At 42.3% G+C, this 60,109-nt stretch overlaps 2 protein-coding genes and 1 long non-coding RNA gene across 9 annotated transcripts; 2 read left to right on the top strand and 1 right to left on the bottom strand.

The window, feature by feature from the left end:
- Positions 1–11,261: 11,261 nt before the first annotated feature.
- LOC118367125 (uncharacterized protein C7orf57 homolog) lies at positions 11,262–21,268 on the top strand. Of its 4 annotated transcripts, none has more exons than XM_035750195.2 (9): positions 11,262–11,406; positions 11,612–11,664; positions 11,929–12,105; positions 13,227–13,335; positions 13,907–14,003; positions 14,597–14,676; positions 17,280–17,318; positions 20,301–20,401; positions 20,765–21,268. In XM_035750195.2, the coding sequence occupies exons 2-9, from the start codon at positions 11,628–11,630 to the stop codon at positions 20,776–20,778; spliced, it is 654 nt and encodes a 217-aa protein (XP_035606088.1). In that variant the 5' UTR covers positions 11,262–11,406; positions 11,612–11,627; the 3' UTR covers positions 20,779–21,268. The 4 variants fall into 4 exon arrangements, with proteins under 4 accessions (XP_035606088.1, XP_035606087.1, XP_035606091.1 ...); XM_035750194.2 differs by having other exon boundaries at positions 11,929–12,114; XM_035750198.2 differs by lacking the exon at positions 17,280–17,318.
- Positions 21,269–22,214: 946 nt separating this feature from the next.
- On the top strand, positions 22,215–25,375 carry LOC118367124 (uridine phosphorylase 2-like). Its single transcript, XM_035750193.2, has 8 exons — positions 22,215–22,381; positions 22,500–22,574; positions 22,689–22,824; positions 22,930–23,088; positions 23,824–23,938; positions 24,049–24,258; positions 24,450–24,596; positions 24,758–25,375. The coding sequence occupies exons 2-8, from the start codon at positions 22,516–22,518 to the stop codon at positions 24,898–24,900; spliced, it is 969 nt and encodes a 322-aa protein (XP_035606086.1). The 5' UTR covers positions 22,215–22,381; positions 22,500–22,515; the 3' UTR covers positions 24,901–25,375.
- Positions 25,234–39,227, bottom strand: LOC118367126 (uncharacterized). 4 transcript variants are annotated; one of them, XR_004822078.2, is made up of 5 exons: positions 39,086–39,227; positions 30,192–31,098; positions 29,541–29,650; positions 28,407–29,331; positions 25,234–28,310 (listed from the first exon to the last, which is right to left on the bottom strand). It is a non-coding gene; the product is annotated as an uncharacterized LOC118367126 (long non-coding RNA). The 4 variants fall into 4 exon arrangements; XR_004822080.2 differs by having other exon boundaries at positions 30,192–30,308; positions 39,086–39,223; XR_004822077.2 differs by lacking the exon at positions 39,086–39,227 and adding an exon at positions 37,767–39,026.
- Positions 39,228–60,109: the final 20,882 nt, after the last annotated feature.

Here is a 60,109-nt window from a genome sequence, read left to right as displayed (position 1 = left end):
AAAAACCAAAGTCTGTCAGATTTCTAGTCATTCCAATTAAAGCAATACCGCTTGATCTTCAAGAATATGACTTGGAAATATAGATTTGCCGAATTGTTTTACCTGAGCATAATACTTTTTTTGGAACTCAGTCGGGGTCTCAATTTACTGTTGTGAGTTAGAATAGTAACATACTAAAGGTGCAATTCAGTACTTAGACAAGTCTATGTACTTAGACTTGGGTATTTCAACAACTCGTCTATTCCAACTTGTTAGGCAACCACACGTACCTACTGGGGAAGGATGGCCAGCCACACAGGATGGTGATTTTTACTAAGGAGGAGAAGGAGGCCGTGCTGACTGAGATGCATGCTGGCCACTTCGGAGGGAAGCCCATGATTGCCAAAATCAACCTACGCTTCTTCTCATGGGGAATTGTCAAGGGGTGGACAGCTGGGCAAGTGAAATAAGCTTTTGTTTATCAATCTCATTGTTTATCAATCTCTGTCATATATGAAATTATTATGATTTCAATGAATGTCATATCAGAGAGCAACGCAATGTCTCAATTTGTCACTTTTTGCTTAAAGGTCAGTACCCTGTCTAATCTGCTAGAAGTTTGAAAGTGTGAAGACTGTGGCCCCGGAGTTGAAACCAATCAAAGTTGTTTCACCATGGCACTTGATCGGTAAGTGTCCCAATTCAAATTTTGCCCTGATAAGTTGTTTTGTGTAATGGTTGCTTTATTCGAACCACAGCAGAGTTCAATATTATAGAATGTGTGTAGAGAGTATAGAGTATAGAGTATCCTCACAAATATGAAAATCTGCATACTGGATGACACCGATTAATGTAAGATTAAAGTAATCTCCCCTTTAACACTTTAAGTGTTAGGGGTGGACCTCATTTGACCCTTCACAAAATCAAGGTATGTCAACAGCTGGTGTCTGACGGAGAACGATCACTTTACCAAGTGTGTGGTACCCATTCAGTAAAAGAAGAGAACGTGTTTAACCTTAAATTCCCTTCTGTAGCCCATCAAAAAGGGTGCTTGGAACCAAAAATATATTTTTTTGTATGATACCCATCAAGGATGAGACTGGAGAGGCCACCTCCAAGGCAATGATGGACATCTTCAACACCCACGGTTCTCCTGAGGTCCTCTTGAGTGACTAAGGTCATGAGCGCTTGAACATGGTACGGATGTTATAGGTTATATTCTATCACCAAAGGTTTTTTAAATTTATTTTTTACAATTTGTTTTTGTTTTTCCATGGTACATAATCAGACACATTTCAATATCTTACAGTTTCAATTGATATTGCTTTTCTAGCCCCCTCCTCCAGGTTTGGTGAATGGACCAACCAGACCCTCAAGACCGCCATGGGCAAGTCCCTTGACGGGTACCAGGAATAGGGGGAGAACAACCTGAAGGTAATTCACTTTGTACACAACATCAGCCTACAGGCCTCCACCGAGTACGGAAGGGAGCCGCAGCTGTTGACTAAGGTAAACAATGCAATTGTAGATATAATTATTACATATACTGTAGTCTTTCAAAATTGTGATTGACTTAGTGTTGTTTGTCTATTGCTATTTTTGTATAACGTACTTTCAGATCACTGAAACCCCACCTGATGTGGTGGTAGTTAGCGACCAGATCAGAACGCCTTCGCGTACTACCTTCAGGCACGGACTGAGAAGGATGTGGAGGTTTTTGACCAGGTAAAAATGATTGTCCGCTGTTAATTAAAATTCTGGCCCTCCAAGAGGAAGAAATGTATTTGTAAAATGATCCATAATTGCATTTATTCCTGTTATCAATCAAGGTGAAACTGAATATCGACAAGGCACAGGAGAAACAGAAGGAGAGCTACCGGAACAGAATCAAGAAGGGGACCAAGTGCTACGGCATCCAGGCAAAAATGTAAGAAGGACAAAAGGAAGGCGAGACCTGGGAAACCTCGCTGCTCTTTTGCTCCTAGCTGGGGTCACCATCTGTTAAAGTGAATATATAAAACATCTCAGATAATAACTATTTGCATTTGCACACAAAATAACCTGAAGCTAGTTTTAGATTCCCCAACACTGATATTTTTTCTCTTCCTAGGGTTACCTCGGTGGAAGCCAACCATCTTCTCCAGTTGGAGCAGTTTGATGGTTGACCACTGAAAGCCCTGATGCCCTAAACCTCAGTGAAGCCCAATAGACAAAGTATGTTAAGCATTTGTTGACATTTGAGAATGCAAGAAATGGTAGTTACCTCTTCAATTTACCTCCAAATTACTTTAGGACCATTGACTGTCCAAGCCCCACCAGAGCCAGTGTGTACGGATCAGTTTGATTCTCTGTGCTCTGAGTCGGAGGGGGACCAGTTTGAGGTAGGCTATACCTTCCAAAATAGTTTGAAAGCACATATCTCCCATTTATAACACTGCACTAATCCATCAAATTTTCTCACAGTAAAGTGTAAGCTGTGCGTTTGCTTGTTTGCTTGTTTACGTCTCTGTCTCCTACTCTGTTCCCTATAACTCTGCTCCTGTTCTCCAGGATCTAGGTGTTCTGCCCAACACCCAGATGGGGATCCACCTGTCATCCGTTACCAACCACCCTCCAACTTTTCATTACATCAGCTACAGCTACGGTTATTGTCATGTTGTAGTTATCCGATTAAACGTTTTCTTGCACTATCATGCTGGGCACATAATATGTGAGATACACAGATTACCTAAAAACACTAGCACTGCAAACACTCAGAACAAAGAGAGCAGCAGTGCCTGGACCTTGCAGTCTCCCTCTTCAAGTCTCCATTCCGAGATTGGCTGCCTGTTGAGAACAAGTGACAGGCGGAACCTCCGACCCACACAGCAACCACCTCCTCTATATTCTACACAACAGAATTCAGTATTTTAGTCTGTGATTGCCATGTGTGCAAAAAAATATGTGAAAATGTATTAATGACACAGCTGTACCGAATTTTTTTTACTTTATGTATTAAAATCTTAAATAATTGCCAGGTTGGATTTCACCGCTGTTTCACAAGGTGTTCATTATTGTAAGTTGTAAGGTATCCTTTGATGGTATTTATTTGTTCCACATTATTAATTATTTTATCCTAGGACCTACAATAGATACATATACAGTGCCTTCAGAAAGCATTCAGACCTCTTGACTTCTTCCACATTTTGTTAGGTTACAATCTACTTCCAAAATGTATTAAACTGTTTTTTCCCTCATCAATCTACACACAATACCCCATAATAACAAAGAAAAACTGGTTTTCAGAAATGTCTGCTAATTTTTTTTATTTTTTTTTACAGAAATATCACATTTACATAATTATTCAGACCGTTTACGCAGTACTTTGTTGAAGCACCTTTGGCAGTCATTACAGCCTCGAGGCTTCTTGGTATGACACTACAAGCTGAACGCACTTGTATTTGGGGAGTTTCTCCCATTCTTCTCTGTAGATCCTCTCAAGATCTATCAGGTTGGATGGGGAGCTTTGCTGCACAGCTATTTTCAGGTATCTCCAGAGATATTTGATTGGGTTCAAGTCCAGGCTCTGGCTGGGCCACTCAAGGACATTCAGAGACTTGTCCTGAAGCCACGCCTACGTTGTCTTGGCTGTGTGCTTAGGTTCATTGTCCTGTTGGAAGGAGAATGTTTGCCCCAGTCTGAGGTGCTGAGTGCTCTGGAGCAGGTTTCCATCAAGGATCTCTCTCTATTTTGCTCCATTCCTCTTTGCCTCACACCTGACTAGGCTCCCAGTCCCTGCTGCTGAAAAACATCCCCACAGGATGCGTCCCACCATTTGTGACTTAGTTGGTACATAATGTTTCTACCACTGTTTGTCACTGTGTTCTTGGGGATCTTACAGCAGAAAAGAGCTTCTAGATATCAGGACAGCGATCACTCTGATTTGAAAAAGAGATGGCCCTGAAGAAATGGATTTTAGACAAAGATGTTTTTCTTCAACAAGCAGGACGATATCACAGGATGCATTTTAGACAGATGTTTTTCTTCAACAAGCAGGACGCACAGGATGTATTTCAGACACCCGACAAGGCCGAAATCCTCGTCATTGGCAAGAGAAAGAGACGCAGGTATAGAGGACACAGGGCGGGGTGCCTCGTAACAATCTGCCTATGGCGAGTGGGAAATCTGCCCTGACCAACAATATTGACTTTGAGTTAAAAAAAAAAAATAATTACAGGAACAGTGCACATTAATCAATGTTTCAGTGAAAGTTCCGGTAAAAGTTATCCAACCAGCTAGTTTTCAACCGCAGTCCCTGGGAAGGTTATTAAAAACGATTACAATACAGACAATCAATGAGCAGTGAGCACACACAGAGCAACATAGGACAAGCAAGCAACAAGTCCAAATCCATAAAAACAACAGTGTTTCCTCACCTCACAAGCTACAGACAACAGACAACATGGAAAGTGGCAATACACAGCTAGGGATTATGTTCACAAATTTGATTGACCTTTAACCATGTCTTCATGTTTTTGTGAAAGTGTGATAGGTGGTGCAGTTATGTGTGTCTGACGGCAGTGTATTCCAGACATGGGAAGCTATCACAGAGAAAGCAGATTGACTAAAGGTGCTTTTCCTTAAGAGAACTATACAGTCACCTCCCATTTCAGACCTTGTGGATCTGCTGCCATATGTTTGGGTTTTCTGTTTAACAAAAGTACTGAGTGGAGGGGGAGCCAGAGCATTAAGAATCTTGAATACAAGACATGCGTTGGTGCATTGCACAAGATTTTCCCAACTCATGAGCTCATGCTTTCTGAGGATGTAACAGTGATGATGGCTATTGGGCTTCCTTTCAAGCACTTTGAGAGCCTGTTTGTAGACAGACTGAATAGGTTTTAATGTTGTACAGCAAGCTTGGGCCCAACTAGTCAAGCAGTATGTTAAGTGGGGGAGTATCATAAATTTGAAGTACAGTTTTGCTACCTCTACAATTTCATATAAATCGGAAATTAGCTAGGTTGAAATTGGTTATTTGAATTACCTTTCTCACCTGCTTTTTAAATCAAGTATGATGCCAAGTTACTTAAAATCAGATACCACCTGGAGCTTCTCCCCTGACACATAGACATCTGGCTCAGTAGCATCAGTTGTCTTCTTTGTGAAGAACATGCAGACAGTTTCTTTCACATTGAGATGCAAACATGAGCCACTGAGTCACTTTGTAACCTGGACCATTACAGTAGTGAGTTCTTGTGCAGCTTGTTTTTTGCTCTTTGCATGCACATATATCACTGTATCATCTGCATGCATTTGCACTTCAGACCCAGTACAGACAGAAGGCAGATCAGTAATGTACTGGCTGAACATTAGGGGCCCCAGTACTGACCCTTGCGGCACCCCCAAATCATAGCTAAGAGTGGGCAACAGCTCATTGCTCATTCTGACACACTGAGTTCTGCCTTCAAGGTATGATTTCATCCATCTCAAGGCATCGGGGGAAAAGTTGAACTTGGACAATTTTGTGATGAGAACCTCATGGTTAACAGTATCAAGAGCCCTCCGTAGGTCCAGAAACACAGCCCCAACAACGCCCCCTTTGTCAAACTTGGACTTCACATTTTCCAGAAGAAAGCAGTTGGCGGTTTCTGTGGAGTGTCTCGCTCTGAAGCCAAACTGCACGGAGTGTAATGTGAAGGGGCTGTTGTTGAGGTGGGCAATCAGTTGTTCTGCTACACACTTTTCAACAACCTTCAACACCACAGGTAGTACTAATGGGCCTGTAGTTACTCACGTCATCAGGGTCACCCAATTTAAAGATGGCCATTATTATGGCCGACTTCCATACAGTTGGAAACACCCCCTGGTGAATAGATGTGTTGGTGACCTTAGTAATCGGGCCAATGACTGACTCTTGGTAGTTTTTAAGAAAGGTAGAGTCCAGCCCAAACACATTTTTGGCTTTAGAGTTCTTTAGTGAGCTTATCACCCTGTTCACCTTTGACTCAGAAACCTCCCTTATGATGAAGACAGGTTGAGCATCATTCATTAGGACTGAGCCCAAGAAACCAGTGGAGGGGTTCTGTGTCAGTACCCAGACAGAGTCAATAAAGTAGGAATTGAAGGCTATTGCTATTTCGACTGCATCCTGTGTTAGATTGTTATTCACCATGACTTCTAGTCTTTTTGCAGTGTTACTTATGGTCTTTCCCTGTTAACTGTTTTAGATTCTCCCAGATCAATTTAGGATTTTCCTTTGCTTCACCAATTATGTTAATAAAAAAGTTTGCCTGACTATCAGCTTCCACGTCTGTATAGGAAAAGAGATCATTCCAGTTAATTCCCTTAATTGCATTTTCGAAATAATTGAATTCACTCTTAGGTAGTCTTAGTTGATCCAGCTTTCTAACAGTAGAGAGGTTAAACTTGCTCTTAGAAGGCTTTCTGGCTATAAGTGTCAGATTATGATCAGATAGCCCAGTAACCATATTGAATGATTTAGTCACTCTCTCTGGTTTATTACTGAACACCAGATCAATCTGTGTTTTAGAGCAACAAGTCACCCTGGTTGGCCATTTAACTAGCTGTGTAAGGTCAAAGGTATTAGTGATCCGTTTGAGGCTTTTCCTACAAGACTTGTCTTCATAATTAATGTTAAAATCTCCCATTAAGATGACCTCTTTCCCAAAATCACATTCCCTAAGCATGTTATTAAACTGATCAAAAAACACACTTTTGGTGGAAGGTGGTCTATTCATTTCAATAAGGGAAAAATACATTTTGAGAGACAGTGTAACGTTCAGGCCAATACATTCAAGTCCATTATCACATGACCACCCAATTTGTTGACATAGGATATGTTCTTTAATGTAAATCATCACACACCCCTCCTCTTCCTTCAATCCTGTCTCTCCTGAAAACGTAGCCAGGCACAATCAAAGCAGCATATGGAGAGTTTTTATGGAGCCACGTCTCTGAAAGGCAGAGGAAGTTAAGTTTGAATTTGATTCACTTTTTGGATTGACACTACGAATGTTCAAGTGCCCCCCTAGTAGTCCCTTGGGCTTAGCACGTGGGTCCCAGAGGACTCGAGAGGGATTGACACATTGAAAAAAGTTACATTTTCTGTGTTTTCTGACAGTGTTTTTGTTTAATTTTGATTAGGGGCAGTTCGATAATGCAATTAACAATCCCTCCCACTTACACTGGATGCGGGGAACTAATTAAAACAGCTTGCATACCAGAAACAGAGTCAGGGATCGCATATAGTGACTTGGATATGAGTCAAATTCCATCCTGGAGCAAGGTGAGTCGAGAGAAACCATGGGACCATAGCACTCACCCACTTCTGCAGCGGCGACAATCAATGGACAAGGCCATCCACTGCTTTCCACTCCGGTGAGTGTCGCTGGCTCGGTGATGTTAGGCCCAGGATTGAGTTGCACATCCCCGGCGAGCAGGAGGATAGTGAACAGGTAGTTTAACAGTTTCCGATAAATATTGGACTTGTGTATGTTACGCCTAAGCGGTTCAGTGGAATAGGGAGTGAGGTAGACTTGGCCATTATTCAGAACATTATCGTATGCTGTGTACTCTCCTCTCCCGTGGAACGGTGAACCAATGTGTTTGGTGTTGATATTCGGCAGTAGATTGATTGTGTCATCCCAGCAAGGACGCACTGAGATTATCAGAAGAGCAGCTACATAACTGACAATCATGGCAATGAACTGGAGATAAAACACATAATTGCACTTGAAATATTTGCATGAGTTACTTAGCTGGGGTCGGCGTACACCTGATGTTTTAGATGAAATAATAGCATCTGTAGGAGAAGCAGCAGCTGCCGCACCACCCTATCTTCCGTCTGCCATTGTTTTTTGAGCACAGCCTGATGTTACGAGGTATGATCACGAATATCCTACCAACGGGGTATCAAAGACTGTAATATCTTATGTTTCACCGAATCGTGGCTGAATGATGACATGGATAACATTCAGCAGGATTGACCCTGCACCGGCTAGATAGAACAGCACACTCCGATAAGATGAGGGGGGGCGGTCTGTGTATATTTGTAAACAACAGCTGGTGCACGAAATCTAAGGAAGTCTCTTGATTTGGCTCGCCTGAAGTAGAGTATCTCATGATAAGCTGTAGACCACACTATTTGCCAAGAGAGTTTTCATCCATTTTTTTTGCGCCTTTTTATTTACCACCACAGACAGATGCTGGCACTGACTAAGAGTCAGCTGTATAAGGAAATAAGCAAACAGGAAACCGCTCACCCAGAGGCGACGCTCCTAGTGGCCGGGGACTTTAATGCAGGGAAACTTAAATCAGTTTTACCTATTTTCTATCAACATGTTAAATGTGCAACCAGAGGGGAAAAAAATATATATAATCTTTACTCCACACACAGAGACGTGTACAAAGCTCTCCCTCGCCTTCCATTTGTCAAATCTGACCATAATACTATCCTCCTGACTCCTGCTTACAAGCAAAAATTAAAGCAGGAAGCACCAGTGACTCGGTCTACAAAAAAGTAGTCAGATGAAGCAGATGCTAATCTACAGGGCTGTTTTGCTAGCATAGACTGGAATATGTTCCGGGATTCTTCCGATGGCATTGAGGAGTACACCACATCAGTCACTGGCTTTATCAATAAGTGCATCGAGGACGTTGTCCCCACAGTGACTGTACATACATACCCCAACCAGAAGCCATGGATTACAGGCAACATTCGCACTGAGCTAGAGGGTAGAGCTACCGCTTTCACGATGCAGGACTCTAACCCGAAGCTTATAAGAAAACCTGCTATGCCCTCCGACGAACCATCAAACAGGCAAAGCGCCAATACAGGACTAAGATTGAATCGTACCACACTGGCTCCGACGCTCGTCGGATGTGACAGGGCCTGCAAACTATTACAGGCTACAAAGTGACACAAGCCTACCAGAGCCTACCAGACAAGCAAAATCACTTCTATGCTCGCTTTGAGGCAAGCAACACTGAGGCATGCATGAGAGCAACAGCTGTTCCAGACAACTGTGTGATTACGCTCTCCATAGCCAACGTGAGTAAGACCTTTAAACAGGTCAACATTCACAAGGGTGCTGGGCCAGACAGATTACCAGCACGTGTGCTCCGAGCATGTGCTGACCAACTGGCAGGTCTCCTCACTGACATTTTCAACATGTCCCTGATTGAGTCTTTATACCAACACGTGTCAAGCAGAACACCATAGTCCCTGTTCCCAAGAGCACTAAGGTAACCTGCCTAAATGACTACAGACCCGTAGCATTCAAGTTCGTAGCCATGAAGTGCTTTGAAAGGCTGGTAATGGCACACATTAACACCATTATCCCAGAAACCCTAGACTTATTCCAATTTGCATACCGCCCAAACAGATCCACAGATGATGCAATCCCTATTGCACTCCACACTGCCCTTTCCCACCTGAACAAAAGGAACACCTATGTGAGAATGCTATTCATTGACTACAGCTCAGCGTTCAACACCATAGTGCCCTCAAAGCTCATCTCTAAGCTAAGGATCCTGGGACTAAACACCTCCCTCTGCAACTGGATCCTAGACTTCCTGACGGGCCGCCCCCAGGTGGTGAGGGTAGGTACCAGCACATCTGCCACACTGATCCTCAACATTGGAGCCCCTCAAGGGTGCATGCTGAGTCCCCTCCTGTACTCCCTGTTCACCCACGACTGCATGGCCTGGCACGACTCCAACACCATAATTAAGTTTGCAGACGACACAACAATGGTAGGCCTGATCACCGACAACAATGAGACAGATTATAGGGAGGAGGTCAGAGACCTGGCCGGCTGGTGCCAGAATAACAACCTATCCCTCAACGTAATCAAGACAAAGGAGATGATTGTGGACTACAGGAAAAGGAGGACTGAGTGCGCCCCCATTCTCGTCGACGGGGCTGTAGTGGAGCAGGTTGAGAGCTTCAAGTTCCTTGATGTCCACATCACCATCAAACTAGAAGGCTCCTCAACAGCTTTTACCCGCAAGCCATTAGATTCCTGAACAGACAATCAAATGGCCACCTGGATTATTTGCATTGTGTGTGTGTACCCCCCTCCCGGTGCCCCGGCACATTGACTCTGTACTGGTGCTGAGCAACCGGATACCAACATGTTGAAAAAAAGTGATAGAGTTCCAATATTTGCATAATCGTTGTGATTGGAGGATAGCTGTGATTGAGTCAGGTTTAAATTCTCTGTTCTCTTCGAGCACATTAATGATATAATGTTCATATTTGAATATGTCAGAAAGGCCGGTCTTTTTGGCACATGACATGGAGTACATGGAATGGATTAGCTAAAGGGACTGGTACCCAGACTAGCGCAGCACAGCTTCCAGAAAAACTGTTGCTTTCAAACTAGGGATTTCATGGTTAATTGGGGTAAAACAGTAATTCTGCCCAGAGATTATGCATGTATGAACTACACATTGACACATCCAGCCCAAAGCGGGATGTGTAAAATACACTTAGTAGTCGCCAAAGTTCCGGAGCATGTCTTTAATTAAATCTGATGTCAACCAGATGTCATCAAACAGATACCAACTCACATCAACAAAAATACTTAGTACCTCCTTATTATGACTTAGTATCTCATAATTATGACTCACATATCTCATAATAATGGCCTACTATCTCATAGTTATGACTATCTAGCTCATAATAATGAATTACTCTCATAATAACGACTTACTATCTCATAATAATGACTATACTATTTCACAAATATGACTTGCTTATCTCATAAAAATGACTCACATATCTCAAAATTAGGACATACTATCTCATAATAATGACTTAGTATCTTATAACTTGTAGTCAGATTTTCATTTTTTGGTGGCCGGAACGAACTTCCATAGAGATGGGAGGAAAGATGTTGTCTTCATTTTCTGCATTGCAAGCCCATTCATGGAAAATTTGCCTAATGTTTTAAGACTAGGCATAATAGAGGTCTAGCTACAAGGTATTCAAATAATAAAGCAGAAGATAAAATATTCTTATAATTTTTTAATAAATATTTTTTTTGAACAAATTTGTTCAACTATATTGTGGGTTATGGATAGGCTACAATAAGTAGCAGATAAAGGGTTTGGTGGATTATTCATAATTTAAATATTTTATTTATTTATTTAATAAACAGTCAAAAACTAAATATAGATATCAGGTCTAATTCAAATGAATTTCACATCATTTCTGTTTTTAAAACCATTAACGAAAAAAGGTTATTGAACACATTCCTAAAGAAGTAACGCTCCAGCCCTGTTTCCATAGTAACAAAACTCTCGACACTGTCAGACGTTTGTTTTGTCACTCCCTGCAAGTTAGCTCGAAATCCATACTCGGGTTTTCTCCGCACTATTTTTGCCGGTGTCCAGATTTGCAAACGCAGTATAGCTGGTAATGTAAGTAATGTTTTGCAATGATGCTTGAACCTCACATTAACTTACTAGCTACCTACACTTACCCATGTACTAAAACGAACACGTATAGCTAGCTGCTAACGCTAGCTGGCAACGCCTTATTGCTAAGCTAACGTCCTTACCGAGCTAGCAATTTGACCAGCAGTGTACGCTAGGATGACAATGTACTGCGTTCTTTTTTCAACAGAAAGACAACAGTAGACATGAACACTGACACAGATCGCCGACAAAACGACAATGGCAAGTACAATTGGTCTTCAAATTTGCAAAGCTGACTAGCTAGCTAACGTAGCTAACTACCGTTAGATGTGAAGGCCTAGCTAATATCTCTGATTCTGACTCTTGGCTAGCTAGCTAACGTTACACCTCTTATTCTAACAAGCCTCTAAGATGTAAAGTTACCAGGTGAAGGTGCTAGCTAGTTGAAGTAGCTAACGTTAGCTAACGATCTAGCAACAACTTGAAGCAAAGCCTTTATAATTGTGTGTTTTTATTTTATTTTAGGCGTTGGCAATGGTGATGGTGATGATGATTCAACAAAAGCTGCCCCGACTTCCCAGATTCCTGGACTGTCTGACGATGCTAACAATGGTCCTGAGGAGAGGACTAAAGGACGCCGTACTGGAGTTAATGAGTCCGATTCTGCTTATACTAAACTGGCTAAACAAGGAGGACAGAGGGGTAAAAACGGTATTCTGTTTGACCTAGAAATAACAAAGACTATTATCTCCCCTTTCATCTGTGGAAATGAAGTAAGTTATAGCTAGCTATCTGTCTAGCTCATAGACTGTAAAAAAGTGCAGCTAGGTAAAATGACACACCCATCCAGTTTGTAAGGATGGCCGAGCGAGACACTTTAAAAAAAAAAATTGTCGTTAACTAGCAAATAGCTAGTATTATAAACTGGGTGGGTTGAGCCCTGAATTCTGATTGGCTGACAGCCATGGTATATCAGACCGTATACCACTGGTATGACAAAACATATTTATTTTTACTGCTCTAATTACGTTGGTAAACAGTTTATAATGCCAATAAGGCAACCCGGGGGTTGTGGTATATGGCCAATATACAACGGCTAAGGGCTGTATCCAGGCACTCTGCATTGCATCGTGCATTAAGAACAGCCCTTAGCCATGGTATATTGGCCATATACCACAACCCCCTTGTACCTAACCAGGGGTTATTGCTTAAGTATACCAGGGGTTCCCAAACTTTTCCACGCAGGCCCCCCTTTCAGCATTAGGGAACATCACTCATCTCAGACAAGTTATAAATAGCTCCAAATCAAATTTCATTGGTCACATACACATGCTTACCAGATGTTATTGTGGGCGTAGTGAAATGTTTATGCTTCTAGATCCGACAGTGCAGCAGTATCTGTAACAGGTAATATCTAACAATTCCACAACACAACCTAATATCTAACAATTCCACAACCAAACCTAATATCTAACAAATCCTACAACAAAACCTAATACACCCAATCTAGTAAAGGAATGGGGGTAAGAATATATAAGTATAAAATAAATGGATGAGCAATGATAATGTGGCTAAGATGCAATAGTAAAGGTCCCTAAGGTATGCAATGACTGACACGACAAGAGGAAAACTGATGATGCGCTACCCAATTTCAAACTTGCGGCTTGTGCATTTTACTATTACAACTTTAAAGAGTAAGTTGCCAGACTGATTTCCTTTAAAAAAAGCCCACTCCCCTTGCTGATCCCTGGGGCACACCCCACAGTTTGGGAACCACTGTAGTGTACAACATTGGTAACCAAGTTCTTTTCATTCATTTACAGGTTTATTGTGGCACGAGGAGACCAATTTGGACACCAAACCTAATTCTGCATCATCTTACAAAGCTCCAAACTGGTTCTCTGGATCTCCAAAAGCTCAAGAGCAAGCAAGGTACAGCCAAAAAGGCAAATTAAGATGTGAATAATGACGGTTACTCTGGATTTAAAAATAATCTATTTGTGAAGTTAGTTTGTTAGTAATTTATGTCTACTTAGCCAGGCCAAGATGGTTTGTGTTCATCCAAATTTCATATTTGTTTGAGGTTGTATGGTTGTTGTACCCTATTGTAAAACAGGGGTGTGTTCAGTTTGTTAAATGTTTTGTCACATTGCTTGGCGGTTTGTACTGAATGACATGTTTCCCCCAAACGGTGCACACCGTTCTTCAACAGCCTTTGTGTGTTTGCTCCCGTTTGGTGGGTGTGGTGGAGTGTGGGCTGATCAATATGGGCATGGTTACCATTTGATATCGCAAAACCCATGCAGAGCACAGTATGCACATTCAGCCTCTGGGCCACTGTTATCACAACATCCTTCAACTAGTTCTTCAGAACCTCCGCCGTCTCTGACGTATCAAGCATTGCACACTGTTGAGTCCTGCTGAATGCAGCCCAGTTATACAGGCTAAGGCTATTATTAGTATAATGGGTCATTTGACATTTGTAAATTTGTCTTTCTTCCAGCCCAACCGAGAGCTTTCAAAACTACATGTCAACTAATGCTCCCTTTGGGAGTGATAATAAGTCAACTTGGGAAAGGGACTTTGATGACAAAGAGAAGGTAAATGGAGAAATCCTTGCAATTTCACTTCTGATGATGCGCTACCCAGCAAATGTAACAATACTTCCCCGTTCATATCATATTGTGCTACGATAAATTGAGTTAATATAGTTTATTCTGAGGTCTTCGAAGTCCAGTATGCAGACAGACCTGTTTAGATTATTTCGGACATTGACTTCCGTTTTGACAGCATGATATCACCTGCCTAGTATCGTGAAAAGCTACATGTTTTTAGCTCATGACAAATATTAGCTAACCATGGATAGAGTTCTCAGACTCAACACCTACCATATCTAGTGAACTTATAACCAACTATACCACCATCTTTGGCTATATCCCCATTTGTTGCTGAAATGTATTTGATTAGCATCAAATTGTCACTGGCGTTTACCATATTTGAATTATTCTACATTTATCAGATTCCTCTCTTGCAGTTGCAGTGATAGAGAAGAAAGTGACATAGTATGTCCAATAGAAGCTGATGTTGCCAACTGAAATAGGGGGTTTCATCCCGTGTTCAATCCATCTTTCAATCCTGACGTGATTCCAGATGATAAATGACTATTCAAGACACTTTTTGTTTTTGCTGTCAGATCTCTCCCAACAGCCAGATGGAGAACTTGTCCTTAGCATCGGGAAAGAATGAAGATGCAGCAGGCAATTTCAAGAAAACGTGAGTGACCCCATTGAAATGTTTACACCATATATCCACAAGATGGCAATGTTATACTTTTTCATTCACAGCACAGCAGAGTGCAGCTCCAGGCAGCTTGGGTACCTTTACAACTCTCTGTTATATGCTCAAAGATTCATATATATATATATATATATATATATATATATATATATATATATATTGTACAAAAATATAAACGCTACAATTTAAACTATTTTAATGAGTTACAGTTCATATAAGGAAATCGGTCGATTTAAATAAATTCATTAGGCCCTAATCGATGGATTTCACATGACTGAGCAGGGGTGCAACCATGGGTGGGCCTGGTAGGGCATAGGCCTACCCACTGTGGAGCCAGGCTCAGCCAATCAGATTGGGTTTTTCCCCACAAAAGGGCTTTATTACAGACAGAAATGCTCCTCAGTTTCATCAGCTGTCTGGGTGGCTGGTCTCAGATGATCCCGCAGTTGAAGAAACCTGGATGTGGAGGTCCTGGGCTGGCGTGGTTACACGTGGTCTGTAGTTGTGAGGCCGGTTGGACGTACTGCCAAATTCTCTAAAATGTCTTTGGAGGTGGCTTATGGTAGAGAAATTAACATTAAATTCTCTGGTAACAGCTCTGGTGGACATTCCTGCAGTCAGCATGCCAATTGCACGCTCCTTCAACACTTGAGGTGTTATGACAAAACTGCACATTTTAGAGTGGCCTTTTATTGTTCCCAGTACAAGGTGCACCTGTGTAATGATTATGCTGTTTAATCAGCTTCCTGATATGCCACACCTGTCAGGTGGATGGATTATTTTGGCAAAGGAGAAATTTTCACAAACAGGGATGGTCTGCAAATTTGTGCACAAAATTTGAGAGAGGGAGAAGCTTTTTGTGTGTTTGGAAAATGTATGTGATCTTTAATTTCAGCTCATGAAACATGGGACCAACACTATACATGTTGCGTTTATATTTTTGTCCGTATATTTACATTCAAATAGTTAATGTCAAATAGAAATAGAGGTCAAACACACATGATTTCAGTATGTAATTCCTATTGATTATCAATGATATGGGATTCTTTGTACTGTAAGAATACAAATAATTATGAAGTACTGTTTTGTAATGTGAAAAAAAAAACTGGTAACAGCATTTCTGTGTTCATTCAAAAAAAGTTGTGACAAAGTGTTTGAAGTACTGTAATTGCTGGACTATTAAGCGCACCTGAATATAAACCGCACCCACTGAATTATTTAAAAATATGTATTTTGTACATAAATAAGCCACACATGTCTATAAGCCGCAGGTGCCTACCGGTACATTGAAACAAATGAACTTTACACAGCCTTTAAACGAAACACGGCTTGTAACAAAAATAAATAGGCTTTAACGAAACATGGCTTGTAACAAAAATTAAAACAGTAGCCTACCAAGAAAGTCATTGGTCACTATCTGGTAATATGGGAAAAATATATAATTTGTTGCCACTTACCGGTTTTGATAGAACAGGGGCCAGCTCTTAGGCCTATACAGGATGAACATAGTTTGTTTCTAACTTTAAAAATGTAAGTCTCGTCTAAGCTGCATATCGCCCCAAAATAGTGTACTCAATTACTGCACACATTATGAAAGAACTATGCAAACAAATGTTGGATTAGTTTTTCGTATATAAAATGGCCTTAAATATACAAATACTAAATCCATTTGATAAAAAAAATGTTAAATATGGAAACACTGTGTGACAACGGTAACTACAAAAATCATAAATGTTAGTTTCAAATATAAATGAGGTATTTGAATTATAATTATTGTTTTTATTCATAACAAATTGTTATCTTGAAAAAATAATTCACTGGGCATATTTTTACAAATGATATTGTACATTTATTAAAGCAGTATTGTACTGTATTATTCATGCGTTTATAAAAACATTGTTTGGCCATATTTTATTTTTACAAAAAATATGTTAAAATCATATGACTCATGCCAATATTACTTAAAAATGACAGAAAATGCCATTTTCACTGTCTTTTGCTTTTGACTTCCAGGGCCCTTCGACTTGTTTCCATTTGGCAACAAATGCATTTGATCCGTTTTCTAAGAACAAATACTTCAAAATTTTGATTCAATGTTTATCACCCAAGTTTGAGTTTCCGTTTTTTTATTGAAGGAAATGTGTACACACAGTTCTGTGAGAACAATTTGTGGGGCATTTCAGTAGCAGCTAACTATTTCTGCCTTCGCGGCTAGTTCAAACTCTGAAATTTCCGACTTGCTAACAAGTTGAAGTTCAACCAGTTAGCAAGTCAGAAATTTCAGAGTTTCCTTATTCCCACTAGCATGTGATCTGGAGAGGAGTTGCATGTCATGTGACTTCACCAATGGACCTCATTGGCTAGTGTAAGGCTCCCCCTTTTTGTCAAGTTCAATGGTGTTTGTATTTCTTCATTCATGGAAGCAAGTGGATGAAGAGAAATGGTATGTTGCCACATGGCAACATTTTATGCATTAAATGTGAAACATAGATTGCAATGTGAAAAGTAGGGTAATTTACCAAGCGCAACAGTTTATGAGTGTTAATTAAAGCTACACTCTTGGTGTATTTGTGTTTCAGCCCAGCAGCCCCGCTACCAATTGATGGGGCTGAAGAAATGTAACTATTATAACATTTACAGACCGCTTTGGATGCACTTCAATGGTATCATCAATATAGTTTTTAAAATGTTTGAAGCCATATATTGTTAACAAAGGCATTTGTTTAAAAATAATGGATTAAAACAACATTCAATTTTGAGTTATGAAGGGACCGTTTTACTCACAAGCTCATGAGGCAAGTTATGTTATACAATTTTCTTTTGACATCATTCAAGAATCAATAGGTATTGGCCTCATATCATTAATTTTGGTGACCAAAATCGGGCGCAAATATCCCAGATTGCACCTTTGTCTCTCCAGAAGCTTGCAGATTCAATGTGCTGACAATATTTGTTGTGGTAGTCTTGAACCTGGCCTTCCTAGTTCTCATACAATATAGCACTGCCCAAAACCCTTGCCCCATACTTTGTTAGAATGGATAAGGCCGGTGTTATGTGGCCAAGGAATAGAGTTAGTTAAAGGGCTCGTCTTTCTATTTGTCCCATTATGGCATCTGTAACAGCACGGGCAGCGCCATTGAGGCCATCTCCATTTTGAAGTAGTCAGGTTTTTCTTTTGTGTTTGAAAAAAGCACAAAGCTAATAATGGTGATTTACCACCACCTGCAGTGCCGGCGACCTGAACCAAATCTTGTCATTGATCTACTGTGGCACCAGATGGCGATGACATTTACAAACCATTATTAAACCAACTTGAAGAAGTAGACAATAGTGATGCATTGGTCAGCTGTTTGTTCACCCGGACCCACATGCAATTCCTAATAATCCATCCGCAACCGCCCGACTAAATCTGGGACCCTATCTCCGCAAATAGGCTGACAGAAAATGTGATCTACAGTCAGTGACGACGGAACAATTGTTTTGACGGGGTGCCGAATGAATTTTTTTCCAGACTATTTTTGATATGTTTCTGCTTTTCAACTTGCCTATGATTGGACAGCTTTTCTTCAGTCATTACTGCACTAGGAGATTAAATAAACCCTGAAATAATATAATCAATGTGATTTATAACATCAATGTAACAAATCAATGAATTCAATCTAGTTGACGTCGGTTAAGTTCCCCTTTCATCTATGCTTCTCTCGTGCAGCAGACGTTTGGGAACAGGAAGAAAATGCATTAGCAACAACAACAAAAAGGATAGACTTTCCGTGCAAAATTTCCAAATGACATCATTTTGAAATGAAAAGCAGTGAAAACAATCCAACATGTTTCTGATAAGATTTAAGTTTGTCTCGGATGCATATTTTATGTGGTTGGAATACTATCAGATTTTATGACGCTGATAAAGATGGCACCTTTACAGACGGTCCCTAACCGCGCATTCATTATTTCAAGATGCTGAAAGAAATAAGTCATATTTCTCTACTCCTGTTCCAGAGTCCAAATGTACATTTGGTGTATCACTTTACTGCAATAAGTGCTCAATTCTGCAGGAGTTAATATTATATTAGGCTAAGTGAGAGCTTATAGACCTACAGTCAGTTTTCAGTTAGGTTACAATTCCATTTAACCCATCTGGCTACAATTCCCTTGAGGTGCCATATTTGAAGTCCCCGTCTTTTGGCTCTCGAATTTGTCTAAACCATCACAGTCATCACACATAACGTAGTCGGCACTGCTATCATCCTCTTCTAGCACGTCACCAAATCTTTCCCAAACGTTGCTTTCCTGGCCCTCCCTTCTTTTTATTTCCAACTCTCCGTTTCACTACTTTTTTTTCTCTTCTTATTGAATTAAACTACAACATTGTCCTTTTTGCCTCAGTGGACCGGCATTTAAAAAACAAAAAATCTCCCAAGTTGACTTAACACAGCGCGCATCCAACCCAGAAGCCAACCGCACCAATGTGTCGGAGGAAACACCTGGCAACCTTGGTTAGCGCGCGCTGCGCCCGGCCCGCCACAGGAGTCACTGGTGCGCGATGAGACAAGGATATCCCTACTGGCCAACCCCTCCCTAACCCGGACGACACTAGGCCAATTGTGTGTCGCCCCACGGACCTCCCGGTCGCGGCCGGTACAGCGCCCTTAACGCTGCAGTACAGCGCCCTTAACCACTGCGCCACCCGGGAGGCTATATTTAGGGATTTCTAACCCGACTCCTACCCGCCCTTCAGAGGATTGCGATTATGAATCACCGCCCTACGGATAAAACAAAGGGGACTGCGGGTTATGAGTCACTAGTAGACAATGCTCTAAACATTATCTGATCGCTCCCAGCCCATAGGAATCCCCACCCATTTAACTACTTCAACATGGTGGAAGATCTAAATGGCAATGTCCATGCAGAAATGGGTCCTCTAACACTATGGGCCAATGCCAGACTTGCCTGTCTGCAAATAATACTGATGAAAGAGTACAGATGTCCTCACAAACGTTCAGCTCAGTTAGCTATATGAACCAATACATCAACAGACAGTTCGCTAGCTTCAAATAGTGTGATGACATGACCTCCCCTGACTTTGTTTTTGCTACCAATGTGGTCTTTACTCTACAATGCAAGTCATTGAGCAAATGTTTATTTTTTTTATTTTTTTTTAACATTCGCCACCTGTCAGTGACCTGTGTCATCGATCTGTTAAACATAGGCCTACAGCAATGTCTCTTAAGCGTACAACATTGTCAGAGATGGCTACGGCTTCACAGTCAATACATTATTAGAACCATAATGAATAAAAGGACATGTGAAGATATTGTTGATCCATTTTGTAGGGTACAAAAACATTTATTAGTTCAACTGTATCTCAGTTAGAGGTAAGTGTTTTCAGGGTCCATATTCAGTGTTTGCTGTTAGTGTACTCCCCCCTCAACATATCAATATTACCATCAGCTGGCAGATTCTCCCACGTTTTTTATGGTTTTGAACCCTCCACTAGCTCTAAATGTTCAAGAGCTCAGTGTTTTGTTTTCCGCTTTTTATTTCGGCCCCATTTTTGTCCCCCCCACTGTGTTTTAAATGCTTGCATTTTGGTCTTGCAGATCTCAGAAATCTCAGAATTCGACCCCTGTCAACATGTCTACGCTCTTGAGCTTTGGCTATTTAGAGGACCAGAAAGGGGCACCAAATACGCATTCATCAAGTAAGTAGCTGTTTGTGACAGTGGGTTGATGTTGGAACTTCAAGGTCATTTGAATTCAATTGGCAATTTGGCTCATTGCTCAGAAGCACATGTCACATAGACTAACTAATAAAATATTGAATGTATATGAAGTCATATAGATTTATTTGACAATAAATTGATACAAAGGACACCGAAGTAGAGTTGCAAAATTTCAACGGGTGTTCCATTCAGACAAGATGATATGCCTGTCGATAAATCAGTCGGGGAAATCGTGACTTGCATTGTTATCCGTGATCATGGGGTGGGACTGCAAATCAAAATGTGTGGGTGGGTGGGGGGGGGGGCGCACCCACACAAATTAACTTGTGTGTATTCCTGCAGGTTCCAAGGAGTAGAAAGGAGCAAAGGCAGTGACGCACGACTGACTCCTCAATGTTCTCCTCCACAACGTTCCTTCACCAGGTTTTGCCTGTTCACAACCGCTCATAGATCGATTAAAAGCAGTTCGTTTAGGTTCAAGTCAGAGTTAAGGCACTCTTGTCATGCTACATGTTTATGCTTGTCCCTAGACGTATACACAACTGCAAAACTTGATTCTGTTAGATTGCGCTCACAGACCCACTCTGTTCTGTGCCTGAAGTTGCTAATGAACTGCATTTTCACTGTAACACTAACAGCTAATGTACTAGCCTGAGCTATGCTCTTGTTCATCTGTTGTAGTTTGGGGAATGATGGTTTACTTTTAAAAGGTGTCTATGGCTTAGAAGGGCTCCTCTAAAAATGCCTGCTGTTTTGAAGTGTTATGTCTTTTTTTTGTGTGTGTGTGCCTCGTTATGGTTGCTATAAAGATTTGTTTTAAAGAAAATAAATGTGTGGTGCATGGAAGCATTGGATGTGTTCTCATTCTCTTTGTGTGCTTAATGAAGCTCAATGAAGCACTCATTACCATTTCAAATGGTATCTAGACATGTATTAGTTGGAAGTGTGACTCGTAGCTAGATTGTTCCAGAAACCTGAGATCTCTATGAATTGACTTACATAATTGTTCCTTCCTCTTTTCCACTGTCGTCATAGTGGAAATTGTGTTCTACCGACGTAATTGACACAGGATACAAAGTGAATATTCAATATCATCGGACATATTTCTCCCCGTAAATGATTAAACAAGTTCCCTAAGTTAAATAAAAGGTTATATAATTTTTTTTTTTAAAGAATGTTTTAAACAAATGACTAGGATATGCGGCATATCTAAAACAACCGGTGAAGGTAATATGTTTTGATGATACACACACACACACACACACACACACACAGTCAAATATTTGTGCACACTCAATTGGTTTGGAACCTGAACGTCATGAGATGCCCGGGATTCTGTGACAATTACGTAACAGTCTAGTTCGTGTTTGAAAACTGGCCAGGACAGCCATTTTTGTTTGTGTAACAACATTCATCGTGTTTTGAGAATGGTTGAATGGTTTGAGAATGGTTGAATGGTTTGAGAATGGTTGAATGGTTTGAGAATGGTTGAATGGTTTGAGAATGGTTGAATGTTTTGAGAATGGTTGAATGCACCTGGCAATCAGAACATTGACTTGGCTTTTTAACCATTTCACTCAAATTCAATTGCATGGCCCTTGTACAGTATATTTCACCACCGAAGTAATGAATAGGTTTTAAAAAAATATATATATATATATATATACTGTTTTGAGTCATGACTTTGGATCTGAGCCAAGTATTTGGAAAGTTTGTCTGTCTAAGTTAGTGTTTGTTTGAGATCACTTCATGTTTCAGTGGGAGAGACCAGACCAATGACTGGACCAGACACAGTCACTACCCTTCCCTCCCCAACCAATCACTCCTGAGAGAAGTCACAGGTCAAAGTTATATCAGCCCAAGAGGCAGAGATGGGCAAAAGAGTATTTTAGGAACTGCTACACAGCACAACAGAGAATATTACCCTTTGAATTCAGAAGAACCTTTCTAGCCTGAAAGGTATGTTTTGCACTTGTGGCTGTAGTAATATTGTAGCTATAAATATTGTGTTTATAACATTGTGTCATAATTCAACAGTTGATAGCAATTGTAAATGTTTTCTTCATATTTCTTTTAGGATACAGCGAACAACTATGTCACCTATTTTACTGAACGGTATAGGGACTGTCAATGACCATTCTGAATATATCGAGTGAGTATATGTATTTTACTTTGAGGTTTTATTATAGTACTGGTTATTGTCCTGCACTAAAGAACCTTCTGTTATGCAATTGTCATGTGCTCTCTCGTGTCAATGATATTACAGACCCGAGGTCCCTTTCAAGAACCCCCAGATTCATGTGAAGAACCCCCATTTGGATACAATGGAAGAGGACATTCTCTATCACTTCAACCTGGGGACCAAGACCCACAACCTACCTGAGATGTTCGGAGACATCAAGGTTTGTGAAAGTTACCCAGACAATATAGGCGCAAGTACCTGATTCATGGAAGCTAGTCTCATAGACGAAGGAATTTACAACGGCCTCTCTGTCTCCCCCGTGAAGTTTGTGTGCGTCGGCGGCAGTGCCAATCGGATGAGGTCCTTTGCTCAGTTCATTCACCAGGAGCTGGCCTTGCCCGGAAACATGGATGACGTCACAGACATCTGTGAGGGAACCGACCGCTACTCCATGTACAAAGTGGGACCCGTACTTTCTATCAGTGTAAGTATCGCACGAAGCACACATCTCCCTCGCACGAGATGACGACCTGACTTGACTTTCGATAGCCTGTCGAAGACTTTACATCTTGGAAGTGAAGATTCTCTATGTAAGCCAGTGACTTGACACCTGAAATGGTGTTCTGTTATTATCAGATGTTTGTCCAGTTTGGTGTGTTGCTGTATCTTCTAATAATAGTGTATTGGATTTATTTAGCGCTGTTCTACCTGGGTGCTCAAAGCGCTTTACAATAGTAACCTCTACCACAATAGTCACCTCTACCACCACCCCCATTGTATGGTACATATCTGGGTGATGCACAGCAGTCATTTTTTGTGCCAGAAAGGAATTGAAAGTCTATTCCACGTTGGTTCAAAGGAATTTCTTTGAAATGACGTGGAAACAACGTTGACTCAACCAGTGCGTGCCCAGTGGGAAGAGTGCCTGGCGACCTGAGTTGCTTCCCGCTGTGCAGCTGTAGCACGGTGTCGCCGGCAAAAGCTAACGTGGCCAAATGTTTTCCTCCAAGTAAGGTAGCAGCCTTCATGGACAAATAATTGTTAATTTGGTAACCGTCTGGATGTCCCCGTGATACAGTCTACTCGTTAGGGAGAGCATGCACGACAAGTCGGCGTTTCACAACACCAGGACGTAGTGACCTTCGCCACCCCACCTGCCGAGCACTGCTTTCCTGCAGTTCTGTTAACCTTTGTTTACCTCACCCCACTGTTTCTGCAGCATGGTATGGGCATCCCTTCCATCTCCATCATGCTCCATGAGCTCATCAAACTGCTGCATCATGCCCGCTGCATCGACTTCATCCTCTTCCGCATTGGCACCTCCGGTGGAGTCGGTAAGAGCATACTGTCCCCCTTCCGTTCTTCATTCAAATGTTGATACACATTTAATACATGTTTATCTAGTTGAGTGCCACGGCTCTCTAAAGTCATGTCACCCTTACAGGTCTGGCACCAGGAACAGTAGTGGTCACAGACAAGGCGGTGGACTGCTTCTTCCGCGCCCAGTTTGAGCAGGTGGTTCTAGGTAAGGTGGTCACAAGGAGCACAGAGCTGGACGTGGGCGTCTCCAAGGAGCTGCTGCAGTGCTCCTCCGAGTTAGAGGACTTGCCCACCATCATCGGCAACACCATGTGCACCAGTGACTTCTATGAAGGTAACCACATCACGTAACTCACCTCTGTCCACTCTGCTACACAAAAGCCCTAAGTTAAAGCTACAGTCTGCAAGTTTTGTTGTATTTCGAATCGCAGACTGCCCCTTTTTTAAAATTTAGGATGATCATTCCCAATGTTGCCTACTAGCCTTCTGGTCTAACCCAGTCTGTTTTCTGTTGTGGTCCTCCAGGTCAGGGTCGGCTGGATGGAGCTCTCTGCTCCTTCTCCACTGAGGACAAGTTGGAGTACCTGAGGAAAGCCTTTAACACGGGAGTCAGGAATATTGAGATGGAGTCCACCGTCTTCGCAGCCATGTGTCGTGCCTGTGGCATCAAAGGTATTATTCCAAATAAATGACAGTCCCACTGTATCCAATGCCACTAACTTTGACAGAGAGAACCTGTAATCAAAAAGGCTTTTGTTTTTACACTTCTTTTTTTTTTTTTTTTTTTACATTGTTTTGATATTTCTAACAGATTTCACCTTTTTCCTCCGCAGCTGCAGTCGTATGCGTGACTTTGTTAAACCGTTTTGACGGGGACCAGATCGCCACCCCTCATGATGTGCTGGTGGAGTACCAACAGAGACCTCAGGTTCTGGTGGCCCACTTCATCAAGAAACGCCTGGGCCTCGTCGTCTAAGCTCCCTCCGATCACCTCTGCTGCCCTTGGAGTGTATATAGCTACAGTCCCAACTGATATGTGGATATATGTATATAGACAAGTTGATATGTGATCAGGTATTATTTAAACGGAGTTCTAAGAGTACATGAAAATACATTTAGCAGATTTGTTTAAACGAAGCTCAAAGAGTGGGCTCTTATGCAATTGTGTGGTATTTGTGTATATTTGTATGGTATTATATATTGTGTGACTGAGTACTTTGACTGTGTAGATGAAATCGTTTGTCTGTGTTACTTCTGGATGACATTAAGTCCTGTGACTTAAAATGAATCAAATATTTAAACAAAGAAGCACTCTGACTGAAATTTAATCAAATAACTCATGCAGGATTTAGGCACTGGTGTAGCTGGGATATATTTAGAAATGGAAATACATCTGACTTCATTGTACCTGACATTTTAAAATCATGAATAAATTCATTTCAGGCCTGGCTGATATGGGTCCACATCCTCTTATTCCGCATGGATTAGTAAAACAGGACTAACTTCGAAATGGAGATGAGACACTACAGAATTGCGGCCTAGACCAGCCTGCACTGACAAGTAGTACAATCAGCATATTGTTACAATACCCATGGATGTTACACAGTCAAAAGAGCAAATATATACAGCTAAACATACATGAAAGGTTTGTCGTGATGACAGGCAAATTCTATCTAAAGTCACAGTGGCATAAAACACAGAAATTCTGTGTTCAATGAAGTATCAGATGTTGATGAATAGCAGAGGGAGGCATATGAGGAATAGTGCAAGGAATATGTTCAAAGTTGAGCCAACGTAGTCTGAATTGACAATCACAGAAAAAGCCCAAAGAAGAAATACTGACAACTCTGGACAAATATCACTTATCTATATGACCTGTACCTGCAACCAGGTTTCTAAATTGCGTAAAAAGCTATTCAACTTCATATCATATGCAAATATGCTCTCTCACTGGCCTGGGAAAAGGCTATTTATATTATGACTTATTCCCGGACAACTGGTTAGCGGTTTTGATTGAATTAGGGCTAAACACTCTTTGTGGAAGACTTGAGTCCCGTGGAGTCAGTGTCCTGTCGAGGTGGTCTGGGTGGCTGGACTACAGAGAGAACCTCCTTGGCATACAGTGTGTTGTGGATTCCTTCTACCCGCAGGGCCTGTTCAATCCTTACTCTTCGATTCGACCCAATATGGAAAGCAACAGAGGGAATAGAGAAGTAATAGGGCTTTGGTCAAAAGAAGTGCAGGACACTGGAAATACCGGTGCCGTTTGGGATTTTACATTTTACGGTCAAAAAAAGCGTCAAACAAAAAAAATACGAGGACGATACTGTTACACCCTTGTCCGTGATTTTCTTTCGGGTATTTTGGTATTCTAGTCAAACGTGTCTTTCCTCACCTGCCTCAAACCAAGGTCAGTTGTTCGTTGATCACAAATTTCAATTGGGAGGAGATGATCTGACAGTCACTGGCCTGATTACACAATAGGCTGCAGGTAGACCAGTGTGCTCTCCTGCACAGTGGAGTCATGACACAATGTACCAGACAGACGGACTGTATGTTGATTCACCCACCGGCCTTGATGGGAAGCCGCTTGAACGTCTGACTGCACGAGGGTAAGGTTTGGTTGAGCCAGGTCAAACATTGTGAATGATTTTCTGGGTTTCGTGTCAGTGAGTGAGTCAGAAAAGCAGTAAACACAAAATAGTACATTGACACAAACTTTGGAACTAGTGGAGAAAACCAAACGCTTAAAGCAACGGTGTCAAAGATATGGGCCCGCATCCAGGCCACTGGGAGGGTCTGATCCGGCCTGAGGGAGTTTTGAGCAAACAAATGTAATAGTCCAAAATGTTTAAAGGCCGGGTGGAGTCAAAAATGTGATTTTCTGTGTTTTATATAAACTGAATGTACAAAAAATTAGGAACACCTTCCAAATATTGAGTTGCACCCTTTTTTGCCCCCAGAACAGCTTCAATTCATCATTGATGCTGACCCATGTTGACTCCAATGCTTCCCACAGTAGTGTCAACTTGGCTGGATGTCCTTTGGGGGGTGGACCATTCTTGATACACATGGGAAACTGTTAAACATGAAAAACCGAGCAGAACTGCAGTTCTTGACAGACTCACACCGGTGTGCCTGGCATCTAATATCATACCCGGTTCAAAGGCACTTTTGCCTTGCCCATTCACCCTCTGAATGGCACACATCCACAATCCATGTCTCAAGGCTCTTCCCCCCTTCATCTACACTGATTAAAGTGGATTTAACAGGTGTAATCAATAAGGGATCATAGTTTTCACCTGGATTCACCTGGTCAGCGGGTGTTCCTAATGTTTTGTACACTAAGTGTATATTTCCACACTGAGGTTGGAATAATACTGTGGAATTGTGTAAATGATGATGATGCCCTTTTAGTGTAAGATCAGTTTGAAAAGACCGCCTGAAATTTCAGCGTGTTTTAGTGGGAGAGAGTTTTGGTCTTCCATGGTGACAAAAAGAGTTAGCAAAATTCTAACTTAAGAAATTGCTCTTTGCTAAGAATTAATTTAAAATATATATTTTTGACCATTTTAATTAAAAACAATCACAGGAAAGGGGGACTATATAATTCAGAAAAACTACAACCAAATCGAAACTGTGTCGAATGTCACGCATCTAACTGCCAGAGAGGGGGGGGGGGCTGCCCTTGGTTACACACACCTGTCACCATCATTACGCTTCACTGCGCAATATTGGACTCACCTGCACTCCATTACCTTGTTGATTACCCCCTCTTTATCTGTCTGCTCCTCACGTTATTCCATGTGTCAGCATAGATGCCGTTATTTTTCCCCTGTCCAGACGCTGGTCCTGTCCTGTTTCACTAAATGCGCTGTCCCTGTACCTGCTTCTTGTCTCCAGCGTCGACCCTCACGTAGAAGGATAATGGACCTACATTCATACAGTTTCTTCACTGTGTCCAGCTCGCTAATAAAAACCTAAAGATGGATTGAGAACTATGTATTTTTTGTTTGTTAAGGAGAAGTAAGTTGGTGGTTGAAGATATCCCTCTAGTGGTGTGGGGGCTGTGCTTTGGCAAAGTGGGTGGGGTTATATCCTTCCTGTTTGGCCCTGTCCGGGGGTGTCCTCGGATGGGGCCACAGTGTCTCCTGACCCCTCCTGTCTCAGCCTCCAGTATTTATGCTGCAGTAGTTTGTGTCGGGGGGCTAGGGTCAGTTTGTTATATCTGGAGTACTTCTCCTGTCCTATTCGGTGTCCTGTGTGAATCTAAGTGTGTGTTCTCTAATTCCCTCCTTCTTTCTTTCTCTCTCTCGGAGGACCTGAGCCCTAGGACCATGCCCCAGGGCTACCTGACATGATGACTCCTTGCTGTCCCCAGTCCACCTGGCCATGCTGCTGCTCCAGTTTCAACTGACCTGAGCCCTAGGACCATGCCCCAGGACTACCTGACATGATGACTCCTTGCTGTCCCCAGTCCACCTGGCCATGCTGCTGCTCCAGTTTCAACTGTTCTGCCTTACTATTATTCGACCATGCTGGTCATTTATGAACATTTGAACATCTTGGCCATGTTCTGTTATAATCTCCACCCGGCACAGCCAGAAGAGGACTGGCCACCCCACATAGCCTGGTTCCTCTCTAGGTTTCTTCCTAGGTTTTGGCCTTTCTAGGGAGTTTTTCCTAAGCCACCGTGCTTCTACACCTGCATTGCTTGCTGTTTGGGGTTTTAGGCTGGGTTTCTGTACAGCACTTTGAGATATCAGCTGATGTACGAAGGGCTTTATAAATAAATTTGATTTGAAGTATATCTTTCATTCCATGCATAACAGTTGTATTTTCATCAACATTTCTGATGAGTATTTCTGTAAATTGACGTAGCTCTCTGCACTTTCACTGGATGTTTTGGAGGCAAAACATAACAATGTGCCAATGTAAACAGAGATTTTTGGATATAAATATGAACTTTATTGAACAAAACATACATGTATTGTGTAACATGATGTCCTATGAGTGCCATCTGATGAAGATCATCAAAGGTTAGTGATTCATTTGATCTCTATTTCTGTTTTTTGTGACTCCTCTCTTTGGCTGGAAAATGTATTTTTTTGTGTCTGGGTGCAGACCTAACATAATCGCATGGTATGCTTTTGTCGTAAAGCCTTTTTGAAATCGGACACCGTGGTGGGATTAACAACAAGTTTATCTTTAAAATGTTGTATAATACATGCATGTTTGAGGAATTTTAATTATGAGATTTCTGTTGTTTGAATTTGGCGCCCTGCACTTTCATTGGATGTTGGTCAGGTGGGACGTTAGCGTCCCACGTACCCTAGAGAGTTTAAAAGCCTCCGTATCTCCCATCATCCTTTCTGGGTCTGACTCTGCCGTTTCTCCCACCTTGACACTGTGGAGGGTGGGAAAAACACTTTAAAAAACCCATATGATGTTTGCCTAGTAATTTCCTTGTATTTCTCCATCCCACCAGTAAGTGGCAGTGATGCCTCAAAACCAACAGTGGGTCAAAACCTTCCACAAATCTTCCTCGGCATAGCATTTTACATGGCAGATCCAATCAGGGCAGCTAATGGGAATATGTGCTGATAAACGACGTACCTAATTTCTCAGGGCCCCCAGACGACTGTCTCTTCTCTTCCAGGCGTTCGAGCTCCCGCACCTCCCTCTGCTCCTTGCGCTGCAGCGGCACCTCCTCGCACAACTAAACCCTGAGGGCAGAAGGGACAGCGAGCGGGAAGGGAGAGAAGTGGCCAAGGACATCAGCCTCAGCACAGAAACCACCTATCTGTGGTGGCACAGCGGCCCTGCAGGCTGGGAGAGCTTTACGAGCTGCCAGAGAGCTGCCCCTCACATCTTACCTCCCCTCAGTCCCCATGTCCCCTGTCCTCCTCACCCTGTCCTGACTAACTCAACATCTCTCTCTTTCTCCTAGCACGGTTTAAATGCCAGGCATTTAAAAGGAGGATAGAATCTTAGCAAGGACCATGGATAAAGAGGAGGCTGTACCGAACAGAAGATAAAACACTACATTGAATCATACCAGTGGTTTGTGAAACGCATGGGATGTTTCCCTCAAATGGTCATGGACTTGTATATACACGTTCATAAATGAGTCATTGTTAAACATAAACCAAGAATAACATACAGAACATCATCCAAAGCCATGGAGTGAACTGTCGAGATCTCTCCTTTAGCGTCCTTGAGGCTGCGCTGCTGCTGCTGCAGTCAGGACCCTTGATGCATGCTTACCTTTCCTTATCGCCCTCAGCTTGCTCTGCCAAGCGTCTCCTCAGCTATGTCAGTCTCTGCTGACCTCTACTCTCCAGCTCCTCTCTCTTCCTCTGTTCCTCTGTATCTTGGGTGAACCTGTGGTACGCAAAGAAACAAACATTCCCAACACAAAGCGACTCAAAAGTTTACAATGCCCGCAGCGAGTCAACACGAGGAAAACACTATTGATTGTGACACTGCGAAATCAGATAAGAGTAAATCAAATGAATGAGATAATATTTCATTGTCTGCAAGATGATGGTGGAGAAGTGTATGTAATCCATTTCAGCCTAAACGACATCATTAATCAGAGATTCTCCCAGCTGTTCCGTGCTACCGTAGCAAGCCCCACAAGAGGGGCGCAATCAAACAGGACTACACACCCTGGGGGGGATGCCAGGGGCAATGCGTGTTAGGGACCACACACACTCCAACACGCACGCACAAACACACACGCTGACTCTCACACACACCATGTTACCTCCTTCAGCTGAATATTCAAAGAATCAAGCTAATGGAAATCATCATGACCCTCGCCTAACAAACATAGATAGGTCGTTTCCCCCTGACAACATTATAATCCGTGGCGTTAAAAACATTCAAATGAACCTGGGCCACACTAACATTGAATGGATACTAAGCTGTTATTATAGACCGTCAAAGAATCTGAGGAGCACAGAACAAGTTCAAACATAGTATGACTGGTGACAATGCAATATGCTGGAGAGGGTTGGATGTAAGGGGTCTTGACTTTTTCTTTCTGCGGTGACCTCATGGCCAAGTCTCCTGCTCCCTCCTCAAGTCTGTCCTCTTCCTCCTGCTGCCTGGCAACAACAGCTGCCTCCAATCTGGCAACCTCCTCCTGATAGACACGCCATTGCTGCAGCTGGACAAGCACGCACGGACACTCACGCAAAAGAACAAGCACGAGCGTTCGCCACACACACACACACACACACACACACACACACACACACACACACACACACACACACACACACACACACACACACACACACACACACACACACACACACACACAGAAAAGAACAACAGAGGCCTGTAGGTTAGTGCCAATATGTGATTTGCCTCTCTTGACCAAATCACATTGCCAGATGCCCAGCTGGGTAACAGCCTCAGAGTCTGGTGACGAATGGAAAACAAAGAGAGGTGTTGAAACAGCACCCCACAGCACATCTGTGTTAGAATACTTCAGGACAGTACAGAGACCCAGAAAATCCTGCTCCCACACTGTCCCTTTCCCCTAATGTACAGGTAACTGCCAAAATACAGGAAACACCAACATAAAGTGTCTTAATAGGGCATTGGGCCACCACAACCCACCAGAACAGTTTCAATGCACCTTGGCATGGATTCTACAAGTGTCTGGAACTCTATTGGAGGGATGTGACACCATTCTTCCACAAGAAATTCCTTCATTTGGTGTTTTGTAGACGGAGGTGGAAAACGCTGTCTCAGGTGCCACTCCAGAATCTCCCATAAGTGTTCAATTGGGTTGAGATCTGGTGACAGATGGGAGGCATTGCCCTCCTAGAAGAGACCACTCCCATCAGGATAGAAGTGATTCACAATATGAAGGTGATCACTCAGAATGCCTGTGTATTTATTGGTGTTTACCTTGCCCTCGAAGGGGACACAACAGATCTGCCAGAACCCTCATTTACTCAAGTGTTTCCGTTATATTGGCAGTTACCTGTAGCTCTTTATGCCCTACCCTGCACAACACTTATTTCATCAACGACATACTGCCAAGAACCGTGGTCTCACAGCGACACACAACACATACAGTACCATCCACACAAACAAACCTGTGGAAAAAACACACACTCTACATGTGCAATCAGTCTCTGTGAAAGTGTGAGTAAGCACGCATGCGCACACACACACACACACACACACACACACACACACACACACACAGAGTTGTTGAGGAGTGAGTGACAGGTTGGTTATGCATCGGGGTCCCTGTGGTAAGATGTGCAGTGAAGTGTTGCATTCCAAACAGGCAGACAGATTTACAGATTCATCAACACAGAGCTTAGGAACCCCCTAAAGAGAGCCAAGCATTAACACAGTCTATCACACATTAGCACCAGTAATATCATCAAATCAATCAGCCTGCCTGCCTGAGAGGAACCAACAACTGGCTGCTGTCTGTCTGTTTGGGGAAAGCTTCGAGGAAAGGCCCAACCCTGACTTAATCAAATGACATTGAGGCCTCAAATGGCACCCTATTCCATATAGTGCACTACTTTTGAGTACTGCACTATATGGAATAGTGCACTATGAGAATAGGGTGCCATTTGGGACGCTGACGTAGTGTTGGAAATATATGGAGTTTCTTGTTCACATTAAGGCACCTCAGGCTGGCCGTAGATCAGACCTGTGGGAGGTTGTCTCTCAGGCTTCAATCTGTCAGTATAGTGTCTAGTCATCCTTGTTGTGGTGAGAGAGACAGAGAGAGAGAGGTATGTATCAGATGCTCAACATGCTCAGCTCTGACTACAGGGGAACAATAAAATAATTCAGTGGAACTGGCTTCGAGGTCCAGAGTTGAGTTTGAGGGATGTACATGATCAAATACAAATCTTAAAATCAACTATTAACAACTGGATTCTCCAATTACAATGAATGAATGAACTACAGGACAAAATACAAACCCTCCAACCCAAAAAGGCCTGTGGTGTTGATGTCCCAGACCTGCTACCTGTCCCAGACCTGCTGTTTTCAACTCTCTAGAGACATCAGGAGCGGTCGAGATACTCTAAATGATTGGCTATAAAAAGGCAACTGACATTTACTCCTGAGGTGCTGACCTATTGCACCCTTGACAACCACTGTGATTATTATTATTTGACCCTGCTGGTCATCTTTGAACATTTGAACATCTTGGCCATGTTCTATTATAATCTCCACCCGGCACAGCCAGAAGAGGACTGGCCACCCCTCACAGCCTGGTTCCTCTCTAGGTTTCTTCCTAGGTTCTGGCCTTTCTAGGGAGTTTTTTCCTAGCCACCGTGCTTCTACGTCTGCATTGCTTGATATCAGCTGATGTAAGAAGGGCTTTATAAATACATTTGATTTGATTTGTTGATGGTATCCTAAATTAAATTATACAATTTACAGACCACAAATTCCAATTGGCTACACTTAAACTTTTTAACATCATCCTCAGCTCTGGCATCTTCCCCAATATGTGGAACCAAGGGCTAATCACCCCAATCCACAAAGGTGTAGACAAATTTGACTCTAATAACTACCGTGGGATATGCATCAACAGCAACCTTGGGAAAATACTCTGCATTACCATTAACAGCAGACTCATACATTTCCTCAGTGAAGGCAATGTACTGAGCAAATGTCAAATTAGCTTTTAACCAAATTACCATACGACAGACCACGTTTTCACCCTGCACACACTAATTAACACACAAACAAAACAAAACAAAGGGAAAGTCTTCTCATACTTTAATTGATTTTTTTAAAAAGCCTTTATCACAATTTGGCATGAGTGTCTGTTATACAAATTGATGGAAGCAGTGTTGGGGGAAAAAACATATTACATGATGAAATCCATGTACAAAAGTGTACGGTTCAAATTGGCAAAAAAACATACACATTTATTATCACATGGCCGTGGGGTGAGACAGGGATTCAGCTTGAGCCCCACCCTCTTCAACATATATATCAACGAATTGGTGAGGACACTAGAACAATCTGCAGCACCTGGCCTCACTCTACTAGAATCCTAAGTCAAATGTCTGCTGTTTGTTGATGATCTGGTGCTTATGTCCCCAACCAATGAGGGTCTACAGCAGCACCTAGATCTTCTGCACAAATTCTGTCTGACCTGGGCCGTGACAGTAAATCTCAGTGAGACAAAAATAATGGCGTTCCAAAAAAGATCCAGTTGCCAGTACCACAAATATAAATTCCATCTAGACACCGTTGCACACAAAAAACTATACGTACCTTGGCCTCAATATCAGCACCACAGGTAACTTCCACAAAGCTGTGAAAGATCTAAGGGACAAAGCAAGAAGGGGCTTCTACGCCAACTAAATTAACATAAAAGTCTACATACCCATTAGAATCTGGCTAAAAATACTTGAATCAGTTTTAGAACCCATTGCCCTTTATGGTTGTGAGGTCTTGGGTTCACTCACCAACCAATAACTCACAAAATGGGAAAAACACCAAATTGAGACTGCATGCAGAATTCTACAAAAATATCCTCTGTGTATATCCTCATGAAAATATCCTCATGAAACACCATGCATTCAGAGCAGAATCAGGCCAACACCCACAAATTATCCAAAATCCAGAAAAGAGCCGTTAAATTCTACAACCACCTAAAAAGAAGCGATTCCCAAACCTTTCAGACAAAGCCATCACATACAGAGAGATGAACTTGGAGAAGAGTCCCCTAAGCAAGCTGGTCCTGGGGCTCTGTTCACAAACACAAACATCGCCTCAAGACAGCAACACAATAAGACCTAACCAAATTATGAGAAAACAAAAAAGATAATTAGTTGATCTAAGCAAACTAGAATGCTATTTGGCCATAAACAGAGAGTACACAATGGCAGAATACCTGACCACTGTAACTGACCCAAAATGAAGGAAAGCTTTGACTACAGTATGTACAGACTCAGTGAGCATAGCCTTGCTATTGAGAGAGGCCGCCGTAGGCAGACCTGGCTCTCAAGAGAAGACAGGTTATGTGCAAACTGCCCACAAAATAAGGTGGAAACTGAGCTGCGCTTTCTAACCTCCTGCCAACTGTATGACAATTTAGAGACACATATCTATTGGGTGAAATACCACAGTGTGACATTACAGCAGCAAGATTGTGACCTGGTGCCACAAGAAAAGGCAACCAGTGAAGAACAAACACCATTGTAACTATAACCAATATTTATTTATTTTCCCTTTTATGCTTGAACTATACAACACTGTATATAGCCATAATATGACATTTGAAATGTCTCTATTCCTTTGGAACTTTTGTGAGATTAATGTTTGCTGTGAATTTTTTATTGTTTATTTCACATTTATTTGTTTTTAAAAATTGTAGTTGAAATGTACCCCTTTTTCTCCCCAATTGGTGGTATCCAACTGGTAGTTAATCTTGTCCCATCGCTGCAACTCCTGTACGGACTTGTGAGAGGCGAAGATCGAGAGCCGTGTGTCCTCCGAAACAAGACCCAACCAAGCCGCACTGCTTCTTGACACAATGCCCGCTTAACCCAACCAAGCCGCACCAACGTGTCGGAGGATACACTGTACACCTGGCGACCGTATCAGCTTGCACTACCCCCGACCAGCCACAGGAGTCGCTAGTATGAGATGGGACAAGGACATTCCTGCCGGCCAAACCCTCCCCTGACCCGAACAATGCTGGGCCAATTGTGCGCCACCCCATGGTTCTCACGGCCGCGAGAGAGCTTGGACTCGAACCCAGAATCTCTAGTGGCACAGCTAGCACTATGATGCAGTGCCTTATACCACTGTGCCACTCGAGAGGCCCTTTTTATTTCACTTTTGTTTATTATCTATTTAATTTGCTTTGACAATGTAAGCATTTGCAATTCATCTAGCGAGAGCGTGAGAGAGTGAGTCCTAACATTTGATGTTAATGAGCAGCCTGTGGATATTGCAGCAGCAGGTGCTGTGGGTGGCGTCTCGTCCAGACTGAGCTCTAATGAGTTTAGAGGTATTTCTACATGACACCCTTACGTCTTAGATGAGTTCGCTGTAATTGCAACAGCACTCATGTAACAACCCTCCCACTCTGTCTGCCGTATTCTCTCTTTGTTCTTGTTTCCTTATTAGGATGCCAGTGGGCGGAGTTGGGAGGGTCGTCAGCTACATGGGATCTTCATCAATCTACACACAATACCCCACAATGACAAAGCAAAAACTGCATTTCCCGAGGCTATTGGCCACTTGGGACGCTAGCGTCTCACTATCCCCAACAGGTTTTAATTAAGACATTTTTGCGAATGTATTATTATTTTTATTTTTTTTTACAAAAACTGAAATATTACATTTAGATAAGTATTCAGACCCTTTACTCAGTACTTTGTTGAAGCACCTTTGTCAGCAAAACCTGCCTTGAGCCTTCTTGGGTATGACGCTACAAGCTTGGCACACCTGTATTTGGGGGGTTTCTCCCATTCTTCACTGCTGATCGTCGCTGCACAGCTATTAGATCCTAGATCTGGATCTAGACCTGGATCCGGGCTCTGTCTGGGCCACTTAAGGATATTCAGAGACTTGTCCCTAAACCACTCCTGCATTGTATTGGCTGTCTGCCCAGGGTCGTTGTCCTGTTGGAAGGTGAACCTTCGCCCCAGTCTGAGGTACTAAGCGCTCTGGAGAAGGTTTTCATAAAGGATCTCTCTGTACTTTGCTCCGTTCATCTTTCCCTCGATCCTGACTAATCTCTCAGTCCCTGCTGCTGAAAAACATTCCCACAGCATGATGCTGCCACCACCATGCATCACCGTGACATCACCGTGACAGGGCTTGGAATTCAGGCCAATCTTGGTTTCATCAGACCAGAGAATCTTGTTTCTCATGGTCTGAGTCCTTTGGGTGCCTTTTGGCAAACTCCAAGCAGGCTGTCATGTGACTTTTACTGAGGAGTGGCTTCCATCTAGCCACTCTACCGTAAAGGCCTGATTGGTGGAGTTCTGTAGAGATGGTTGTCCTTCTGGAAGGTTCTCCCATCTCCACAGAGGAACTCTGGAGCTCATAGAGTTATTGATCACCTCCCTGACAAAGGCCCTTCTCCCTCAATTGCTCAGTTTGGCCAAGCGGCCAGCTCTATAAAGAGTCTTGGTGGTTCCAAGTATCCTCCATTGAAGAATGATGGAAGCCACTGTGTTCTTGGGGACCTTCAATGCAGCAGACATTTTTCGGTACCCTTTTGGCACCTTTCCCCAGTCTCTGTTCTCCACGGACAATTCCTTCAACCTCATGGCTTGGTTTTTGCTCTGACATACACTGACAACTGATGGAGCTTATTCAGGTGTGTGCCTTTCCAAATCATGTCCAATCAATGTAATTTACCACAGATGGACTCCAATCAAGTTGTAGAAACATCTCTAGGAAGATCAATGGAAACAGGATGCACCTAAGCTCAATTTCGAGTATCATAGCAAAGGGCCTGAATATTTATGTAAATAAGGTATTTCTGTTTGTTTTTTTGTACAAATGTAAAAATAAAAACAGTTTACCCTCTGTCATTATGGAGTATTGTGTGTGTATATTGATCAGGAAACAATTAAATGTACCGTAATTGCTGGACTATTAAGCGCACCTGAATATAAACTGCACCCACTGAATTATTAAAAAATATGTATTTTGTACATAAATAAGCCGCACATGTCTATAAGCCGCAGGTGCCTACCGATACATTGAAACAAATGAACTTTACACAGCCTTTAAACGAAACACGGCTTGTAACAAAAATAAATAGGCTTTAACGAAACACGGCTTGTAACAAAAATTAAAACAGTAGCCTACCAAGAAAGTCATTGGTCACTATCTTCCTCCTCCTGTGCACTGAAACCACTGAAGTCATCTCCTTCGGTGTCGGAGTTGAATAGCCTCAGAATTGCTTCATCCGATGTTAGATCGTTTTCATTGTCGCTCTCGTCACTTTCATCCGGAGGCAAATACCCCGCTGAGCTCATGCTGCCCCTTCAACACGCAGCAGTCCAGCCTTTCAAATAATCCCGTTGATGATAGTGGATTCTTTGACAATGCTCCACGCTGTCAGGACCCACTGGCAAACTTGACCATAAGATGCTCTTCGCCTGCGGCCCGTTTTAGTGAAGGATTTCTCCCCACTTGTCATCCAAGCCTCCCACTGAACAAGGAGCGCCACCTTAAATGCACGATTTACACTTATGTCGAGTGGCTGCAAATACTTTGGGCCATCTGCTTTTCTTCCCTCTGAAAGCTTTTGTTGTCTTTCTGCACTGAGTCAGTTCCTCACGCTGCTGTTTCCAACGTCTTATCATCGACTCATTAAGGCCAAGCTCCCATGCAGCAGCTCTATTTCCTTTTCCAACAGCCAGATTTATTGCCTTCAACTTGAAAGCTGCATCATATGCATTTCTCCGTGTCTTTGCCATGATGAGGATGACAAAATTACTACCGTAATTAGAATGATGGGAAGTTTGAGCGCGCTCGATTTACGTCACATTATGTGACGGTGCTCAGTTTTTTGGCGGCATGAATCTTGTGAAAGCGGGGAAAATCAATAAATTAGCCGCGTCATTGTATAAACCGCGAGGTTCAAAGTGTGGGAATAAAGTAGCGGCTTATAGTCCGGAAATTACGGTAATCAATAAAAAAATGTACGGCTGTAAACGTACCAAAATGTGGAAAAAGTCAAGGGGTCTGAATACCTTCCGAATGCACCGTATATGAAACTCTTAGAGTTCCAGACACTTGTAGAATCCATGCCAAGGTGCGTTGAAGTAAAGTAAGCTTTTTCGGAGCCAGAAAAGTCAGGTCAGGAGCCTATTTCCTGTTTCTCTAGCGTGAAGCAGCTTTATGCACTGGTACACACCCTGGAAAGTCTGTCACAGGGCTTGTTATTAATGACTGAGTTAGACAAAGACTTAGATACTCAAGGATTGCTTCACATGACTGTAAGGTACTGTAATAGCCAGAGTGCATGGATGTCAGCGCTCTGTGTCAACGTACAGTATATTACGTATTTTGAATGTGATATCTGAGTCGAAATAGCCATGCAAAGTCTACTGACGATACAAACATACTGTACGAAAAACACGGAAAATCTAATATATTCCATACATCAAAAAAATACTTACAAACACACCAACGCACAGACAATCAGCGTATTGTGATTAAAAAGTCCTGTTTGATCAATACCTATTTTGTGTGTACTATTTCTCAACCTGAGAGTCTACTCTCACAGATACATTCTCTGTCTCCAGTGGCACCCAATTCCCTACACAGTGCACTACTTTTGACCAGAGCCTACAGAGGTAATAGAGTGCCATTTAGGACACAGACTTTGTTAAGTAACCAATGGAGGTGAAAAAACCCACCAGAGGAAATGTAGGTTTTTAAAACCCTTGATAACTAGCACACATATTGCACCATCAATCAAACTCTGCTCTGGCCTAGATAGGATAGCTGGGTGCTTGATGCTGGGAATGTGGAGAAATGTGAGGGAGGCAAAAAAACTGGTGTGTGTGTGTGTGTGTGTGTGTGTGTGCGTGCGTGCGTGCGTGCGTGTGCATGTGTTTTCTGCCATTGAAATCCTTGGGCGGGCCGCCTAAGCGTTTTTTTTGTGGTGCGTAAGTCCAAACAGTGTAAAGAAATATATATTTTTGAGAAATAACAATTATCACACTTTTTTTGGATTGTCCGAATTGTCCATCTGTACATGTTCTAAAGATGTTCATACTATTTAAAAAAAACATCTGTAGATAAGCCACTGCTTGCTAAGGTTACAGTTAGGGTTAGGTTTATAATAAGGGTTATGGTAAGGGTTAAGGTTAGGGCTACGGTTAGGGTAAGGGATAAGTTTGGGGTTAGGATATGGGTTAAGGTTAGGGCTATAGTTCGGTTTAGGGCTATTGCAGATAGTTAATTGAAATGTTACTGGAAGTCTGCAGAGCATCTACAGATGGACTATCCAAATAAAGTCTTACAGATTTTGTCATTATGTTTGAGCAAAACAATGCAACATTAGCCAAGACAAAATCCATAGAATTGCAGGAAATTTGCTTTAAAACAGCAACATTTCTCGCAGCTCCATGGAGAAATGTGTAGGATTGTAGGAAATTGGCATGAAAATATAAACATTTCTCTACACCACAAAGATGGGGTCTCTAAAATATGAGCTAAAATCCAGCCGCGCCAACAGGCCGACTGCACCCAATTGCCACACCTCCTGTCACAGCCCCCTCACGCCCACCTCCAAAGCCCCTTTTTGATTCAAAAAAGAATCTGTATGTGTGCCCCTGCACGTGTGTGTGCGTGTGCGTGCATGCGTCGTGTCTGCATGCTTCATTCTGTCAAGTTAGCCTTTTAGCCAGTCTTATTGTTTATCATGTCCTCTATTGAATATGACTGTGTACGCATGAAGAACCAAACAGCACAGTGTAGTGCCCATCATAGCCAAATGAGATCTTAAACTAATCTTACTTCATCTTCCCCAAGCTCCAGAGAGAACACTGAAAACATTTGAACTGATTGGATATGTCTTGTTTGTTTAGGGTTGGATGAAACGGAATCTTTGAGAACACAAGAGGACTAATATGCTCATTACTCACAATCATCACTAAAATCTTACTTTCTGTGCCTTGCTGCCAAGTACAAACATGGCAGCCTTAAAAAAATGATGACTACATCTAGAAATGTCAGAATGATAAAAGCATAGCTGCTTTTTACATCTGCAAACCCTGCCTTCCCTAAACCAAATTCTAACATGGCTCTGCCTCTGAAAATTGCTAGTGGTGGTGGGGGGGTGATAGGTTCCCATTTCACTTTACTCAGTGGCAGACTATCCAATGAGTGGTCAGCCAGGATATTCACAGAATCAATTTGTACACTTCATTTTACAATAACAAACAGTGATGGTGAAGTGGATATGAAGATTGAGTGTGGCACTGTATGGAACCACTGTAGATCTCGCCATGCAATACTACACTTCTGGCCATGATTGTGGTAATTTCTATGGAGAAATAGAATGTGAGTCCCAAATGGCACCCATTTCCCTACACAGTGTACTACCTTTGACCAGAGCCCTGGTTAAAATAATTGCACTATATAGGGAATAGGGTGCCAGTCTGGATGTGTCAGGGGGAAAGGATATTGTACACTCCACTCCAGTCATGTGACTTCAAAGGTACAGCGCACTAGGCCTTTGGTTTGAGGATGATATGTCCTGTTGGAGATCAATTTGACCCAGATGAGTATTTAATTATTGGGAAATGGCAGCTCAAGTACCTTGTGTGGCCCACACACAGTCTTACCCAATACCCACTTAAGCCTCTCTAAACACCAGTCCATTAGGCTTTCAACACAGAACACCTGCCTGAACACAAGTTAATTTATAACAGTGTTGTCGCTACTGCCAAGTACTACAGATAGCACGGACTAAAACAGCTAATTGGGATCCTAATAAAATACCAGATACCCCCTCTGAACCTAGGCCGGGGAAACTAGGCTGAAGAAACTCACATGGGAGTGGGGAAAATCAAGTCTGTTACTGTATGTCTAGACAGAGATGAAATCCATTTTTATCTACAGATGTTTTTCTATGACATTACAGGTTGTACAGCTGTAGGTTTATCGAAGCTACGTCATCTTGATTTGAATTTCACCCATGTTGGTACATGGAGAATGAGTTGGCACATTTCGACGAGACAAATATGGAACGGAGAACTAGACTAGGCCATTTCCAAGAAAGGTGGAGTTTATTTAAGAAACACCTCTGCTAGCTGAAATTGAAATAATGTAATCAAATGCTATTTTCTTAAGATATTTCACACAATGTAATAGCAGACTTTGTGTTCACTGACTTGATTATATATATATTTTTTATCAGAGTACATTGTTCTGGCCCCTGGTCAAATAGAGGAGAGACGTTGTGTGGTGAGGTGTTGCTTTATCTCTTTATGAAACCAGGTTTACTGTTCATTTGAGCAATCTGAGATGGAAGGGAGTTCCATGCAATCAAATCATGGCTCTATATAATAGTGTACGTTTCCTTGAATTTGTTCTGGAGTTTGGGACTGTGAAGAGAATCCTGGTGGCATGTCTGGTGAAGTAAGTGTGTGTATCAGTGCTGTGTATAAGTTGACTATGCAAACAATTTAGAATTTTCAACACATTGTTTCTTATATAAAAAAAGAAGTGATGCAGTCAGTCTCTCTTGTTGCTGTCCCAGGTTCTTGTTTGTTACTGCCTCTTTTGTCTATCCTCTTCTGATATGGTCTGTTCATTTCTTCTAGTGTCTCTCTCCATCATATTTTATCCTTCTGTTGCTGTCTCCATGTCTTGTCTGGTTTCTCTCTCCATCATATTTTATTATTCTGTTGCTGTCTCTATGTCTTGTCTGGTGTCTCTCTCCATCATATTTTATTATTCTGTTGCTGTCTCTATGTCTTGTCTGGTGTCTCTCTCCATCATATTTTATTATTCTGTTGCTGTCTCTATGTCTTGTCTGGTGTCTCTCTCCATCATATTTTATTATTCTGTTGCTGTCTCTATGTCTTGTCTGGTGTCTCACTCCATCATATTCTATTATTCTGATGTTGTCTCTGTGGCTTGTCTGGTGTCTCTCTCCATCATCTACTCTTCTTTCTGTTGCTGTCTCTGTGTCTTGTCTGGTGTGTCTTTTTAGTTTTTCAATCTTAAACGGTCAAGGGGATACTGGGGTGAGCTGAACTTGTTTTGGGCCTGTGTCTGGGCCACCTAAATCAGCCTCTTCCCTACCATTGGCCCCTGGCTGCTGCTGTTCTAAGTGCCCAACTGGCCTGCTGTTCTCATCTGTCCTCCTCCTTGGCTCATTTGAAAGGAACATGTCATTACTTAGTTTTAAAGGGTGACTGCACTTGCTGATTTGGCCTCGTTTTAGATTTGGTTCATTCAATTAAGTCATTGAATTCACTAAATATACTGTTAAATAACTCTGACTGACACCCAGTTGCTCAGCACTAATGCTAGCTTATTAGCATTAGCCAACCCTTATGCTGAGGGAGACTACTAGCTAGTTAGCTACTACCCAACCCTGCACAAACCTGTGGCTAACTCTGCTGCTGCAGCACTTTGACTTTCTAGCTGTTCTGCCCTCTCCACCTCATCCACTGCTGCCTCAACCTGCTCGCTTTTTTTGCCATTGTTTCGGAATAAGTTCACAATATCCATATTTGCTCTGTGTTATGCTGTAGATTCTGACTGAGTAACAGGCGTTTTTCTGAGTCATGACATTGACATCTAACCGGTGCTGTAGGGGTGGCCGAGGGGTCAAGGGACATGAGCGGTCCACTACGTTGTGAAATTTCGACCAGTCACAGTAGGCACCGCGTCACTCGAGGGGCTTCTTGCAGTGCCTGCTACTGCCTAGCTCAGTATATGGTATGGTTTATTTTTGTCATAAAAATGTGTCAGTTGAAAAAAAATCAATACTGCATAGTATGTGTGGTTCTACTGCATAGTATGTGTGGTTATGGAAACTCATATCATACTGACGTAAATATATATATAAAAATATATATATGTACAGTATATATATGTCACGTTCTGACAATAGTTCTGTTATTTTATTCTTTGTTTTAGTATGGTCAGGGCGTGAGTTGGGGTGGGCAGTCTATGTTTGTTTTTCTATGTTGGTTTTTGTGTTCGGCCTAGTATGGTTCTCAATTAGAGGCAGGTGTCGTTAGTTGTCTCTGATTGAGAATCATACTTAGGTAGCCTGGGTTTCACTTTTGGTTTGTGGGTGTTTGTTTACCGTGTGAGTGTTTGGTCCACACGGTACTGTTTCGGTTTTCGTTAATTCACTTTATTGTTTTGTATTTCAGTGTTCAGTTCGTTTCATTAAAGATTACATCATGAACACTTACCACGCTGCGCTTTGGTCCGATCCTCAGACGAAGAGGAGGAAATCCGTTACAATATATAAATAAAACTGATTGGCTCAAGGAAAATTCCACAAATGAATTTATAACAAGGCACACCTGTTAATTGAAATGCATTCCAGGTGACTACCTCATGAAGCTGGTTGAGAGAATTCCACGAGTGTGCAAAGCTCCAATCAAGGCAAAGGGTGGCTAGTTTGAAGAATCTAACATCTAAAATGCATGATTAAATATGTGTTATTTCATGGTTTTGATGTCTTCACTATTATTCTACAATGTAGAAAATAGTAAAAAATAAAGAAAAGCCCTTGAATGAGTAGGTGTATCCAAACTTTTAACTGATACATATATATATATATATATATAGGTCCGGGGTAGGATCAAAATCATCTGAGGCCGAAGCACCGGACGCCCAGGCCTAATGACTTTACTGGGACAGACATCTCCCCATCTTCACAACCATGGAATTAATATGGCTTAATATGGCCATATTAAAAAATATTTTTCCTTCAATCTAGAGCCATAATCATTATGCTTAATTCTATGTAAAAAAAAAAAAAATTTAAACTATGTATTTTTCAGCATATCTAAGAACACCTCTTGAGCTGTCTGTATCCTCCTGACTAGTGGTTCAAAATATTCTTTTTTGCTCTTCTGCAAAAATCTGGGTAAAAGATGGAAAGGAATGTGAGTCTTATTCAGAACATTTAGTCAGGGTTCTAAATGAAACATTTTCATTTGTAGCACTGGTGAAATTTAGAAGCACCAGAAAATAAGATTCATTTAATTGATTGAGATACAGGTTATATTGGGCCTATAAGAATTCTAGCTACTTTTGAGATACACCTTTTGCCTAGAAACGAATATGTAACACTGCAAATACATTTGTTTGTTATAAAATCTCAAATGTTAATATGAATACCTGTCACTGAAATTAAAAAGTAATTTGTGGAATATACATTTGCTATATTGTGTAAAACCACAATTTTCCTTTTGAGTTCCATTACACTTAAAATTGTACACTGTCTCTTTAAAAAGGTCAAGTTTTGGGATGATACGACATGCAAGAAGCACCTTTTCTGTTATTTCTGTGCCCCCACATGTTTGACCATACTGGTCAAATTACCAGGTTGTTTGTTAGCTAACAAATGGATAACAATGTCAACACACGAGTAGTTTTAGATTGGCCCACGACATGGTTTATGAAAAATTGGGTCTTGGCAATCCACTATAGGAAGATAAAAATGTTGCGCCCTTAATATGGGTCAGATGTTTTGACCTGGTTGTGCTGGAAGAAAGACGTTCTCGTTGTAGTAATGACGCAACAATGACGCTAACGATTCTGCATTCACTTGTTTCTTCAGGGCACTCAAAGCCTTCTTATTACAACAATTATTGTCCGGGATATTTGTTTCATAGTCACACAGTGCTCCCAAAATAAAACTCCTGGTTGCACAGCAAAATATTTTGTCGCATCTACAGTCTCTAAAGTCTACCAACCTTGTCAGCAGGCATGCCAGCTCAGATTGTTAGACAAGCTAGCTACTCTAACCTGATTAATAGCTTGAAATGGCTTCTTGGTAGATAATTATGAGGTTGGGAGACTGGGAACCTATCTGGGCTAGCTAAAGCCAACTTCATAAAATGTCTAGGTGGGTAGTAATATTACAGAGAAGAAAATACTACTATTTATTTTTTTAAACAGGACAAATCTGAGGGTGCCTCTGGTAGCTAGGCTAACACACCAGGGCCTGGTATTGCACATTACACTAGCCTGGCCAGGGGGAAGAGTTGTCCTTCAGAGCTGCAGGGGTCAATTTGGCCCAGAAACATTTATTCTGGAGCTCCTCCCACTGCACACCATAATAACCCACAGGAGAGATGCTCAGTGGGTCATCAGTCCACAACACACAGCATTACGCACACAGCCCAGCTCCCAATGATGCCAGCAGCAGGTCTTCTCCATCACCACCACCAGGCTTCCTCCAGCTCCATCACCACCACCAGGCTTCCTCCAGCCCCACCACCAGGCCTCTTCCAGACCCACCACCGGGCCTCTTCCAGCCCCACCACCAGGCCTCTTCCAGCACCAACACCAGGCTGCTTCCAGCACCACCAGGCCTCACCTCAGGCTCCATGATTTCAGTAAATCACAGAGAGGATCATGGGGAGGCTTGAATTGTGATAGGGGTAGGGAATCATACTGAGACTTTTTCAACATGTCCCCTCAAATGATGATATAATTACAACAATGTTTGAATTGTGCATAAAATGTTTGATAAACCAATTTAAATCATACATTACCAATGCTTTACAATAGCAGGTAATGAAATATACTGAAAAAATATATAAACGCAACATGCAACAATTTATACGATTTTACTGAATTACAGTTCTTATAAGGAAATCCGTCAATTGGAATAAATGCATGAGGCCCTCATCCATGGATTTCACATGACTGGGAATACAGATATGCATCTGTTAGCCACAGATACTTTAAAAAATGTAGCAGCGTTGATCAGAAAACCAGTCAGCATCTGGTGTGACCACCATTTGCCTCATGCAGTGTGAGACATCTCCTTCGCCTACAGCTGTTCAGACTGTTGATTGTGGCCTGTGGAATGTTGTCCCACTCCTCTTCAATGGCTGTGCGAAGTTGCTGGATATGGTTGGGAACTGGAACACTCTGTCGTACACGTCCTTCCAGAGCATCCCAAACATGCTCAATGGGTGACATGTCTGGTGACTATTTTCAGCTTCCAGGAATTATGTACAGATCACTGTGACATGGGGCCGTGCATTATCATGCTGAAACATGAGGTGATGGCAGCAGATGAATGGCACGACAATGGGTCTCAGGATCTCATCATGGTATCTCTGCGCATTCAAATTGCCATTGATAAAATGCAATTGTGTTTGTTGACCGTAGCTTATAGCTGCTCATACCATAACCCACCTCCACCATGGGGCACTCTGTTCTCAACGTTGACATCAGCAAACCGCTCGCCCACACATGGTCTGCGGTTGGGAGACCAGTTGGACATACTGCCAAATTCTCTAAAACAATGTTGGTTCCGACTTATGGTAGAGACATTAACATTCAATTCTCTGGCAACAGCTCTGGTGAACATTCCTGCAGTCAGCATGCCAATTGCACAATCCCTCGAAACTTGAGACCTCTGTGGCATTAAGTTGTGTGACAAAACTGCACAATTTAGAGTGGCCTTTTATTGTCCCCGGCATAAGATGCACCTGTGTAATGATCATGCTGCTTAATCAGCTTCTTGATATGCCACACCTGTCAGGTGAATGGATTATCTTGGAAAATGAGAAATGCTTAATAACAGGGATGTAAACAAATTTGTGCACAACATTTTAGAGAAATACGCTTTTTGTGCATATGAACATTTCCGGGATCTTTCATTTCAGCTCATGAAACATGAGACCGACACTTCACATGTTGTATTTATATGTTTGTTCAGTGTAAGATAATGAAATTGCAAAAGTGGATTTCATCCTGATGAATATGTAAATCATTGTTCATTTAGCAAGGCTCCTGGAAACGGAGACAAAGGCTGGAGAAACAAAGCATTTGTAAGAAGGCTGACAGAATGGCAAGGGGAATCCATCTTGTGCTCCGTTCGTGTCACTGTGTCAGGATGATAAAGGCTCTGAGAACCCAGGTGAGATTTGGCTGGAAGGAGACTTCCATCTCTGCTCCAACTCCACTCCAGCACAGAAATATACAGTATGACTATAATAGGATTCATGTAAGGTAAGGTTGGTAATGACTCTGATTAAGTTGGCAATGCGTTTGAATCATCGCACAAAATGCATGAATTCCCTCTATTACAGTCTGTTCATTGTGCACCGAGGGAGCCATCTATAGGTCATGGGCCTATGCTTTTTTTCTCTCTATGTGGGTCCACAGATATGATTTGATCACTTTTACCACAAGGTGTTGGTGAGGCACTGATGTGTCCATCTAGTGTATGGAACAGATTGTGGGCCATAGATAGGACAGGCCAAGTGATGTTATCGTCAACATGTACATGACAACAGTGCGTGGGAAGCCACGTGTCCACGTGTGTACTATGGCCAGTTACACCAGGTCATTAGGAGTTAGTACAAGTCTTAGAGCTTTGTTATCCAATCAGCTTCAATACTACTTAAACCTCCAAGCCCTCATAGCAAGCATGCTACCGACGGCTACAGAAACAAACAGAAGTTGTTCATCATTGACACCGAAACCTAATTGTGATGCCACTTCAGCAACAGTGGGGGAGTTTTTCCATGTACGCAACTTGCTTGTTGAGCGAACCAAACATATCCAAGACAGTTACATCATGTCAGCAAGACAAGGCTGTCCTTATTAGCTTGTTAGCATTCACAGCCCATCCCCAGTGGCAGCTCAAACCGAGCGTGAGAAGCTAGCTGGCAACAGGAAGTGAGTGTCAGTGAGCTGCCTCCTTAGTGGAGACCTTCTGCACAGTCAGACAGAGCGTGCGTTTGTATTTATTAAGGATCCCCATTGCCAAGCCAGCAGCTACTCTTCCTGGGGTCCAGCAACATTAAGGCAGTTATATACAATAAAAAATATTACATCACATTACATTTCATGCCCTCAGGCCACTACTCTGCTACCACATATCTGCAATACAAAATCCCATGTGTACGTGTGTGTGGAGTGCGTGTGTTATCGCGTGTGTGTATGCGTGTGTCTGTGTGTGTGTCTCTTCACAGTCCCTGCTATTCCATAAGGTGTATTTGTATCCGTTTTTAAGTTCAGATTCTACTGCTGGCATCAGTTACCTGATGTGGAGCAGAGTTTCATGTAGCCATGGCTCTACAGTGCATTTGGAAAGTATTCAGACTTCTTCCACATTTTGTTATGTTACAGCCTTATCCTAAAATTGATCAAATAGTTTTTTCCCCCTTATCAATCTACACACAAGAGCCCATAATGATAAAGCAAAAACAGGTTTTTAGAATTTTTTGCAAAGTTATTAAAATTAAAAAGCTGAAATATCACATTCACATAAGTATTCAGACCCTTTACTCAGTACTTTGTTGAAGCACCTTTGGCAGTGATTACAGCCTTGAGTCTTCTTGAGTATGACGCAACAAGCTTTTCACACCTGTTTTGGGGAGTTTCTCCCATTCTTCTCTGCAGATCCTCTCAAGCTCCTCTCAAGCTCCTCTCATGAAGAGCGTCACTGCACAGCTATTTTCAGGTCTTTCCAGAGATGGTTGATCGGGTTCAAGTCCTGTATCTGCGACCTTTGGTTGCAAGTCTTGTGGGGTATGAATGGATGCTTTCAGCATGTCAGTACTTCTTTCAAAAACAAGTAGTGATGTAGTCAATCTCTCCTCTACTTTGAGTCATGAGAGATCGACATGCATGTTTTTAATGTTAGCTCTCGGTGTACATTTAAGTGCCAGACGTACTGCCCTGTTCTGAGCCAATTTGTGGCCCCTGACTACATGACTGGACAGTAGTCGAGGTGCAAAAAACCTAGGGCCTGTAGGACCTGCCTTGTTGATTGGATAGATCCCAAATGGCACCCTATTCCCTACATAGTGCACTACTTTTGCCACAGGCTCTGGTCAAAATAGAGCACTATATAGAGAATAGGATGCCATTTCAGTGTGCTTCATATACCTCTACCCTTTCTCTGAGTCGGGAGAAGATGTCCTGCTGGTGCTGGCGGTCTGTGTGGTGGGCCAGCTCCTCCTGGTGGGCCTGCCTGGCCACCTCCATCACCAGGGCTTTTCGGTCCTGCTGCCAGCTCTGGGCCACCGCACGCAGCTGGGTCAGGGTGAAGCGTTGCCAGTCAAAGCTCGGCTCGGGTTCCGTCTGCAACAAGACAGTCATGGAGATGTAATTGCAACTAGAACAGGTGTCTAGTTTTCTAAACCTTTATTTAACCAGGAAAAGGCTCTTGAGGTTAGAAACCACTTTTGCGACAGGGACCTTTTGCTCACAACAGGGCTGTCACAAGTTGGTCGTAGTGACATATAATATCTAACAACATACTGTATATAGCATATATGCAGCATTGCAACATGTAAGCCTGTATTCATACATTCGATTAGACTAACGTGCTAAAGCAGATATACAGAGATTACGGAGTAACAACCAGGTCTTGATATTGGCTTTAGATGCGCTATATATACAAAAGTATGTGGACACCCCTTCAAATTAGTGGATTCGGCTACTTCAGCCACATCATTTGCTGATATGTGTATATAATTGAGCACACAAGCCATGCAATCTCCATAGGAAAAACCTTGGCAGTAGAATGGCCTTACTGAAGAGCTCAGTGTCTTTCAATTTGGCACCATCATAGAATGCCACCTTTCCAACAAGTCAGTCCGCCGAGTGCGTCTCTCCTCGGTTGCAATACTCACTACTGAGTTCCAAACTGCCTCTGAAAGCAACATCAGAACAAAAACTGTTCGTCGGGAGCTTAATGAAATGGCTTTCCATGGCCAATCAGCCATCACACAAGCCTAAGATCACCATACGCAATGCCAAGCGTCGGCTGGACTGGTGTAAAACTTGCCGCCATTGGACTCTGGAGCAGTGGAAACACGTTCTCTGAAGTGAGAAATCACACACTTCACCATCTGGCAGTCCGACAGACAAATCTGGGTTTGGCGGATGCCAGGAGAACGCTACCTGCATAGTGTCAACTGTAAAGTTTGGTGGATGATTAATAATGGTCTGGGGATGTTTTTATGGTTCGGGCTAGGCCCCTTAGTTCCAGTGAAGGGAAATCTTAAAGCAACAGCATACAATGACATTCTAGACAATTCTGTGCTTCCAACTTTATGGCCACAGTTTAGGGATGGTATTTTTGTGTTTCAGCATGACAATGCACAAAGCTAGGTCCATTCAGAAATGTGCACAAAGCGAGGTCCATTCAGAAAGTTCAGAAAGTTCTTCCACACGAGATCGGTGTGGAAGAACTTGAGTGGCCATCACAGAGCCCTGACCTCAACCCCAACGAACACCTTTGGGATGAATTGGAACACCGACTGCGAGCCAGGGCTAATTGCCCAACATCAGTGCCAGATCTCACTAATGCTCTTGTGGCTGAATGGAAGCAAGTCCCTGCAGCAATGTTTCAACATCTAGTGGAAATCCTTCCCAGAAGGGTGGAGGCTGTTATAGGAGTAACAGAAAGACCAACTCTAGAGTGAGATGTTCGTCAAGCAGCTGTCCACATACTTTTGGTCATGTAGTGTACAGCTGAAGTCAGAAGTTTACATACACCATAGCCAAATGCATTTCAACTCAGTTTTTCACAATTTCTGACATTTAATCCTTGTAAAAAGTCTCTGTCTTAGGTCAGTTAGAATCACCACTTTATTTTCAGAATGTGAAATGTCAGAATAATAGTAGAGAGTGATTTATTTCAGCTTTTATTTCTTTCATCACATTCCCAGTGGGTCAGAAGTTTATATAGACTCAATTAGTATTTGGTAGCATTGCCTTTAAATTGTTTAACTTGGGTCAAACATTTCAGGTAGCCTTCCACAAGCTTCCTACAGTAAGTTGGGTGAATTTTGGCCCATTCCTCCTGACAGAGCTGGAGTAACTGAGTCCGGTTTGTAGGCCTCCTTGCTCGCACGCACCTTTTCAGTTCTGCCCACAAATTTTCTATGGGATTGAGGTCAGGGCTTTGTAATGGTCACTCCAATACCTTGACTTTGTTGTCCTTAAGTAATTTTGCCACAACTTTGGAAGTATGCTTGGGGTCATTGTCCATTTGGAAAACCCATTTACGATCAAGATTTAACTTCCTGACTGATGTCTTGAGATGTTGCTTCAATATATCCACATAATTTTCCTTCTTAATGATGCCATCTATTTTGTGAAGTGCACCGGTCCCTCCTGCAGCAAAGCATCCCCACAACATGATGCTGCTACCCCCGTTCTTCACGGTTGGGAGGGTGTTCTTCGGCTTGCAAGCCTCCCCCTTTTTCGTTGCCATCATGGCCAAACAGTTCTATTTTTGTTTCATCAGACCAGAGGACATTTGTCCAAAAAGTACGATCTTTGTCCCCATGTGCAAACTGTAGTCTGGCTTTTTTATGGCGGTTTTGGAGCAGTGGCTTCTACCTTGCTGAGCGGCCTTTCAGGTTATGTCGATATAGGACTCGTTTTACTGTGGATATAGATACTTTTGTACCTGTTTCCTCCAGCATCTTTACAAGGTCCTTTGCTGTTGTTGTGGGATTGATTTGCACTTTTCGCACCAAAGTATGTTTACCTCTAGGAGACAGAACTCGTCTCCTTCCTGAGCGTTATGACGGCTGCGTGGTCCCATGGTGTTTATACTTGCGTACTATTGTTTGAACAGATGAACGTGGTACCTTCAGGCGTTTGGAAATTTCTCCCAAGGAGGAACCAGACTTGTGGAGGTGTACAATTATTTTGGGCTGATTTAGTTTGATCTTCCATGATGTCAAGCAAAGAGGCACTGAGTTTGAAGGTAGGCCTTGAAATACATCCACAGGTACACCTCCAATTGACTCAAAGCCTCTAAAGCCATGTCATCATTTTCTGGAATTTTCCAAGCTGTTTCAAGGCGAAAATCAACTTCTGACCCACTGGAATTGTGATACAATGAATTATTAGTGAAATAATCTGTCTGTAAACATTTGTTGGAAAAATTGCTTGTGTCATGCACAAAGTAGATGTCCTAACTGACTTGCCAAAACTATAGTTTGTTAAGAAGATATTCATAGAGTGGTTGAAAAACTAGTTTTAATGACTCCAACCTAAGTGTATGTAAATTTCCGACTTCAACTGTACGTGGTGTAAAATTGACTTTTCCCTTTTATGGTAAAATGTCCCGGAGGACACCTCTAGGGTTTTCCATGAGGGGTGTCTGTAGCTATTTATTATTGTGTCAGCGATCACACAGAGGCAGCTTCACTTGGCTACCTTATTGGAACGGAAGGAACGATATTAATCTATGTTCTAATAGTGGCTAACTGCCGGTGTGAAGGCATTATGCGGCTGACTGGTTTTATTGAAAGTGAGTGAGCTGACAGATCTGCCAATGTAACATACGGCGCCGCGCCAGAGGCAGCCGAGCACATCTTGGTTATTAAATGCACAACTTTACAACTTCAAGATGATCCATCATCCTTTTCCTTCTCTCTCCCTCTCTCTCCATGTCCTTTTCCCTTGCTCTTTTGGAATTTGTGGGTGTGTGTGTGTTTCACAGTGTGTTCAGAAAGTATTCAGAATCCTTGACTTGTTCCACATTTTGTTACGTTACAGCCTTAATCGAAAATTGATTAAAGACATTTTTTCCCTCGTCAATCTACACACAATACCCCATAATGACAAAGAGAAAACAGGTTTTTAGAAATGTTTGCAAATGTATTACAAATAAAAAGATAGAAATACTATATTGACATAAGTATGCAGACCCTTTGCTATGAGACTCAAAATGAAGCTCAGGTGCATCCTGTTTCCAATGATCATCCTTGAGATGTTTCTATGACTTGATTGGAGTCCACCTGTGGTAAATTCAATTGATTGGACACCTGTATATATCAGGTCCCACAGTTGACAGTGCATGTCAGAGCAAAAACCAAGCCATGAGGTCGAAGGAATTGTCCGTAGAGCTCCGAGACAGGACTGTGTCGAGGCACAGATCTGGGAAAGTGTTGAAGCGCTGAAGGTCCCCAAGAACACAGTGGCCTTCATCTTTCTTAAATGGATGAAGTTTGGAACCACCAAGACTCTTCCTAGAGTTGGCCGCACAGCCAAACTGAGCAGTTGGGGGTGAAGGGCATTGGTCAGGGAGGTGACCAAGAACCTGACGGTCACTCTGACAGAGCTCCAGAGTTCCTCTGTGGAGATGGGAGAACCTTCCAGAAGGACAACATCTCTGCAGCACTCCACCAATCAGATTGTTATGGTAGAGTGGCCAGACGGAAGCCACTCCTCAGTAAAAGGCACATGACAGCCCTCTTGGAGTATGCCAAAAGGCACCTAACGAACTCTCAGACCATAAGAAATAAGATTCTCTGGTCTGATGAAGCCAAGCCTGAATTCCAAGCATCACGTCTGGAGGAAACATGGCACCATCCCTACGGTGAAGCATGGTGGTGGCAGCATCATGCTGTGGGGATGTTTTTCAGCAGCAGGGACTGGGAGAGTAGTCAGGATCCTTGATGAAAACCTGCTCCATAGCACTCAGGACCTCAGACTGAGGTGAAGGTTCACCTTCCAACAAGACAACAACCCTAAGCACACAGCCAAGACAACAGAAGAGTGGCTTCAGGACAAGTCTTTGAATGTCCTTGAGTGGCCCAGCCAGAGCCCTGACTTGAACCCGATCGAACATCTCTGGAGAGACCTGGAAATAGCTGTGCAGCAACGCTCCCTATTCAACCTGACAGAGCTTGAGAGGATCTGCAGAGAAGAACGGGAGAAACTCACCAAATGTATATACAGTGGGGAGAACAAGTATTTGATACACTGCCGATTTTGCAGGTTTTCCTACTTACAAAGCATGTAGAGGTCTGTCATTTTTATCATAGGTACACTACTTTTTTTAGAGACGGAATCTAAAACAAAAATCCTGAAAATCACATTGTATGATTTTTAAGTAATTAATTAGCATTTTACTGCATGACATAGGTATTTGATACATCAGAAAAGCAGAACTTAATATTTGGTACAGAAACCTTTGTTTGCAATTACAGAGATCATACGTTTCCTGTAGTTCTTGACCAGGTTTGCACACACTGCAGCAGGGATTATGGCCCACTCCTCCATACAGACCTTCTACACATCCTTCAATAATACGGACTTTCAGCTCCCTCCATAGATTTTCTATTGGGTTCAGGTCTGGAGACTGGCTAGGCCACTCCAGGACCTTGAGATGCTTCTTACGGAGCCATTCCTTAGTTGCCCTGGCTGTGTGTTTTGGGTCGTTGTCATGCTGGAAGACCCAGCCACGACCTATCTTCAATGCTCTTACTGAGGGAAGGAGGTTGTTGGCCAAGATCTCGCGATACATTGCCCCATCCATCCTCCCCTCAATACGGTGCAGTCGTCCTGTCCCCTTTGCAGAAAAGCATCCCCAAAGAATGATGTTTCCACCTCTATGCTTCATGGTTGGGATGGTGTTCTTGGGGTTGTACTCATCCTTCTTCTTCCTCCAAACACGGCAAGTGTTTGGAGGCTCTACTTTTGTCTCATCGGAACACATGACATTCTCCCATTCCTCATCCAGATGGTCATTGGCAAACTTCAGACGGGCCTGGACATGCACTGGCTTGAGCAGGGGGACCTTGCGTGCGCTGCAGGATTTTACTCCATGACGGCGTAGTGTGTTACTAATGGTTTTCTTTGAGACTGTGGTCCCAGCTCTCTTCAGGTCATTGACGAGGTCCTGCCATGCAGGAGGGCTTCTTGAAGACAAACTAACAGGTCTGTGAGAGCCGGAATTCTTACTGGTTGATAGGTGATCAAATACTTATGTCATGCAATAAAATGCAAATTAATTACTTAAAAATCATCATAATCATTCTGGATTTTTGTTTTAGATTCCGTCTCTCACAGTTGTAGTGGACCTATGATAAAAATGACAGACATGCTTTGTATGTAGGAAAACCTGCAAAATCTGCAGTGTGTCAAATACTTGTTCTCCCCATTGTAGGTGTGCCAAGCTTGTAGCATCATACCCAAGAAGACTCAATGCTGTAATCGCTGCCCAAGGTGCTTCAACATTTTACTGAGGAAATGGTCTGAATACTTACATAAATGTGATATTTCAACAACAAGAAAAAATGAATACATTTGCAAAAAATATCTAAAAACCTGTTTTTGCTTTGTCATTATGGGGTATTGTGTGTTGATTGATGAGGAAAAAAACAATTTAATACATTTTCGAATAAGCCTGTAACGTAACAAAATGTGGAAAAAGTCAAGGGGTCTGAATACTTTCCGAATGCACTGCATATGCGTTCCTATGTGTTCATTTGTGTGCATGTGCATCCGTGTGTGTGTGCATGCGTGTGTGTGCGTGTGCTCGTGTTCTGTGAGGAACCATGCTTCTACACCTGCATTGCTTGCTGTTTGGGGTTTTAGGCTGGGTTTCTGTACAGCACTTTGAGATATCAGCTGATGTAAGAAGGGCTATATAAATACATTTGATTTGATGTGATTTGATTCTGAAAGCTGTGCAGCGGTATTAGTTCAGCTGCTGACTGACAAATCCGTGCAAAGCACCAGCCATCACTGCGAGGGCTGAGCAGTCGTACCATATTGGAAAGAAAACGGTTTGTCTGTCTGTAATTTTTTTGTAATGACTTGGTGCTGCCTATCTTGGCCAGGGCGCTCTTGAAAAATAGATTTTAATCTCAAGGAGCCCTTCCTGGTTAAATAAAGGTTAAATAAATCAAATTGAGAAAAAAAAAATATGATGGAAAGGAAGATCCATTAAAGAACCTAAATTCATTCCGTAAATGCCAAGGAACATCATGGGGTAGCTCCATTGAATTTTAATAGCAGACAATTTGCTTCTCACTTTTCATTCGCACTGACATATGATCAAATAAACCATGACCATTCGAAATGGAAACATTCACCAGCCAGTTCCACCAGGGGGCATAGTGCACTCTGTCAAATGGACGGCAAACCTCAGCATCCCTCTGATCCAGGGATGGGCAACTCCAGTCCTCGGGGGCTGGAGTGAAGTCACTTTCCCCCTGTCCCTAGCGAACACGGCTGATTAAAAGAATAGCATTTTAAACTGAAGATCATGATTATTTGATTATTGGAGTCAGGTGTGTTTGCTGGGGGAAAAAGTGTGAAACCAATCAGTTCCCAGAGGACTGGAGTTGCCCGTCCCTGATAATCATCATATGACAATGGATTTAAAAACACCTACTATATTTACATATCAATAAGTGGGGGTCATGCATCCCAAAAATCTGAGAGGCACAAAGTACGTGAGGATGCCTGGGCTCCCGCTCTGGAAGTTGGAGAATTTAGCATTTTTCAAACAAGTGAAACAGATTTTTCCTGCAGTAATCATTATGCTTAGAGAAATCAAAGGAGGAAGGGAACTGCTTCTAAGGTACACAATAGTACATTTTTGTAGACAGAAGGTGCTCTTTGGTAAAAGGGGTAAATAAAAAGAGAGGCGAACCAAGGCACTCTTCATATATTTCATTCAAATGTTAAATGGAAACATGGCCTTCGGCTGCATGGCCTTCGTCAGGGAGTACAAAGATATGACAATACAATGTCCTCTTTTGAACAACATTTTCCAGCCAACCCTGATTTGAAGAGGGGGTGTTTACAGAACTCATTGGACCACACCTAGTAAGCAATACTATACACATTAAAAAGTTTAATACTTGTAGATATGTTTTCAAATTTGCAAATCAAGGCTAGAAGCATCAGAACCCCTGTGTATTTTTCTGCGTATCAAGGCATACATTTTGAGCTGTCTGTATCCTTCAGTAGGTTTTTAGGTTTTATTTATTCGCACCAAAGAAAATAATTGAAAGACAAAACAGTACAGATTTTAAAAAATAAAAAATAAAAAACAGGTAAAAACGGTGTGCAGGTGAGGTTGGAAACCCAAAAGGGTTTATAAAAACCACACCACAAATGTATGTAAAAAAAAAAAGTTTGTTCAATCAGTTAAACAAAACATATTCATTATAATTTAACTCTACATGACATACTCTGTATACAAGAAAACATGTGTGTGTGGGTGTGTGTGTGTGTGTGTGAGAGAGAGAGAGAGAGTTAGGCTACACGGAAGGGATTATTAGGTCGTTTGGGGTTCATCAGGCTGACCCCCAGTCTTCTCTTGAAGTCGTTGAGGGATGATGGTGATTTGACCATGTGAAGATAAGAATTCCAGAGTATGGTACCTCTGTATCTGACAGAGAATTGACTATGTGAGGTGTAGCAGTGGGGAGGATGAAGAGTATTACAGTGTCTTGTGTTATATAGATGGATTTCAGAATGAACCTGGAAGAATCCATTGAAGGGTTGAGGTAAACTGTCTGGGAGGTATGACTATTTGTAGATGAAAGTACATAATTAGTGTACATTAACGTCGTAAATAGACAAGATATTGAGTTTCTTAAACGAAGGTGCAGATGGAGCCAGATAATTAGGTGGCTAGTCTTGTAAATGTATTTTGTATGATGAGTCATTTGAGTAGGTAGGAGGCATATGAACTGGCCCAGACAATATTACAGTAAATTAGTTATGGCTAAATTAAACTACAGTATAGAGTTAGGAAGCAAGCCTGATGAACCAAACCACTAATCTGTCTGATACCAACAGATTTCCTCGCTTTGCTACAGACACATTGAATAGGATCTTCCCAGTATAAACCTTTTAGTCAATCAGAACTCTGAGGACTGAGTAAAATCTGGTTGAAAGACTGAAAGGAATTCTTATTCAGTACATTTAGCTTTTTCTCGATTTTTCTCGAGTCTACCAACCTTGCCAGCAGGCATGTCAGCTAAGATAGTTAGACAAGCTAGATCCTCTAACTTGATTGATATCCCGAAATGGCTTCTTTGTATCTCGTTATGAGGTCGGGAGACTGGGAACCAATCTGGGCTAGCTAAAGCCTACTTCATAAAATTGCTAGGTGGCCAGTAGTATTAACAGAGTAACAGCAACATGGTCCATTATGGGCATGACGCCTCTGATATCAAAGTGCCTCTGCGTGTCCATTGGCGGGGACAGGGACAGTGGCCGGAAAGTGCAACTTGAATAGAGGTCAAAGGTAGAAGTGATTGTTAGAATTGAACATAAGTGCACTGTCTAAGTGTCCAGATAGCCGATTCATTCAGAAGAAAGTGCAAAACCAGATCCAAGGTTGAAACGTATTTGATAGAAACAGCCACACCTCCGGTAAAGTGTTTCTACAGAGGAAACAAAACTGTACAAAACAGGTAATAATATTAAAGCTTTGACTGGGGCTGTTGGGACAGAACATCCTCTTTGACTGTTCCATTGATCTCCTACTGCTCTGGTTTGATCAAACAACACTCCCTTACACTCTCCTCAAATTGTGAATGAAATGCAGATGATGGACAATTAGCTTACAATCATCCCCCCAAAAAACTCCTCAAAGTTATTAATGCAGATGGAACGGGAGAGTGGTTGTACGAAGCCCTGTTAACCCTGGTACAATGACAACCATCTTCCACTCTGATTTTCAACTAGCGAACTGTAGCCAAAAGCTAAGTAGTAAGTCGTTTTGGTTATATGACTTCTCTAATCCTCATGTTCACAATTAGGCTTTACAATGACCACATATGTCTATGGATGAGCTCAGGGAATTATGTTTTCCAATAACAAACACACAGGGAAAATGTGGCAACAACACAGCTGCGATGCAGTAAAAAATGGACGTGATTCATTTTGTGTCTAATGGAGTATGAGGAACACACATTTCTATTATCACTGTGTGTTATGTGAATAAAACTGTTTGTACCATTCCCTGTTTGTGTGTATTGTGAGAGTAAAAGCATGTTTCTACCCTTCATGGTCTGTGTATTTCGAGAACAAAGCTATGTTGAAATAACTGAGATATACTGTCTGTTGTTCTTGTTTTTCATTTTCAACTTTGAGGAATACGTTTCACTATGGGACATCAATTTGAGATCAAAGTGAGAGTTTGGCAACGCAAACATTGCTTGAGGGAAGAAGACTGCCTTTTTCGTACCAAACTTCACAACAATGAGGTTTGCAATTTTGCTCAAGGGACTGATTACCAATAAGAATTGAGCCAACCTAATTGTGACTAATAGCCGTACTCGGCGCAGTCTGCGCTCCATTGACTCTGGCTCTGTTTGTGTCGAGTTGGAAGATGAGAAAGGGAGAGCGCAGGAGGAAAGGGCTAGATCTATCTCATCACAGCCACTTGAGGCTGAATGTGGCCCTAAGTGTAGCATCCAGCTGGAACAGATATGAGGACAGGTCTGGGAGAGGAGGGAGAGGAGAGGAGCTCCCTGGCGGTTGTCATGGAGACGGGGGAGCGGAGGCAATAGTGTGAGGGAGGGCTGAGATGTGTCCAAATAGGGTGACACGGCGCATCCTGCAGCCTGCCAAGCACATAATTCACTGACCAGGGAGATGGAGAGTAGAGACAGATAGTCTTAGAGCTCTGGAAGAGGATGTGTGTAGATAGGCCGAAAGAGGTTGATATTCAGTCAATTGTAGATAGT

Source organism: Oncorhynchus keta, chromosome 34 (assembly GCF_023373465.1).
Source record: "Oncorhynchus keta strain PuntledgeMale-10-30-2019 chromosome 34, Oket_V2, whole genome shotgun sequence".
NCBI classification, from domain to species: Eukaryota; Metazoa; Chordata; class Actinopteri; order Salmoniformes; family Salmonidae; genus Oncorhynchus; species Oncorhynchus keta.
Note: the sequence above shows the minus strand (reverse complement) of the source record. Positions and strands in the feature narration are given on the sequence as shown.

Bases quoted from the DNA above. Each gene is read 5' to 3' on its own strand.
- LOC118367125 (XM_035750194.2), top strand. From the start codon at position 11,628: ATGAACACTGACACAGATCGCCGACAAAACGACAATG. The intron at 11,665-11,928 runs GCAAGTACAATT...ATTTTATTTTAG, and splicing joins TCGCCGACAAAACGACAATG to GCGTTGGCAATGGTGATGGT. The intron at 13,336-13,906 runs GTACAGCCAAAA...TCTTTCTTCCAG, and splicing joins AAAGCTCAAGAGCAAGCAAG to CCCAACCGAGAGCTTTCAAA.
- LOC118367124 (XM_035750193.2), top strand. From the start codon at position 22,516: ATGTCACCTATTTTACTGAACGGTATAGGGACTGTCAATGACCATTCT. The intron at 23,089-23,823 runs GTAAGTATCGCA...CTGTTTCTGCAG, and splicing joins GACCCGTACTTTCTATCAGT to CATGGTATGGGCATCCCTTC. The intron at 23,939-24,048 runs GTAAGAGCATAC...TCACCCTTACAG, and splicing joins TGGCACCTCCGGTGGAGTCG to GTCTGGCACCAGGAACAGTA.